At 43.8% G+C, this 70,006-nt stretch overlaps 7 protein-coding genes across 8 annotated transcripts; 4 read left to right on the plus strand and 3 right to left on the minus strand.

Annotated features, from left to right (window-relative positions):
* Positions 1-9,734: 9,734 nt before the first annotated feature.
* On the plus strand, positions 9,735-10,514 carry LOC125527746 (NADH-ubiquinone oxidoreductase 20.9 kDa subunit). Its single transcript, XM_048692265.2, has 2 exons — positions 9,735-10,030; positions 10,128-10,514. Exons 1-2 carry the CDS (start codon positions 9,877-9,879, stop codon positions 10,280-10,282), a joined length of 309 nt encoding a protein of 102 aa, XP_048548222.1. The 5' UTR covers positions 9,735-9,876; the 3' UTR covers positions 10,283-10,514.
* Positions 10,515-14,495: 3,981 nt separating this feature from the next.
* LOC125527747 (uncharacterized) lies at positions 14,496-15,883 on the minus strand. Its single transcript, XM_048692266.2, has one exon. It carries the CDS (start codon positions 15,756-15,758, stop codon positions 14,496-14,498), a length of 1,263 nt encoding a protein of 420 aa, XP_048548223.2. The 5' UTR covers positions 15,759-15,883.
* A 1,319-nt stretch (positions 15,884-17,202) lies between these two features.
* On the plus strand, positions 17,203-20,836 carry LOC147984154 (uncharacterized). The gene is made up of 3 exons (XM_087539693.1): positions 17,203-17,406; positions 17,979-18,074; positions 20,461-20,836. The coding sequence occupies exons 1-3, from the start codon at positions 17,302-17,304 to the stop codon at positions 20,659-20,661; spliced, it is 402 nt and encodes a 133-aa protein (XP_087395819.1). The 5' UTR covers positions 17,203-17,301; the 3' UTR covers positions 20,662-20,836.
* A 1,361-nt stretch (positions 20,837-22,197) lies between these two features.
* On the minus strand, positions 22,198-26,032 carry LOC147984155 (uncharacterized). The gene is made up of 5 exons (XM_087539694.1): positions 25,781-26,032; positions 24,979-25,068; positions 24,813-24,883; positions 24,476-24,584; positions 22,198-22,251 (listed from the first exon to the last, which is right to left on the minus strand). Exons 1-5 carry the CDS (start codon positions 26,030-26,032, stop codon positions 22,198-22,200), a joined length of 576 nt encoding a protein of 191 aa, XP_087395820.1.
* Positions 26,033-41,227: 15,195 nt separating this feature from the next.
* LOC147984156 (putative serine/threonine-protein kinase At1g01540) lies at positions 41,228-44,705 on the plus strand. The gene is made up of 7 exons (XM_087543408.1): positions 41,228-42,481; positions 43,158-43,262; positions 43,373-43,495; positions 43,579-43,749; positions 43,837-43,966; positions 44,060-44,272; positions 44,389-44,705. Exons 1-7 carry the CDS (start codon positions 41,868-41,870, stop codon positions 44,521-44,523), a joined length of 1,491 nt encoding a protein of 496 aa, XP_087399534.1. The 5' UTR covers positions 41,228-41,867; the 3' UTR covers positions 44,524-44,705.
* A 10,291-nt stretch (positions 44,706-54,996) lies between these two features.
* Positions 54,997-62,749, plus strand: LOC147984157 (DExH-box ATP-dependent RNA helicase DExH10-like). The gene is made up of 17 exons (XM_087543409.1): positions 54,997-55,223; positions 55,757-56,769; positions 57,028-57,342; positions 57,553-57,657; positions 57,789-57,857; positions 58,662-58,829; positions 58,908-58,979; positions 59,053-59,169; positions 59,398-59,625; positions 59,752-59,910; positions 60,280-60,369; positions 60,456-60,551; positions 60,626-60,779; positions 60,866-61,014; positions 61,102-61,197; positions 61,409-61,501; positions 62,341-62,749. Exons 2-17 carry the CDS (start codon positions 55,771-55,773, stop codon positions 62,449-62,451), a joined length of 3,021 nt encoding a protein of 1,006 aa, XP_087399535.1. The 5' UTR covers positions 54,997-55,223; positions 55,757-55,770; the 3' UTR covers positions 62,452-62,749.
* A 420-nt stretch (positions 62,750-63,169) lies between these two features.
* Positions 63,170-65,376, minus strand: BNS (bonsai). Of its 2 annotated transcripts, none has more exons than XM_087543411.1 (4): positions 65,186-65,376; positions 65,027-65,089; positions 63,733-63,812; positions 63,170-63,447 (listed from the first exon to the last, which is right to left on the minus strand). In XM_087543411.1, exons 1-3 carry the CDS (start codon positions 65,265-65,267, stop codon positions 63,751-63,753), a joined length of 207 nt encoding a protein of 68 aa, XP_087399537.1. In that variant the 5' UTR covers positions 65,268-65,376; the 3' UTR covers positions 63,170-63,447; positions 63,733-63,750. The 2 variants fall into 2 exon arrangements, with proteins under 2 accessions (XP_087399537.1, XP_087399536.1); XM_087543410.1 differs by having other exon boundaries at positions 63,733-63,833.
* Positions 65,377-70,006: the final 4,630 nt, after the last annotated feature.

The following is a 70,006-nucleotide window of genomic DNA, read 5'->3' on the forward strand; positions in this document are numbered from 1 at the left end:
TTTTATCCTCTTGTCACGACGATCTTTCAACTTCACCCTGAAATTACTTGAACCTTTCAATAATTCAGACTCGTGATTCATCAAGTAAATATACTCAACATTTACTCAAATCATTCGTGAAGTAAGAACATAACGATATCCACTACATGCCTCAGCACTCATTGGATTGCACACATCAAAATGTATACTTCCAACAATTTGCTTTCTAGTTCCATTTTACTGAAACCGAGGCTTTCAGTCATCTTGCCCATGTGGTATGATTTGCATGCCTCAAGTGATTCAAAATCAAGTGAGTCCAAACGGTCCATTTGCATGGAGTTTCTTCATGCATACACACCAATAGACATGGTTCGCATGTCTCAAACTTTTCAAAAATGAGTGAGTCCAAAGATCCATCAACATGGAGCTTCTTCATGCGTTTTATACCGATATGACTTATGTGGCAGTGCCACAAGTAGGTGGTACTATCATTACTATCTTTTGGCATGAACATGTGTATCACTACGATCGAGATTCAATAAACCATTCATTTTAGGTGCAAGACCATTGAAGGTATCATTCAAATAAACAGAGTAACCATTATTCTCCTTAAATGAATAACCGTATTGCGATAGACGTAATCCAATCATGTCCATGCTCAACGCAAACACCAAATAACAATTATTTAGGTTTAACACCAATATCGATGGTAGAGGGAGCATGCGATGCTTGATCATATCAACATTGAGAACACTTCCAACACATATCGTCAGCTCACCTTTAGCTAGTCTTCGTTTTATTCCATAGCTTTTATTTCGAGTTACTAACACTTAGCAACTGAACCGGTATCTAATACCCTGGTGCTACTAGGAGTACTAGTAAAGTACACATCAACACAATGTATATCCAATATACTTCTATCGACCTTGCCAGCCTTCTTATCTACCAAGTATCTAGGGTAATTCTGCTCCAGTGGCTGTTCCCCTTATTACAGAAGCACTCAGTCTCGGGTTTGGGTTCAACCTTGGGTTTCTTCACTAGAGCAGCAGCTGAATTGCCGTTTCATGAAGTATCCCTTCTTGCCCTTGCCCTTCTTGAAACTAGTGGTTTCACCAACCATCAACAATTGATGCTCCTTCTTGATTTCTACTTTCGTGGTGTCAAACATCGCGGATATCTCAAGGATCATCATATATGTCCCTGATATATCATAGTTCATCACGAAGCTCTAGCAGCTTGGTGGTAATGACTTCGGAGAAACATCACTATCTTATCTGGAAGATCAACTCCCACTTGATTCAAATGATTGTTGTACTCAGACAATCCGAGCACAAGCTCAACAATTGAGCTTTTCTCCCTTAGTTTGCAGGCTAAGAAAATCGTCGGAGGTCTTATACCTCTTGACGTGGGCACGAGCCTGAAATTCCAATTTCAGCCCTCAAAACATCTCATATGTTTCGTGACGTTTCAAAAAACGTCTGTGGTGCCTCAACTCTAAACCGTTTAACTGAACTATCACGTAGTTATCAAAACGTGTATGTCAGATGTTCGCAACATCCACAGACAACGTTCGAGGTTCAGCACACTGAGCGGTGCATTAAGGACATAAGCCTTCTAAGAAGCAATGAGGACAATCCTCAGTCTACGGACCTAGTCCGCATAATTGCTACTATCAACTTTCAACTAATTTTTCTCTAGGAACATATCTAAACAGTAGAACTGAAACGCGAGCTACGACATAATTTGCAAAATCCTTTTTGACTAGTTCAGGATAATTAAGTTCATCGTATGAACTCCCACTTAGATAGACATCCCTCTAGTCATCTAAGCGATTACATGATCCGAGTGAACTAGGCCGTGTCCGATTAACACGTGAGACGGACTAGTCAACGTCGGTGAACATCTTCATGTTGATCGTATCTTCTATACGACTCATGCTCGACCTTTCGGTCTCTGTGTTCCGAGGCCATGTCTTCACATGCTAGGCTCGTCAAGTTAACCCTAAGTGTTTTTGCATGTGTAAATCTTGCTTACACCCGTTGTATGTGAATGAAAGGATCTATCACACCCGATTAACACGTGATGCTTCGAAGCGACGAACTGTAGCAACGGTGCACAGTTAGGGGAGAACACTTCTTGAAATTTTAATGAGGGATCACCTTATTTACTACCGTCGTACTAAGCAAATAAGATGTATAAATATGATAAACATCATATGCAATCAAATAATAGTGACATGATATGGCCAATATCATATAGCTCCTTTGATCTCCATCTTGGGGCTCCATGATCATCTTGTCACCGGTATGACACCATGATCTCCATCATCATGATCTCCATCATCGTGTCTTCTTGAAGTTGTCTCGTCATCGACATGCAAGTCGTGATTCCCTTGACAAGAACATGATCAATCTCATACATTACATATAACATTCATCACATCCTTTTGGCCATATCACATCACATAGCATACCCTGCAAAAACAAGTTAGACGTCCTCTAATTGTTGTTTGCATGTTTTACGTGGCTGCTATGGGTTTCTAGCAAGAACGTTTCTTACCTACGCAAAGACCACAACGTGATATGCCAATTGCTATTTACCCTTCATAAGGACCCTGTTCATCGAATCCGATCCGACTAAAGTGGGAGAGACAGACACCCGCCAGCCACCTTATGCAACTAGTGCATGTTTGTCGGTGGAACCGGTCTCACGTAAGAGTACGTGTAAGGTTGGTCCGGACCGCTTCATCCCACGATGCCTCCGAATCAAGATAAGACTAGTAACGGCAAGCATATTGAACAAAATCAACGCCCACAACTACTTTGTGTTCTACTCGTGCATAGAATCTACGCAATAGACCTAGCTCATGATGCCACTGTTGGGGAACGTAGCAGAAATTCAAAATTTTCCTACGTATCACCAAGATCTATCTATGGAGAAACCAGCAACGAGGGGAAGGAGAGTGCATCTACATACCCTTGTAGATCGCTAAGCGGAAGCGTTCAAGTGAACGGGGTTGATGGAGTCGTACTCGTCGTGATTCAAATCACCGATGATCAAGTGCCGAACGCACGGCACCTCCGCGTTCAACACACGTACAGCCCGGAGACGTCTCCCATGCCTTGATCCAGCAAGGGGAGAGGGAGAGGTTGATGAAGATCCAGCAACACGACGGCGTGGTGGTGGATGCAGGGCGTCACAGTAGCAGGGCTTCGCCTATACTACGAGGGAGAGACGTAACGGGGAGAGAGGGAGGCGCCAGGGGCTGGTGTGTGAAGTTCCTCCTCTCCCCCACTATATATAGGAGGGCCAAGGGGGGTGGTGCGCCAGCCTAGGAGATCCAATCTCCTAGGTGCGGCTGCCCAAGGGAGGTTTCCCTCCCCCCCAAGGCACCTAGAGGTGCCTTCCACTAGTGGGACTCCTCCCATATGGAAACCCTAGGCGCATGGGCCTATAGGGGCTGGTGCCCTTGGCCCATATAGGCCAAGGCGCACCCCTTACAGCCCATGTGGCCCCCCGGGACAGGTGGCCCCACCCGGTGGTCCCCCGGGACCCTTCCGGTGGTCCCGGTACAATACCGATAACCCCGAAACTTGTCCCGATGGCCGAAACAGCACTTCCTATATATAATTCTTTACCTCCGGACCATTCCGGAACTCCTCGTGACGTCCGGGATCTCATCCGGGACTCCGAACAATATTCGGGTTACTGCATACACATATATCTTCATAACCCTAGCGTCACCGAACCTTAAGTGTGTAGACCCTACGGGTTCGGGAGACATGCAGACATGACCGAGACGTTCTCCGGTCAATAACCAACAGCGGGATCTGGATACCCATGATGGCTCCCACATGTTCCACGATGATCTCATCGGATGAACCACGATGTCAAGGACTTAATCAATCCCGTATACAATTCCCTTTGTCTAGCGGTATGTTACTTGCCCGAGATTCGATCGTCGGTATCCTTATACCTTGTTCAATCTCGTTACCGGCAAGTCTCTTTACTCGTTCCGTAACACATCATCCCGTGATCAACTCCTTGGTCACATTGCGCATATGATGATGTCCTACCGAGTGGGCCCAGAGATACCTCTCCGCTTACACGGAGTGACAAATCCCAGTCTCGATTCGTGCCAACCCAACAGACACTTTCGGAGATACCTGTAATGCACCTTTATAGTCACCCAGTTACGTTGTGACGTTTGATACACCCAAAGCACTCCTACGGTATCCGGGAGTTGCACAATCTCATGGTCTAAGGAAATGATACTTGACATTAGAAAAGCTTTAGCATACGAACTGTACGATCTTTGTGCTAGGCTTAGGATTGGGTCTTGTCCATCACATCATTCTCCTAATGATGTGATCCCGTTATCAACGACATCCAATGTCCATGGTTAGGAAACCGTAACCATCTATTGATCAACGAGCTAGTCAACTAGAGGCTTACTAGGGACATATTATGGTCTATGTATTCACACGTGTATTACGATTTCCGGATAATACAGTTATAGCATGAATAAAGACAATTATCATGAACAAGGAAATATAATAATAACTAATTTATTATTGCCTCTAGGGCATATTTCCAACAGTGTGTACGTAGCCGAGAACTCGTGTGAAATCCCTTCTTCGTCAAGAAAGGTGTCCACATTTGCGTTCTTGAACTCCGTTCCGTTGTCACTCCGAACCTTCTTGATCTTCACATCAAACTGATTTTGGGCCTTCCTAGCGAAGTTTCTGAAGATCTTCTGGACCTGCGACTTGTCATTAAGAAAGAACACCCACGTAAATCTTGAAAAATCATCAACTATAACTAGACCAAAGGAATTTCCACCGAGACTCTTGTAGGCGTTGGGACCAAAAAGATCCATGTGAAGTAGCTCCAGTGGCCTCCTTGTGGTCATGATGTTCTTCACGGGATGTCTTCCTCCAACCTGTTTACCTGCTTGACAAGCACTGCAAAGTCTATCCTTATCAAATATGACATCGTTGACTCCAAGGATATGATTTCCTTTAATAAGCTTGTCAAGGTTTCTCATGCCAACGTGACCTAGTCGTCTATGCCACAACCAACCTTTTGAGGATTTAGCAACAAAGCAAGTTTTAGGTTGTGCCTTTTTAGAGAAATCGACAATGTAAAGATCACCTCTACGCATACCCGTAAAGACCATTTTATGATTGTCTCGACGAAATACTTGGCAATCTACCTTAGTAAATAGGACATTCAAACCGAAATCAGCAAGTCTAGATACTGAAAGTAAGTTGTAGCCAAGAGATTCAACGAGCATGACATTTTGAATGGAACTATCATGTGAGATGGCCACCTTACCAAGGCCAACCACTTTACCCTTTGAATTATCACCAAAGGTGACATATTTTCGAGGGCCGTCATTTTCAGCAAGCTCACGAAACATCTCTTCATCTCCGGTCATATGATCAGTACATCCACTATCAAGAATCCATTCCTTTACTCCTGATTCATATCCCCGAAGATTTTCCATAAGACCAAAATGTCTCATTGCATCATCCAGATCGAAGTCACTATCATCATCATCATCATCATCATAATATTCATGTTCATCATGATCCTGTGACTCATCATTTCCTAGAGAGGGTAATTCATTAGATAAATGATCATCAAAGTGGTCACTTTTATGAATTCTTATAGCTTTGAATATGCTATCATTAATGACTCCAACATCTCCTTTAGCATGCTTAAGATTGGTAAGTTCAAATAGATATTTACCGAAACTAGGATCACTAGAATTCATCTTACTCAAGGCAATAGATTTATGGAAAATTTCATCCAAAGTTTTCAAGGAATGATCAGGAAATCGTTCCTCAAGAAATTTCCATATAGTATAGGCAAAATTTTGAGTAGGAAAACTAGCAATCAAGTTTTTGGGCAATCCTCTAATGATGAGCTCAATAGTTCTAAGATTGCGAATCATGTCAATATCTTCATCTAGGGTAGGATGCAAAGGATCAATATGAAGTGCACAAGGGCTAGCAATATACTTGTTCAAATGATATTGATTGAAGATTACAAGCATCTCATTTTTCCACTCATGAAAATACTTTCCATCAAGAATAGGCACTCTATGTCTAAGACTCCCTAGAGTAGACACATCCATCTTCCTCCAATGGTGATTAAACCAAGGCAATGAAGACCAATGCTCTGATACCACTTGTAGGATCTAGAAGTAGATGTGTCTAGAGGGGGGTGATTAGACACTTAATGCTAAAGTTGCAATTTTTAAGCTTTTTCGGTTTAAGTGGAGTTTAGGTACAATTTCAACACACACAATACATATCAAGCAAGCATGCAAAGAGTATATGAGCAGCGGAATGTAAAGCATGCAACTTGCAAGAATATAAAGGGAAGGGTTTGGAGAGATCAAACGCAATTTGAGACACGGATGTTTTTCCCGTGGTTCGGATAGGTGGTGCTATCCTACATCCACGTTGATGGAGACTTCAACCCACAAAGGGTAACGGTTGCGCGAGTCCACACAGGGCTCCACCCACAAAGGGTAACGGTTGCGCGAGTCCACACAGGGCTCCACCCACGAAGGGTCCACGAAGAAGCAACCACCCACAAAGGATCCACGAAGAAGCAACCTTGTCTATCCCACCATGGCCATCGCCCACACAGGACTTGCCTCACTAGCGGTAGATCTTCACAAAGTAGGCAATCTCCTTGCCCTTACAAACTCCTTGGTTCAACTCCACAATCTTGTCGGAGGCTCCCAAGTGACACCTAGCCAATCTAGGAGACACCACTCTCCAAGAAGTAACAAATGGTGTGTAGGTAATGAACTCCTTGCTCTTGTGCTTCAAATGATAGTCTCCCCAACACTCAACTCTCTCTCATAGGATTTGGATTTGGTGGAAAGAAGATTTGAGTGGAAAGCAACTTGGGAAGGCTAGAGATCAAGATTCATATGGTAGGAATGGAATATCTTGGTCTCAACACATGAGTAGGTGGTTCTCTCTCAGAACATACGAGTTGGAATGGTGTATGTGTTCTGATAGCTCTCTCTCCGAATGAAGAGGAGGTGGAGGGGTATATATAGCCTCCACACAAAATCCAACTGTTACACACAGTTTTCTAATCTCGGTGGGACTGAATCAACAAACTCGGTCGGACCAAAAATGTAAACCTAGTGACCGTTAGAGATTTCGATGGGACCGACTGGATCAACTCGGTGGGACCGATGTGCTAGGGTTAGGGTAAAATCCAAAACTCGGTTTGACCGATTACTCAAACTCGGTGGGACCGATTTGGGTAATAAGTGAGACTGAGATTTGGCCAAGCAAAACTCGGTGGAACCGATTGCATATTTCGGTGGGACCGAGAATATTGCAATGGGTAACAGAGAGTTTGCAAGCCCATCTCGGTGAGACCGAGATCCCATCGGTGAGACCGAACTGATTAGGGTTTGGCAGTGGCTTATGACAAGTGAAACTCGGTGGCGCCGGATAGGAAGAATCGGTAGGACCGAGTTTGGCTTAGGGTTTAGGTCATATGTGGAAGTGGGAAAGTAGCTGAGGGTTTTGAAGCATATCACTAAGCACATGAAGCAAGAGGCTCATTAAGCAACACCTCATCCCTCCTTGATAGTATTGGCTTTTCCTAAAGACTCAATGTGATCTTGGATCACTAAAATGTAAAATGATGAGTCTTGAGCTTGAAGCTTTAGCCAATCCTTTGTCCTTAGCATCTTGAAGGAGTTCCCACAACCTTTAGTCCATGCCACTCCATTGTTGAACTTATCTGAAACATGCTAGATCGAAATGTTAGTCCAACAAAAGATATGTTGTCATCAATTATCAAAACCACCTAGGGAGCACTTGTGCTTTCACTAGCATCATTGGTGGGCGTGTGGAGGCGTGTCTCCGACGGATTTGTTTTTGGTGGATATGCTCGGATCTGTTCGTCGTTCGTCTCCGTTCATGTGTTTTCAGGTTGAATCCTTTTGATCTACACTCTTCATCCGCGGCGCTTGTTGTTCTGATGCGTTGGTTCTATGGGGCCTTAGCACGATTACTTCTCGATTATCTACCATAATAAGGTTTGCCGGCTCCGGTAAGGGAGGGGTGATGACAGCGACGCGTCTTCGGCTCGCTTCAGTGCTTGTAATCGTTGCTAGATGGTCTACGGATCTGAATGTAATTTTTAATTATTTCTAGTATTCATTGTACTACCATGATTGAAGATGAGTAGATTGAAAGTTTTTTCCGAGAAAATGTAGAGAGCATTTTGGGTCAAAATTTAAGAAACTTCTAGAAGGTCAAGAGACAATTTTTACTAGGTTTGAGAACACTCTTGAAGGTATTCTGAACATTTTTTCTGTTGTTTATTTTCTTCTCCTTTTTTAAAAAAATTTATATAGTTTTTTAAAAATTGGATTTTCAAAATTTGTTCCTTTTTATTAAAAATATGTTCTTGTTTTTCAAATAATGTTAAAAAAATTAGTGCACATTATTCTAAAAAAGTACCAATTCCCAAAAATTATAAAAATCAAGTTATGTTCTATTTTCAAGAAAAATGTTAAAAATTTCAAAGTTTGTTCATGATTTCCAAAAAATGTTATTAATTTCAAAAATTGTTCGGAAATTCATAAATTATCCAGATTCTCAATTTTTTTGAATGAAAGGGGGTTGCCCCCCCTGCCCCATTTTATTGAAGCAGACCGCAACCAGTTCACAGACTACAAAGTTTTAGGCATCGATTTCCATACAGAGCATCTAACTCAAAAGATAAAGGCTACAGCCAACAGAACAGACCCTGTCTCGGACACAAACTTGCCAACATTGAAAGTCCCAGAGAACCAACAAGGAAACAGGAAAACGAAGAAGAGCGGGGTCCAAGTCAGATCTTCAGTCCATCATCCTCTCCAGCGTCCTGATTACTCAGTTGGTCTCCCCCGGCCTCATCTCCAAGCGATCCGGAGGAGTTCCCCACGCCGCTTGTCCAACAATAGGATGCATCGTTGCAGTAGGGTTGCTTGCCCATCGTCAGAGAGAACTTTCCACTGGCGTAAATAACGGCTTAGTTTCGCAAGAATGCATTTCACACTTCTCCATTTGCGTCCCTGAAAACAAAATTCATTTCTCAGCTTCCACAAGCTCCGCAAGGTAGCAGTTGTTGTCAGATTCAAAACAGCCTTTTCTTTATGTATATGCTAGAAGGACATAACTCTTTCAAAACAAGATATGCTGTCAATATTAAAAATTTCTGCAACAAGGTTTCAAATTTGCTGGGCCACCACACAGTCAAACAGCAGGTGTTGAACGGTTTCAGGCTCAGAGCAAAATAAACAGGAAGGATCTTCCACTTCCCTTCTCTTCGCAAGATTATCTCTAGTAAGTATCTTATTATGAATACAAAGCCATAGGAAGATATGAATGTTTTGTGGACATAGGATTTTTCACATTTTTGTACTAACACTAGAAGCTACCCCATCAAAATTGATCTGTTTGTAAAAAGATTTAACTGAGAAAGTCCCACTAGGTTCTAGCCCCCAAATGGGGGTGTCCACTTCATCTGAAAACAATTTTTATTCGATTTTCCCAAAACCATGTTTGAAAAGCGAGGCGAGAGAGGCTTCGTAGACTCTACAAGTAGTTTTTTTAGGTGTTTCCGACGAGTAGTAAGTAGGCCGGGCCGAACGTCACTTACAAAGAAGTGTAAACAAGCCGGCCAGGCTTGCTTTCAGAACTTGGGCTGCATCAAGCCCGGCCCATTGTCACACACAGCGCCCCCACTACTCTCCGTCTCTCCCAGTGAGAGAGCCCGAGAGCCACACCTGAATCTCGACCTCCTCCTCCCAGCGACCAAATCTGCCGCCGCGCCGCCCGCCGGAAGGAACGAATCGAGCCCGCGATGAACACCGACATCACCGCGTCAGTGAAGCCGGAGTACCCGGTGGTGGATCGGAACCCGGCCTTCACCAAGGTCGTCGGCAACTTCTCCGCGCTCGACTACATGCGCCTCTCCACCATCTCCGCCGTCTCCGTCACCGTCGGCTACCTCTCCGGTACGCCCTCCTAGCCCCTAACCTTCTCCCCGTACGGCCGTCCTCTTCCCTTCGCTACCGGAGGCTCAAATCCGCGTTCTTGGGGGTGTGCTCGCAGGGATCAAGCCGGGGATCCGCGGGCCGTCGATGGTGACGGGGGGCCTCATCGGGGTCCTGGGAGGGTTCATGTACGCCTACCAGAACTCCGCCGGACGCCTCATGGGGTTCTTCCCCAACGAATCCGAGGTCGCGCGCTACAAGTACAAGCTGTAGTGGTAGGAGGCGCCATTTCTCCTCGTCTCTCTACCGCAAATGTTACATCTTTGCTTTTATCTTTCTCTAATCTCGTGTGAGCAATGTGTGGTCTTGGTGTAATAAATGGGGTGCCTTGCTGCACAGTAGTGAGGAATTCATGCTATGATTTTACTCGTTTTGTTATGACCTGGTCATAATTTGGTCGCCATTTTGGTAAACTTATGGAATGGGGAACTTTTGTATTATGAAATGGCTTATAGTGTCTCTAGATTAAGTAGTGTGATTTTCTTTTACCTCACACTGGCTAGCTGTGGCGTAAGTCTGTCCAAAGAGGTTTCTAGAGAAATTTCTTTATCGAGAGTTACCTGGTGCTAAGCTGTTATGGCCTAGATGTGGTGTGAATATTGGTGCACATGCATCTCTAGAGAATCTGGGAAAATGAAGTTAGATTGCAGGTTTAGGCAGCACTTGAACACACATATTCATGAATGCTTACAGCCCCAGGGAATAAATAAGTTTTGCTGGCTGTTAACTTGATCCACATAATGAGTTGATAATAATTGTACTCCCTTCCTTCATATTTTTTTGTTGCATAAAAAATGATGTCATTTGATTCGTATTCCAAATACACCCTCTGTTCCTGAATATAAGACGTTTTGGCGGTTACTCCCTCCGTCCCACAATATAAGATGTTTAGAGAGTAACTGCCAAAACATCTTACATTAGTGAGCATAGGTAGTACTTATTTGTGGTTATGCTTTTCTATCACAAAAGTTACATACTTAAGTGTTATTCAAAGACTTGTCCTAATGAAACCTAATATGCAAGGTATTTTGGAACAGAGGTAGTATTTGGCAAGTGTGCATCTATACATTTTGAATTAATATGAAATAAAGTTGATTATTCATCTTACTTCCATTCATCATTGTGCTTGGTTGGATACGCAATGCTTGAAGGTATCATAGGAATGAATATATCTGATTATTTGTAGAAAATATGCTAAACTCATACTCCCTCTGTCCCAAAATAAGTGTCTCAACTTTATACTAACTTTAGTACAAAGTTGTACTAAGCTTGAGACACTTATTTTGGGACGGAGGGAGTATTAAAATGGATACTGCTGTGAAATAGGGAATCCTATTGCTAAAATGGAAAAAAAAATTGGGCAACTAGTAGGAGCTCTGCCTTTTAATTAAGTAGAAGAAGAATTCGCCAGTTAAAAGAAAAACTGGCTTCTCTCATTTAGGGATTGTGATTTTGTCTACCTGTAGTGGTAACTATGTTGGTCAGGCTGGCTTGTTGAGGTGAAAGTTCGTCAAAGATTGTCTGGATGATTCTTTTATATTTTTGTGGGGAATTACCTGGTATTACATTACGGTCCATATGTTAGTTGCAATTTGTCAGTTTAGTGCATATGTATCTCAAAAGAATCTTGGAAAGGGAGATACATGGCTGGTTTTAAGGAGCGCCTGATCACATAGGAAGTCCATTGATACTTACTAACCTCGGAAATTGATAAGTTATGGTGCTAAAAAAATCTGATCTGCCTGACAATAGTTGTATCAACGAGTGCACTTCCGTACATTTAGTTGGTATCAAATAGAGTGGTCATTCTCGATCTTATTCACCTTCATCGCCTGAAACTCAATTGGAATCCAGTAATAAATTTGAAATTCCTGGCCACTTGATATTATTCAACACAATCACTTGTTGCTTGGTCGGAATCCACTAAAAACATTAAAAGTACAGGTCACTGCATTGGGTGAGATTTTGGTCAACTTATCTATTTGAGTAGGAATGGATGATCCTAATGTAAAATTTGGAAGTTGTGTTAAAATGGATTTTAGCCTGGTTTTTGCGGTACATAGCTTTATAGTCAAGATGTGGCCATGTGGGTGGTGCACCTAAAAGGAACCTAGTGAAATGAAGACATATCTTAAGGTTTAACGAGCACTGGAGCACGCAGAAAGTTCATCGATGCTTACTAACCTAGGAAACAACTTGAGCCACCTGGTGATAATGCTATTGTCAAGTGTGGTGTGTACATTTTTTGTTAATACGAAATACAGTTGATTATTCTCTTGGATGTTCCCCCCGAGCAATGTTTTTGGAAGCTGATCAGCTGTTTTGCAGATATAAGAATGATCTGCAATTATAGTATTTAAGAATATATTTGATGAATAGTGTAATTAAGCACTTGTTGTCAACCATTTTCTAGTATAATTTTTTCAGGGATAGTTCGATATCACATACTCCCTCCGGTCCTTTTTAGTTCGCATATAAGATTTGTCTGAAGTCAAACATTGTAAACTTTGACCAAGTTTATAGAAAAAAATACCAACATTCAGAATGTGAAATCAACAACATTAGATGCGTCATAACTTTAGCTTTCATATTGTATAAATTTAGCATTGTAGATGTTAATATTTTTTCATATAAATATGGTCAAACTTTACGAAATTTGACTTCAGACAATCGTTATATGCAGAGTAAAAAGGACCGGTGGGAGTACCAAGTTGCAGTTTTATCGAAATATATATTGTGGGAGTGGTTTCATTCATGTTTGGTCTAATGTTTGCTCTGCCCTGCAAGGGAAACTAGACACACTGAGAAGTGATGTTGGAACTTGCAACAGCCTGAACTCACGGGTAGGCTGTGCAACGTCTAAAAGATATAACCATGATTTGCGATGAGTATGGGTTTCGCCGTACGGTCATATGTGATGTCCATCTGGGAACACAGTAAGATCTAAGATGCCCATTCTTGCAAAAGAAACAGTTTGTTGTAGGATTATGTTTGAGAGAAGTGCATATTACACCCCTCAACTCTAGCCCTAGTCTAATATACACCCTCAACTCCAATACCATCTACTTTACACCCCCCAACTCTCAAAACCAGGCGGAATTCAACCCTCCCCTCCCCGTTGACCGGTTTTAACCCAGTTGACCGGTTTTGACATGTTGATTGGGTGAACAGTAACAAAAAATCAAAAAATATTTTGGTTTTTCCAATGAGTGAACAGTAAATTCAAAAAAAAAGTTGGAAATAAAATTCAACAAGCAGTTTCGATTTTTTACTTGGTGAATAGTAAATTCCAAAAATACCTTTTTCCAAAAAAACCGAATTATTTTTGCGTGGACGATTTTTCAGCGCGTGATGTCTGTGACAATTTTCAGCTTGTTTGGACATTTCAGTGGTCTCTCAACAAAAAAAAATATATCAGCCCGAACTGTTAACTGTTTCATGCAAATATAATTCAGAAAAAAAATTCCCTTAATTTTTTTCCTGAAATTTACTGTTCACCCGGACAAAAAATCAACATTTTAAAAAATCAAAATTATTTTTAATTATTTATTTAGAACTTTTTAAAATTTTACTGTTCAGCCGGTGAAAAAACGTAATTTTTTTAAAAATATATTTCTTTTGAATTTACTGTTCACCCAGTCAACAGGTCAAAACCGGTCACCGGGGAGGGAAGGGTTGAATTCCGCCTGGTTTTGAGAGTTGGGGGGTGTAAATTAGATGGTATTGGAGTTGGGGGTTGTATATTAGACTAGGGCTAGAGTTGAGGGGTGTAATATGCACTTCTCTCATTATGTTTTGATTGAATATCAGACATAGCTATATTGTTGGTGACTTGGCGTTTGATGCTATTCCTTTCTGCGGTGTGCATGCATTTGCTTATTATCGTGGAGAACTGACCTTACATTAGCCATGTGAGTATTCATGTTTCATGCTCTTAGTATTCATATTTATTTCTCTTGAGATAATATCAGACCATATATTCGTTTCAAGTTCATATGAGATTCATCCACTGGAAGATCAGCTTGAGATTACTAAGTCGTTTATGCATATGCAGTAATTGCAATGACCTTTCGGTTTATTTACCTTCCTGTGAATTCAGTCGCTAGGGATTGTATGGCTGGATGTGAAATAAACAAAACTTTGAGATTGTTTCATCTCGGTTGATTAGTTCCCACCTGATCTACATTGGTTTTGCACTTCTTTATCCTTGTGTCTATGTTTTCACTGACAAAAAAATTTAGTTAGTCAAATGCAGTTATAGGAGTAGGCAAAAACTGCGGCATCATATCCCAGGGACACTTGGGTAAATAATGAGTATCACTAATTGATTGTTTCTGCATTGTTCTGTTGCTCTTACCAAGCCCTAGAATACGTAAACAAAATCCAGCTCTACCACGCCTGATGGAAAGCCACCAGGTGAGGGTTCTCAATATTCAACGGGGAAGAACCACGTCGGAAACCGCGGGCTATCCCACGGCAGGGGCACCGGCGCCGATGACTCCGGCAGCAACGGCGTGATAGTTTTACGTCTCATGTCGAACACGCCGGAGTCCCCGAGCGAGCCATCACCGGGCTTCCTCCCAAGGTACTGGCGTCGCAGGAAGTAGACACAATCTTCTCGAGCTCCGTCACCGGCGGGGACAGACTTGGAGCACCGTGCGCACACGAAGATCGCCCGGCCACCCAGGCCGTCGACCTTCTTCCACCGGCCAACGCGCGGCCTGCCGTCTCCCAGCTCCGCCTCGAACACGTCCAGCCGCTGCGTCCGCTCCATGCGCCTGTAACCACCCGGCCCGTCCGCGGCCGATCTCACGCACCGCCTCGCCATGCTCTCCAGCGCGTCCCATCTCACCCATCGCCTCACCATCAGCAGCCTGCCGTCGGACTCGACGAGGTACAGCCGGGCCACGCTGTCGGGAAATCTTTTCTGAATCCTGTAGCGTATGTAACGAGAACTGTCGTGGGAGTCGTGTGCCCGACTGGCTTCTATCAGCGGGACGCCGCCTACCACGTCGGGCCTGGCTCCTGCCGAGGTCGGCTTCTGGAGGCGGCCATTGCCGAGCTCGAAGCCGAGGAGCTCCTCGTTGTGGGAGAGGCCGTAGATCTTCCCTTGAAACAGAGCGATGTCGATGATGGAGAACTCGCTCAGCACCAGGCAGGAGTTGACCTCGCCGCCCGGGCGGCGGGTCGAGACGACGACCCTGCAGTCGCTGGTGAGGACGGCGATCACGGGGAGCGCCGCCGAGGGCGCGGAGACCACCACCTTCTCGACGCCCGTCCTGTACTTCCCGTCGTGGGGGTCGACCTTGTAGTACCGCAGGAGGGCGGCGAGCTCGGGCTGCGGGGTCATGGCGCCGGAGAAGGCGTCCATCAGGGAGCACCGGCCGTCGTCGTGCATGACGAAGAGCATGTTCTCGCCGGCGCTGTAGCGGCCGGCGGCGTCGTCCGGCAGGCGCACGCGGTGCGCCGTGTTGTTGGCCGCGTCCAGCAGGGTGCCGTCGCCGAAGAGGATCCAGGGGAGCTGCACGGGGGGCGGCGGCTGATGCCTGGCGCTCGAGCGCCACGCGCGGCAGACGGCGCGGAGGCGGACGCGGTCGGCGAGGGACGGGAGGCGGTGGAGGACGACGCCGAGGAGATCCGGCGGCAGGTCCGGCCACCCGGATCGGCTCTGGCTTTTGGGAGGCGCCATACGATATGCTTATGTAGGATTGTGAATCCTAGACGGAGGAGTCGGGATTGGGACTCGGCTGGGCGTCTCTCGGATAATGGATCCGACGAACTCAGTCCACCGAGAACTCGCCGCATCCAACGACGGCGAGTAGTTTCCGAGCACAACGACGAAGGCGAAGAAGCAAGGGGTAGGTACTATATATATGCTACAACTACAGGAAACTAGCGGATACATAACGGTGACCTCCCTCAAAAAAATATTAATAACGGTGACTGCATCTAAAACTAGCACGAGATGGCACCAGGAAGCCGTGTTTACTTCCAGCAACCAAAGTCAATTGCGGGAGCTCTTTTTTTTTTAACATCAGTACAGACACAAACGCTCATATACACGCACATACACTCATCCTTATGAACGCACATACGCACACGCTATCCCTATAAGCACCTTCACAAGACTGAGCTGGCATATCATCTTGAGATTTACGAAGTCGCCGTAGGCGCCTCGTCATCTACGGAAACGTCTCCTCCCACTGAATGTGCATCGCCGGAAATCTTGAAATAAATCCATGAATAAATGCGAGCATCAGGATTTGAACCCTGTCTACATTTTAATTGTCTTTGGCATAGTTAAAAAAGGCACACTTAAGCGAGGGCTTAAGTGCGCCTAAGCTCCAGGCGATAGCAAAACGTCTAGCGTATAATTATGCATAAGCATGCGCTTTGATCAGTAAGACGGTAGCAAAACACATAATTAAGGTCTAGCGCTTTTTAAACTATGGCATTTGGTTATTATTCGGTTGTAGTGTGTATCGACGCTTCTGATTTGTATCAAAAAAAAAATATGTTTGCTTAAGACTTTGCCACACCTTAATTTTTTTTCGTCCTTCGACTTTGGTCCCATTAGAGGAACTACACTCGCTACACGTGTGCCCTTTTGGTACGAAAAGGCCTATATTTTTACATGTGAGAGTAAATTAACATATCCGTGACGCACTTCATAACTGTCGTGAAGCAAACCGGGTGTGCCGGCCCTCTGTGGCTAACGATGGCCTGACGCACATCATACCTGCCGACGTTCGCGTACTTGGAGTAGTCACGCGGATCGTGATATTTGGTCATCCCAGCTAACTGTCTTGCTTGTCTCAAAAAAAAAAAAGCTAGCTGTCTTGCCTGCTCGGCGGGTGGGTACGGACGTTGCCTGGTCTGATAGATGGTCCGAGGAGCTCAGTGTTTCGGCGGTGGGGGCTGCATGTCTCTTGTGTGAAAACTGGGGTTCGTCTTCGAGCTGCCTGTGTCACTGGGTGGAGCGGCTCGACCGCGTCGACGTTCTGAAACTCAGGTGCGTGCATTGCCCGTTCTGGAACCCCACGGGCAAGGCAGTTGTCGGAGGCCTCGAGGCCGGCCGAAGGGGGCGTCGTTGCATTGCCGCGCCTCCTCTATCTCCCATCGGCCATAGGAGAGGGAAGGTGTACTCTGTCCACGATCGCAGACCCCAGCCCCTCAATCCACAGCCGCCGGGACCTCCATCGCCCCTGAACGCGACAACCGCGGTGTCGGCTATGCTCCGATCTGCCACCGGATTCGCGCTCCGGCGCCAGGCGCCGGCCCCTCGTTTCTCCAGCCACGGCGGCGGCAGCATCCCCGGATGCAGCTGCACCACCAGGGTGGGTACCTCTACTTTCTCCATGTGGATTTTCTAGGCAGGTGGGTGTGCAGGTTGGATTAGGTTGCAAGATTAAGATTTATCCGTCGAGTCCACATGCTATTATGTCGAATCAAATTACTATATTTTTCTGTTATAGTAAGATGGCACAGTTTCCTGTATGACAACGAGCCTCCAGATCATCAATTCTGAAACCAGGAGTTAAGGTGACCGAGTGGCATGGAAAATTTGCTGATTGGGTGGTGGTGGTTGTATTCCTGTGCATTAGTGTAGTGTCTATTGCATTTTCGTGTTGGATTATCTGCAGACTGGGCTTACAAGCTGTTAAGCTGCAGCGCTCAAGAACTTTTTTCCGTTTGCTTCGCGCGTCATGGGTCCCCCAGGGCTTGTGGACTGTGGTCACTGTAAAATATGGTCTATGGGGCTCCATTTAGCCTCTGAAACAAGCTGCATTCAAGCGTGTTCGGCTATATATGGTCTTTGCTCTACTAAATTGTAGTTTTCAGCTTGTTTGATACTGTATCAAGTAAAACAAGCAAGTTTAATGATTAATTCAACTACTCTGGTTTACAGCGGATGTACTCTGGTGGCATGAATGAATCCAAGAGCACGATGGCTGATGACATCAAGAGAACAATCGCCTCGTTTTGTGAAAAAACCGGCTGGTACGTACACCATCCTTGTTTCTTGTTAAATGCAATACAGTGTCTTGTTATCTGAGCTGGGACAACAATTCGTAGAGATCCTGGCTAGAAAGTCTTGGGTATTGAGAATCCTGCGCCCTTTTCTCGGCTTCTATTCGTGGTTTCATGGTGGGAAGTTAGTTTTATTTTCCTTTTTATGATTCTTATTTGAGAAAAGTATATTTTTCGTCCCTCAACTTTTGGTGAAGTCTAGACTTGGTCCCTCAACTATAAAACCAGACAACTTGCACCCCCAACTCTTAAAACCGGACAAGTTTCATCCCTTGTTTTCTGCTGTCCCGGTATAGGTGCTGGCTCAGCGTGTTTTTGACCTGTCTTCATCCACATGGCGCTATTTTTCTCTCATATGTTGCTCTTCTTCCTCCTTACTACCCGGGCATTCCATCGAACATTTGGCGCACGCCTGCTCCCATGCTCAAGGCCGTCGGTGGTCTTGTATGGCTCTTATACTGCTAGCCGGAACCATGCTACAATGCTTCGAAATACACATCACCAGCATAACCGTTGCCGCTCTCGGTGCTCCATCTGGACACGGTCTCGCCGCTGCTAGTCGCCCTCTTGCCGCTGGTCCGCACATAGTCGTGGGGCCTTCTCTTACTTCAGCAAACGCGTCGGCAGACTCGCGGTTCTGCGTTATGTACTCGAGTACATTGCACGGAACGTCGGCGACAATGACCATGACCATGCTGCTTTCGCCACCGTCTGTAGGCTGCACCGCCGCGCGTCGAGCGCTACTGGCGCACGGCTCAATCGCCACTCCCTTCAACATGAACATGGACGACACGTTTTTGTGGGCATGCATCAACTCGTGCAACTGGTGACATGCGTACGTGTGCTACTCGTGTGTTCTGGCCAGAATGAATCGAGCGATAAAGGTTCTGTACGTGCGTGTCTATGGCGGATGGGTGAATCAATCAGCTAGAGGTGAGCAATCATCCAGAGCAACGCGCGACCGAGCCTGGTTGGTGAGCACCAGCACCCGTCGTTGATGACCGTGCCATGATCGTTCACGCCATGCTCACCGTACTTCGCATGCTTGTGTAGCCTCCATGCTTCGCGCTGTCGCGCGAGCTGCGCCCCGCCATGGCCAATCTGCAAGCAACAGCCATCTGTTGTCCTGCTGGCCACCATGCCGTTGGCTGCTCCCCTGAACACCGGCGCGCCGAGCCTACCACCTCAACGCTACCGTGGTCTCGCCGCAGCTCTCGTGCCGCCAGAGACCGTCCATTCCACGAGGTGCCCCAGGCCGGCAAACTGGTCACAAAGCCAATGTGGTCCATCCCGGCAACGAGCAGGTCGAGCAACGGCGATCTCCCATCTCCTGGCGCCGCGCTCACGCTGTTGAGATCACCACCACTGATAGCTTGCTCCTCGCTGCGCTCCCTGCCCGCAGACGCCGCGTGAGAGAGCGGTGGAGTAGAGAGAGAGAGAGACAGGAACCGGGACAGGTCAATTTTGGGGTCTTCTTTGCCAGGTTGGCATGGACAGGTCAAAACCGGGGTGAGTCATCATCAAAACTGGTCAAAATCAAGATTAGGGACAAAACTTGCCCGGTTTCAAGAGTTGGGGGTGTAATTTATCCGGTTTCGTAGTTGATGGACTAAATCTAAACTTCGCCCAGAGTTGAGGGACGAAAAGTATACTTTTCTCTTCTTATTTTGTGAAATGTAAGGAAGACGGCAGGGAAAAACTCATTTGTGGCAAATGATCATTGTAGAACAGTTACCTAGAGAGGGATTCATGAATACAAGGGTGAAGAACAGAGCAATAGCACTGTAGACTCAATATTTCTGTTCCCTTATCTCCTATATTGCTGCCATCAGTATATCTTTTGTTCATAGTTGTATAGATGGTGCAATGCCTTGCCATCAGTATATCTTTCCTTGGCTCTATATAGCCACAGCTACCTTGCAAAGTATTTATTTACTAGCATAACAGCCGTGCTTTGCTATGGAACCACACAAGTGATTCAGTCGCGTGGGATTAGTAGCATATAATAAGCAAAACTGAATAAGCAATGCACGTGCAACACTGCACCTGCGTAACTGTGGCAGAGATGAGAGCACCATTGCAAGATATGATTTTCTTCTCTTCGAATTGGATGGTTCTCATGGATTTTAGATGGATGAGGGATTTTGGGGTTATCTTCACTAGTACAGATATTTTGTTCATTCTTTATTAGTGTATTTTATGCTTTAGTTATCTTCACTTTATGTTAATATATTTGCTTGTTCACAATATTTTCTGGATCTCTTGACGTTTGAATTATTATTTGTGTGTGCGAGGGAGGGGGGAGGGGGGTGGCATCCTTATTTGAAGTGTACCAGTAGGCTGCACCGCCGCGCGTCGAGCGTCGAGCGCTACTGGCGCACGGCTCAATCGCCATCCTGTTGTTTGGCTGCATTGCCGGTACCTTAATGTGTACGTACAAGTACAATGCGACAGGAGCGGGAATACTAGGATACAGATTTGATGAAGTGAGAAAGGAACGGGAGGCGATGAAGCAGAGGGAGGAGGCGGACAAAAACAATATTGATATTTCATTCTGCTGATCTCTTTGCATACCCGAAATGTAAGCCACACATGAGAAAGGCCGAAAGGCCACACTTGTTCAGAAAAGGGATATGATAAAGCTGTGAATTCTTCTAGGCTCTAGCTTATGTATATTTCTAAAAAAAATGTACTTATTTGAAGCTGGAAGACGTGGTGATGCTTATTTGTTGTTTTGATCCTTTTCACCCTGCCATCAGTATATCTTTTGTTCATAATTGTACAGATGGTGCATGCATGGAAGATTTTTTTTTCATGCAACCATATGTTGTAGGTACAAAGTCTTAACTTGAAATTTGTTAACATGCCATGCCATATCTTTCCTGATTGTAACTTCGATATGGCATGCTTTTATCAGTGCGTATAATTTATACCATTATAAACACTACCTAATTCTTTTGTTGGTTGCTTCGTGCTGTTCTTTCTATGCCCTCGTGTGCCTGGATTTTCAACAAGAATTTGTGTCAGATAGGGAGCTTTGTATGGATGATTCACCGAGTGCCTAGGGATGTTTATTTAGAATCACAGAGATACTGCTGGTTTCGTACCGCTATTCCAGTATTTAAGGTGCACTTCCTTAATAAAGAAGAATAAAAAGAGTGAGGTTGTGTTGAATTAACGGCTTGTATGGTCTTAATATAAAACACACACTTTTTATCATGCAAAATCCAGATCTTCAGACTTGTAATGGCATATACTTTTACAACACCAAATACTTCTGCACTTTTGTGATTCCTAGCACAGATTGGGGCGAAACATGACCTACCATTAACTCCCTCGATAGAAAGATCAACTGTTCAACTCCGGTTTGAAATCCGTGAGTGAATCTTCCGTGGCTTCTTCTACAAATGAGTGCTCCGTTTTCCTTTCCGTTCGCCGGTTAAACTAAGGGGAAGACCATTAAGGTTCATGATATAATCAGTTCATCATATGCATGAAAATACTCGCGGACAAAAAGACCAACATTCCTTCGTCAAATTCTGCAGTTATGTGTATTTCCTGATGCCTACAGTTTCTGAATTCTGGGACATGGTTCCACAGTTTATATGTTCTACTGACATGTTTATACCTAAATCGGCTAATGTACATCGAATGGCGCATAGTTTGTATTGGGCCACTAAACAAGGAAAATAATGCAAACCCCCAGCTTGGGTTGCACAAAAACCATCTGCCGCACTTCTGTTTTGGAATCAGCATCACTTTCTGAATCCTCCCTGCGTATTAGCCATATATCCTCAGCGTGCATGCTCCATGTCCTCATCAGAAAGACTTCCCTATCAGCACCTCAACACAAATACTCCCCTGGCAGATCAGTAGAGTTATTAGCACCCAATTTATTATCAGGAACAGGGTTGGTTTGACAACTGAACACATGGCTGTCAGATAGTTTAATACTAGCACTTCAAGGAGGAACAGCTTTGCCCTTGAAGTGGCTATAAAAAATCACTAGAAAGCAGTGTGATTTGCCGAGAGAGACGGAGAGGGCGAAAGTTACCTAGCTGAACAACGCTCTATCACATCCTTAAGCTTGATTTTGTTCAAACTGCAAATCCAGCTAACCAAAGCAGACTTTTCATCACTTTTCCCTGCATCTGTCAGTGAAGTCATATGCATCAGCAAACAACATGGTTGTGGTAACTGGTAAGCAATCAACGACAGGGAAGGCATGGACAAACAAAAGACTACCAGTTACTGAGGGCATCTCCATCCGCGTTCCCAGGAAGGCCTCCCCAGGCGATTTTTTCACGCCGGCGCCAAAAAAACGGCCCAGCCGCGTCCCCAGGAGCCCGATTTTCGCCGGCCTGAGGCGGACCCAGACCGAACCCGGCGCGCTGGGGGACGTCCGGGCGAACTGTTTTGGCGCGAAACAGCCGCGGGCCCGCCGCATCAGCGACACGGCGCCTCGTCTTCCCAACGGCCTCGGTTCCCGCGGGAAATCAATGCCAAGGCTGCCGCCGGTCAGCCTTGCCATTGATTCCTCACGGGCGGCGCGTCACGGGACGGCGCGCCGACACCTCCCCTCCCTCGCATGCGTACACACGGGTGCGGCGCGGCTATATAGCCGGTGGCCTGCACTCGCCTGTGCCCACACCAGCCCCGCCCCTCGCCGCCGCCCAGCTCCTCCCTCTCCCTACCTCTCCCGAGCGCCGCCGCCCAGCCCCTCCCTCTATCTCTCTACCTCTCCCGAGCCCGTCGCCATGGCGGAACGCTACCCCGGAGACGAGGCGGCAGCCAACGGCTTCGGCCGCCGTTCGCTCCGCGAACAGGAGTCCTGGCTCCTGTTCCAGGCGAACATCTCGGCGCCGCCGGACATGCGCGCCGGGCCGACGGGGTGGAGGCTCAACGCCGGGGGAGTGCCCATTCCCCCGTTGCCCGACGCCGTGGCGAAGCCGAAGTACTTCGCCGAGGAAGTCGAGGTCGTGCGCGCCTCCCTCACCGACACCCAACTCTCCCTCCCCCAGTACGCCGCCGACAACCACGCGGCTTGGGCGGCGTATTTCGAGCGCCGCCAGCAGCAGCGCTTGGCATCCATCAACGGCGCGCCGGTGGTTGGCGGCCGGCAGAATAGCGAGGGGCGCCACCTGTGGTAAGGCGTCCCCGGCCGCACACTCGAGGGCGTGCTGAAGTACCTCGAGGGCGGCAACGACTCGCCTTTGGCGTACCCGGCGAGGGCGGCCGCCCCGGCGCAGCACCAACGCGCCGGGCCATGGGCGCCAAGGACGTTCGCGTCCTCCTCCTCTTCTTCCTCCTCCCGATTTTCATCGCACTCCTCCGGCACTCCGGCCCTGCTCGGCGTCAAGGCCGAGCCCACGGCGGAGACGCCGCTCGGCCGGCGCACTCGCATCGCCGGCATCGTCATCAACGAGGGCGGCCGGCGCGCCTACTCGTCGGCTCCTCCTCCGCGCTTCGTCAAGCCAAAGACGGAGCCGGGGCTCGCGCCGGTGAAGAAGGAGCCGGCCGCGCCGGTGACGACGGAGCTCGACGACGATGACGCGGCCCTAGAATGGGCGCGCAGGGACTCCATAGCGATGGAGAAGGAGCGCCTGGAGAAGGCGAGGGAGCGCCAGCGCGCCGCCCTGCTTCGCTTCGCGGAGCGTCGACGCGGCCGCGACGAAGGCGGAGTCGTCGTCATCTGCGACAGCGACCAGTCCGCCATGGCGACGCCGGGCAGGTGTCCAGCAGGGGCGCCCGCGTCAAGGAGGAGAAGGCCGACGACGACGATGGCGGCGACGGCGGCGACTTCAGCCAGTTTTTCCTTTAGATTAGTTTATGTATATGTGATATGTAATGAAAATCCGCGAACTTCGCCGAAATGTGCCGAAATTTATCGTGTTTGGCCGAAATTTATCGTATTTGGCCGAATTTTATCATGTTTAAGCCGAACTTCGCCGAACTTCTTTTATTTTAAAACGTGCCTGGGAGCGGCCCTGGGGCCGGCGGCTGGGGACCAACTCGCCTCCAGGCCCAAGTTTTGCGCCGGCTCACCCCAGGCGGCGATTTTAGGCGCCCTGGGGGGCCAACGGCTGGAGATGCCCTGAGACCCCAACCAAAGACATGCCAGGCGGGAGATGGTGTTCTGGGAGCTGCAAGGCAAAGCAACATACTATGAAATACTCCACGTAGGCCAGAGTGTGGCATGATGTAACACACGTCTCAAGGTTCTTTGCGGGTATGGATGGTTTAAGAAAATAAAACAGTGCCAACAGAGGCCATGCAATCGAAGGGGCACATCACCATTTTACTCATTTTGAGGTATTTCAGGAAAAGCGATATGCTGAACATAATGGACCAGGAACTCAATTATATATACAGTACCTTGTAGCATTGGATGTAATTTGTTTGACTGAATGCATTTCGCGGCACGAGCTTCCCATGTCCGTTTTCAGCCAGGGAAAGTAGCCATGGTAGACTCATATCTCTGAATCTGACACAAGTATAAATAAACAGTTCAAAGATAATTTCGTCAGTACTTAGGTTGTTGGTAAAGGGTCTATCCAAATTGTGAATACACAAACCACAGACATCACAAAACGGTGTCAAAGAGGATAGTTCAAAATGTTAGGCTGACTTGAATTCAAGAATCAAGAACAGTTTAAAGTGAAAAGTGACACCAATTACGAGCTCAGTCACAAAAGCATGGGTTCCCAACTACCTGCTGTCATATCTTTCAAGTGTAAGCTTCAGTTGTTCCAGAGCATATCGCTTGATTTTCGCACCAAGAATCTTCCATGTTAAGATGGTAAAATGTTATATCACAAATTCACAATTACCCGGAAGGATGGTAGATAAAATAGATGAAACAAAATTAGATGGCATACCAGCTTTACAGAAATATTGCATGTTGAATCAACTATCGAGAAAGCCCTAAGGAAGTCAGCACCAAGGTCTCCACCAGACAAAAAAAGTGCCTAAGACAGTCACACACAACAATTGTCAGCAATCTGTTACTTAGCAGTTGTTAGGTCTTTTGTTTTTTAGCTTTTTCCGCATCATACTTTGAAGTAGCAACATGGCAACTATACGGTGTGCCCTTTTAGTTTACTAGTGCATAAACGGTAAACCGATAGACCAAGTGCTAAGCTTTGCAGGGTAACTGAATAAGTACAGCTCAGCCGTGAAGCACTATTCGATTCTTAGCCATAAGAGTGGGCAGGTTGAAAGTGTGTAGTGTAGATATAGTTACTTTCATTGAACACAAACATGGCAAAAAAATACACAATACTACTTCCCATTATAACCAAATTGAGTACTGCCATCTTATTCTAGATGCCCCGATTCTAGTACCGGTGTGGCTACCCTAGAAATGTAATATCCTCTGTGCGTGATCCATGACTCCATATATGTGCCAAAATATGAAGGTAACCACTGCAGCTACATATTAGGATACAAAATACTATTGGGCCCTTTAGCTCTTATCATCTTCAAACTAATTCCCTACATTTTTCGCAATTTGTTTTTAGGAAAGTTCACTACAGCAGCTGACAAAATATCTGTAACAGAACACAATATTTATACCATGATCTGAATATCATATTGATTCTAAAACTACAGAATGCATATCTCTGGTTCCTGCTGGTACTTGCAGATATGATAATAGCAGAAACATTGCAGTTAGGATACCTGAAGCTGTAGGTCCGAAGGGACGCCTCTTCTGATGAGCAGAGGGTTACCACCCCCGCCCTGGCCATCGCCGTCGTTGATCTCTTGTCCCAGCACTTCGCCGAGGGCGTCCAGGAGTCCTCTGCCTTCTGCGCCGTGCATCCCGCCCCCTTCCCCAGGATCGGGCCCACCAATGTCGTCGCCGCCGCCGACATTCCAGCCGCGGGCGCGGCGCCAGAACAAGTACAGGAGAAAAGCTGCGACCAAGCCCATGGCGGCGAACTTCCCGTAGGTGAACACGGACGAGTTTCTCCATGCGCGAAGCACCGCCTCGGGCGGAGCTGTCGGTTATGGAGGCGGAGTGGGCACCGGAGGTGGAGGCGGAGGAGGTGTCGGGGATGGAGGCGGAGGAGGTGGAGTGGGAACCGGAGGTGGCGGGGGTGGCGCGGGGTCTGCCACAGGAGTCGCGGGGGGCAGATTGAGGGTCAGGAACTCGTACCCTAGGGCCTCGCCGTCGTCGAAGATGACCAGCGGCGGCGCGGGCTCCGCTGGACCCGACCGCGCCGCCCTCAGGCGCTCGACGCGCCTCTTGTTGAGGAACGCGTCGTTCCATAAGCCCTCGATCGCCTTCCACCCGCTCCTATGCCGCCATAGTTCCTCCATGAGCTTCCGGCCGGGCGGCATGGTTGCTGGGCTCTAGGGTTGGAGGAGCGGGAGGGGCGGGGAAAGGCTGCCGGAAGCGAAGAGGAAAGGAAATGGAGGGAGAGGGAGAGAGGGTCGCGCGGGGGAGGGAGGCGGTTTTGGCTGGGTTTTTCGTGGGCCCTCCGCGCCAGCTGTCTCTCCCGAGCGAATGAGCGGGCGGGCCGGACGTTAGGCGCCGTCACCGTTACAGACCTGCCGTCTGCGTGCGTACCGTTGGTCGCGCCCACGTACGAAGCTTGCACCGCATCTGACGTCACGGGGTCACTGACGGCGTATGCACGACCTCTGACGGCTTCCGTCGTCACTTTGGTAAACCAACGTAGCTCGTCAAGCTTGTCTAGTGAACGTTCGTCCGAAGGGGCGCAACATAATGCGATCGAACTGGCATCTTGCGCCACGAGCTTTAGTGATGTGTTTATTTTCCAATGATAATATGGGCATGTTCACTTGTGCGTCGTTGTTAATCCGCGGGCATTGCATCAACGTGGTTTAGATTGACATTTTCTTACTACAGTAAAGTGGCAGCAGGTGTAGGGACTGGCACGGACGCCAAGGCCTTGCGCTGCACAGCGAGCCAGTAAAAAGGAAGGCGGTTCGGAAAATCCAACTTTTCGAAACCGTCTTCCTTTTTACTAGAAGTGTTTAATCCTTCATTAGAATGAAGTCACTTGTTTTTCTATAAGTGTTTAATCCTTCATTATTGAATTACGTTTGTTGAAACTCACATTTTGTCTAAGTTTCGTGTCATTTTCCTAATGTAACCATGTATAATAGCTCAGAGAGCATTACGCAGCCTACTACCACCACTGATCTGTTTGGGCGACTAATCCCGAGCTCATGTGAGCTCGGTTGAACAGTACAAAAAAAATATGATTTCTTTTTTTGTGAAACATTGAGAAATGTTTTGATAGCTTGCAAAATTTCATCATCATATGATATTCGAGGAAAATGTGGGGAAAAACAAAATCAATGCTTCAAAATGCGTTCGAAAATAACGTTTTGGAGCATCCATTGTGTTTTTTATTGCCACATTTTCCACGAATGTCATATAGTGATGATTTTTTTTTTGCGGGGGATATAGTGATGAGATTTTGCAGTCTACAAAAACTTATCTCAATGTTTGACACACACAAAAAATCAGAAATTCTACTGTTCACCCAACTCGGGGATCAGAACAACCACTTCCTCTGTTTGGGGCTGTTTGTGATCAGTGGCGTAGCCAGAATTTTAAGTCAGGGTGGTCCAAATGATGATTTTTACACAAATAGATTAAAGAAAATGATGAAGGTATTGTAACCATATCGAAATTCATAAATAAGTCTGATTTTTGTAAACGAGTCTAAAATTTACTTAAAAGAAACTAGAACATCTTATAATTTTAGGAAGTCCTTAAAGCACAAAACTTTAAAGTTTGCACTCTAGGCCAGTACTATTATCAACTAGTTCAAACAATCAAACCTTGAAAGAGAAAACATACTTTGAAGCAGTATATGTGCCGGGTGGTGCACCTGCATTTTAGCAGCCTGACACACATCCCAGGCCGCCGGCTGCGTCGGCATCAGCGCCGCTTCGTCCGCCTGCCTCCCTGGCCGCTGCGTTGCGTCGGCGTCTGCGACGGCACCGCTTCATCCGCCTGCCTACCGCCTTGTAACGCCCTCGATGCGGCTATATCTCCTACGTGTCGAAGCACGACTTAGAGGCATAACCGCATTGAAAGCAATGTCGCAAGTGAGGTAATCTTCGCAAACAACCCATGTAATATAAATAAAAGGGGAAAGAATACATAGTTGGCTTACACTCGCCACGTCACACAAATACATAAATAAGTCATTACATTCATCCAATACACTCATGGTCCGACTACGGTACCAAAATAAAGATCAACCCCCAAATGCGACAAAGTCCCCGATTGCCCCAACTGGGCACCACTACTGATCATCTGAGAAAGACACATAGTAACGACGAGAGTCTTCATCGAACTCCCACTTGAGCTCGGTCATATCATCTGGAACGGTATCATCGGTCCCTGCATCTGGTTTAGAAAGGAATCTGTGAGTCACGGGGACTCAGCAATCTCACACCCTCGCGATCAAGACTATTTAAGCTTATAGGTACGGTAAAGGTATGATGGTGGAGCTGCAGCAAGCGACTAGCATATATGGTGGCTAACCTATTCGCAAAAGAGAGCGAGAAAAGGAGGCAAAAGCACGGTCGAACATCTATGATCAAGAAGTGATCCTAGAACAACCTACGTCAAGCATTACTCCAACACCGTGTTCACTTTTCGGACTCCGCCGAGAAGAGACCATCACAGTTACACACGCGGTTGGTGCATTTTAAATTAAGTTAAGTTTCATGTTATCTACAACCGGACATTAACAAATCTCATCTGCCCATAATCGCGGGCACGGCTTTCGAAAGTTCAAAATCCCTCCAGGGGAGTCCAACTTAGCCCATCACAAGCTCTCGCGGTCAACGAAGGATATTCCTTCTCCCAAGACAATCCGATCAGGCTCGGCATCCCGGTTATAAGACATCCTCGACAATGGTAAAACAAGTTCAGCAACACCGCCCGAATGTGCCGACAAATCCCGATAGAAGCTGCACATATCTCGTTCTCAGGGCACACTCAGATAAGCAATCCGTACAACTAAAACCAGCCCTCGAGTTTCCCCGAGGTGGCGCTGCAAGGGGCTCTAGTTTGGACCAACACTCAGAGAAGCACTGGCCCGGGGGGGTTTAAATAAAGATGACCCTTGGGCTCCGAAAACCCAAGGGAAAAAGAGGCTAGGTGGCAAATGGTAAAACCAAGGTTGGGCATTGCTGGAGGAGTTTTATTCAAGGCGATCTGTCAAGGGGTTCCCATTATAATCCAACTGTGTAAGGAACGCAAAATCCGGGATCATAACACCGATATGACGGAAACTAGGGCGGCAAGAGTGGAACAAAACACCAGGCATAAGGCCGAGCCTTCCACCCTTTACCAAGTATATAGGTGCATTAAGATAAACAAGATAATATTGTGATATCCCAATAATAAATAATGTTCCAACAAGGAACGATCTCCAATCTTCACCTGCAACTAGCAACGCTATAAGAGGGGCTGAGCAAAGCGGTAACATAGCCAAACAACGGTTTGCTAGGACATGGTGGGTTAGAGGTTTGACATGGCAATTTGGGAGGCATAAAAAGCAAGTGGTAGGTATCATAGCATAGGCATAGCAAAAGAGCGAGCATCTAGCAAGCAAAGATAGAAGTGATTTCGAGGGTATGGTCATCTTGCCTGCAAAGTTTTCAGAGTTGCCTTGATCCTCGTAAGCAAACTCAACGGGATCCTTGTTCATGAACTCGTCTCTCGGCTCTACCCAAACAAGAACAACAAGCAAAATGAGCACAATCAACCACGTGCAATGCTCAAGCAACATGATGCAAACATGGTATGATATGCGGGATGCGATATGTGATGCATATGCAAGATTTGACAAGGAATGATTGAACCTGGACTCAACTTGGAAATCCAAGGGTGCCACTGGAAAGGTGAGGTGATTTCGGTTGAAATCGATATAAAGATCACCGGAATCGGATGCACGGTTTGAAAATGGCAAGCAAAACAAATATGGCACCGGTCTGCGATAATCAGCAAGGAGCCATCTAAATGCATCAAGTAAAATATGCTACAGCACTCAAACATGACAACAAAATACATGGAAGGGATCCACTCATGATGCTTGACAAAAGATGAACACTGAGCTACGGCTAATTCATCCATTAACAGGTTCAAACAAGTATGGCAAAAGTGCAAATGATAACAGGTTTCAGACTTAGTGAAATTAACACAAGTCTGAAATTTATTATCAGGAAGCAATCTTTAGAGCATGAAAACTACATGCTACAGGAACATATCATGGCAAAGTAAGGCATGGCATGAAGCTACTCAAAGCACTTAACAAAATTCCCTTAGTGACATTGAGCCAAAAGAGATCAGAAAATACAATTGCAAGCATGTGAACATAGCAAAAACATAAACAGATTCAGACTTAGTGAAAAACTGGAGCATGCAAAACAGTTAACGAGTAGGCATGTTTACGAGCTCGATGCACTCACTACAGAGCATGACATGACAAACTAAGTATACACCCATCAACAAGACATGTCATAGAAGCTATACATGGCAAGAACAACAACATAGCATGCACGGATCAATAGCAACATCCTCGGCAAAATCGCTAAACATGTCAACAATCTGCCAGGATCATTTTATAGCAAAAGTAGAGATCGATTGACTCAAGGTAGGGTGCTCCATAATTGCAAACAAAGACATGGATGGATAGAGCACCACAATGTTAACAAAATATCCTTACTGATCATCCTCAAAAGAGGCACGGATCACTAGGAAACAACATGAACATATGGCATAACAACAAAATCAGGACAAGGACTTAGAGAAATTCTAAGTCCCTGAAATTAGCATCAACGATTACGCTACTATGCAAGCTTGTGCTAGTCATCACAAAGATCACAAAAATACATGGCATACACCCCTGTAAAGATGGCATGGCATATAACAAAACACATGTAGAGCTCAGGATCATAGCATGCACACATTAATCATGGCAAAAAGACAAAAGGCTATTTGCTGAAACAGATCTGCAACTTTCCTCACATATCCCTCTTCCAACAGCATTTCAGGCATCAAGATGAGCTTAAATGAAAATGATGCAATGAGATGAAATGATGTACTCGTCGAGGCGAACATTTTGATATACTACACGCACGAATTGGAGCTACGGATGCAGAGTTATGGCATGATGAAGATTGCATAAAATTAGGGCAAACGAGGGAAAAAGTCAACCGAGGTAAGTTTCAGATCTAGGGTTCCTCCACGGGCACGCAATCCGAGGAGCTCCGGCGAGAAACTTCTGCTCCGGCGGGAGGAGACGGCGGCGCGGCCCTCGGGCGCTGCGGGGCGTCGCGGCGGCGGCGGCGAGGCAGGTGCGGCGAGGTGGCGAGGAGGGGCGCGGCGGCCGGAAATTGCGGGCGCGGTTGCCGGCGCAACACCGGCGAGGCGGCGGGGCGGTGCAGGTGACGGCGACAAGGAAGACGGGCGGCGCGGGCGGAGGGAGACGACCCGGGCGGCGGCGGTGGTGGCCCGGGCCTCGGGGGCCCAGCGCGGGCCTCGCGCGGGAGCGGCCGGCGGCGCCACGTGGCGCTACGCCACTGGTGCGGGGCGGCGGTGCGATCTCGTCCGCTCGGGACGGACGTGTCCGGCGGCGGTGCGAGGAGATTTTTAGGGTTTGGGGTTGGAGAGACCTGAAATTTCAGAGGAGGGGCTAATTTTATAGGTAGAGGGAGCTAGGAAGCTCCAAATGAGGTGCGGTTTTCGGCCACGCGATCATGATCGAACGCTCTAGATGATGGAGAGGGTTTAGGTGGGTTTTGGGCCATTTTTAAAAGGGTGTTGAGCTGCAACACACACGAGGCCTTTTCTGTCCCTCGGTTAACCGTTGGAGTATCAAACGAAGTCCAAATGGTACAAAACTTGACAGGCGGTCTACGGTAGTAAACCAAGGCCGCATGACAAGTCTCGGTCCAATCCACAAATGTTTAACCCCCACACACGAAAAGAGATAGAGAGGACCACCGGGTGACATAGGAGCGCCGGAATGCAAAACGGACAACGGGGAAAATGCTCGGATGCATGAGACGAACACGTATGCAAATGCAATGCACATAATGACATGATATGAGATGCATGACAAAGACAACAACACGCGGAGGCAAAAACCCGACAACGACGAAATAAAATAACTTAGGCCGGAAACGGCAAGAGTTGGAGTACAGATAAGGTAAATTACATCCGGGGTGTTACACGCCTACTTCCACAGGCTGCGTTTGAACTATTGGACTCCGCTCGCTGCTTCACTTGTCGCTAGATGGTAGGGTTAAGAAGATTTGGGAACGGCGGAAGAAGTCGCATTCGTTTGAGCCAAGATTTGGGAACGATCGGCGATCAGATCGGCGATCAGATCGGGATTCAGAGACACCAGGATCGTACGTACAAGGAAACAATCACCCGCCTATGTGCAGTTTGAGTTATGTCTTCCGTGGGCTTAGGTAATTGGGTTATAATTTTCTCTACGTTGAAGTAAATGGGCTTGCGCTGTCAAAATCCCACGGTGGTGGATCACCCTGGCCACCCTATGGCTACGCCACTGTTTGTGATATCAATTATTTCCCATGTGAACTTTCAGTCTTCTATGCTTTGAGTCCTATTGTCTCTGCAACTTCTACTGATATATCTCTTTCAGTTACTAATGAGTACAACAGATTGTCTAAGAATTTAGTCGGGTGCGCATTTTTTGCCAGGCTACGAATACACCAATTTCTTTCTCTCTCTCATTTTAGAACGCTCATGCACGTTACTTCTTAATTCTACCGACTTTCTTTTCAAATGGCAAGATAGTCTCAATTATACGAGTTAAATGCACAAAACCACCACATTCGTATCATGGTTAGCGGAAAACCACCACTTTATGATTCATGGCAAACTGCACCGCTCCGAAATCCTGATAGTGGCAAAAAACATTGAGCAAAAGATTGAGCTCGTTTTGACGTGGCAAATCGGCCCCGTGGAGAGTCTGGAGACGGTGCAGGAGTAACGAGGTAAGAGGTCAATACGAGACATATACTACTTATATATACAGGCATGTATAACATAATCACTGATACACATACACTGTCACATACAAGCATGCATAGTATATGATATTTTCTAAAATATACAAGCATGTAGTATAACATAATCACTAATGCAATGGCATATACCATTTTTATGTAGGAACAAAATTAAAGGTATTACAGAAATAAAATCAAGAAATTCCGGTTAACATAACATTGAAAGCATCTGAATCATCCATAACATGCCTAGCTTAAATGAAATAGCTAAAAATTTTTTTACAAAGAAGGGATCTCACCATCATGGCGGGTGCCGCGACCGAAGAACTAGGCGGCACATGCCAGGTCGTGACACCGACATGCGAAGGGGACCTGGCTGTAGGGTAGACCAACCCCGTACCACCATAACCATGACAACCGGGCATACAGTCGTGCACGATGGCGCGAGGGGCCCGGCGTCCGATGGCAGGGAGGATTGCACTAAACCAGAAACGGCTAGACAAAGGCAACGGCGAGCGACCTGATGACTCTATTTTTTTACTCATTTTAAAGCTCATTTATTGAATAATAACTCCTTATATCATGTTTCATCGAGTCATTCATACCATTTGTATGTCCATTATGCATGATTGTCTGCATTCATCTTAACATGAGCATTTTAGTTTTTGTTAATTTGAGCTATATTAAAGAGCTAGTTCGACGAGCCGGTCCATGTAACGGTTGTTTCTGGGTTTTCTTTTTAGATTTTGATCTTTATTCTGTTTTTTGCATATTTTATTTTTATATATTTTTTGCATTATACGATGAACAATTTTAAATATATGGTGAATTTTTTACATACACTGAACTTGTTTATAAACACATACTGATCAATTTTATAAAATACTCTTCTGTTTTAATAATTTTTCAAAATATGTAGCACCTAAAAAGTAATAACCAGTTTTTTGGGTGAAACAATGACTAAAACCGAAGAGAGAAAAACATAATTCCGCTCGCAGGGAATGGGCCACCCTATTTGCCCTGGCTTCATCAAGACCTCATCTATTTGCCGCCTGCGGGTGGCAAATAGGAGGTCCTCTCGGCTTTTTTTTTTTTTTGAGACAAAGAGGTCCTCTCGGCTGGCTCGTTGGTTACTTAGTTCTGTTCTTTTTACGAGCTCCTCCGTTGGCATAAAAGAAAACGTACACAGATTCGAAAACAGTTTGAATCAAAAAATATCCACAATTTTTTTAAAAAATATTTCGGATTTTTAAATATCCCGTGTCCTATTACAGTATTTGCAAATTTAGAAAATGTTTGTGAACTGTTTTCATGATTTTTTTTATTTTGGATTTAGAAAATTTTCACTAATTTAATTTTTTTGTGACTCTAAAAAATGTCATCGGTTTTAAAAAAATGTCCGCAGCTTTTAAAAGATTCATCAGTATGATAAAAATGTTTGTGAATTAGAAAACTGTTCATGAATTTTAAAAATAAGCACAAATTTTAATAAAATCATGAATTTTAAAAATGTTCACGATTTTTTAAATGTTCATGAATTTAAAAGTGATCACAATTTTGGTGAATGCTCTTAAATTTAGAAAAAGGAAATAGGAAAGAAGTAGAAGAAGAAGAGAAGAACAAACAAAAAGAAAAAAATAGAAAAACAAATATAAAACCGGAATACATCAAAGAGAAACAACAAAACCGGTGTCGAATGTCTAGAGCTTCCTAAAATAGGTAAAGTTCCTAAAATAAGAAAAGAAGCACCGGGGTACACAGACCGAACCATTGGAGGAACAACACTTGCTACATGTGTGCATTTTGTATGAGAACACCTATGTTTTACATGGAGAGTGTAAAATTGCATATCCCCTGAGTTGACACACACATATTTGGTGATTTAAGTGTCGTTGGCTGAGTTAACTTCCCTAAGAACAACTCTTATCCATCCCCAAAGTTAACTTTTTAAGGGGTGCTCCATGAAGAGGCGTATGCTCGAGTACTCTCAATTCTCAAGGTGTGCTCGACCAAGCTGTAGGCGTGCGTGCTCAAGACAAAGGTGTTGGGTGTCATGGTACGCCTTATGGGTATGAAGCTTGTGTCGATTTTGGGGCCACAATTGCCATCTCTACCTCGCCATTGACATCGATGCTTGATGATTTGCAAAGCTTGTAACCTACCACTACATGGGAGAAAACCATCAGACTTAAAGGAGATGAGAGTATTGGGTTTAGATATCTAAAGGCCTTCAATCAAGCATCGTTTACAAGGCAGGCATAGCGCCTACTTCAATTTCCAAACAGTTTGTGTGCTAGAATTATGAAGGCTAAATATTTCCCTTGTGGGCGTCTGCTAGACACAACCTTCCATCAAATATGTTGCCAACTTGGCAAGGCTTCTACATGGCTTGTACTTGTTGAAGGAAGGTATCATTTGAAGAGAGAAAAAAATCTTGTGAGAAGGTTCATATTTGCATAGATAAATTGGACCCCCCATGAGTCCTCTTTGAAATTTTAGGTAAAAGGAACAAAACTCTGTTAATGTGGGTATCTGAATTGTTATTGTGTCATCCCCTGTGATGGAATGAAAACTCTATTGGACACATCTACCCTCATGATGTGGAGGCACACCTAAATATTCATTTGTCATCCACTGGAGGGGGTCATTGTGTCTTGGAACGAGTTTTTCACTATAAGAAGTGTGTACGAAATGGCAATGCAACACAGTAATGGCATGCAATATAGATCAATCTAGTATGGCGCCACATGGAGATAGAAATATCTGGAACTTAATTTGGCAATCTCACACGCTTCAGAAATTGAAAGCTTTTTCTTGGAGAGGGATGACGAATAGTCTTGAGGTGTATGCTGGTAGAGTTCACCATCATTTGGTGTTATTCTTACATGTGGCATATATGGTTGTGAAGATAAGGATGTTTTCCACACTCTTGTCAAATGCCCCAAGGTACACACCCTTAGGTCTGATCTTCGAGAAGTTTGGCCTCTTCCTAGTGAGGATTTGTTTGCTAATACTAGACCAGAGTGGTTGCTCCTTTTGCTAGAAATTCTGAATATTGATCATAGAGCTAAGGTTTTGTTCATGCTCCAGAGATTGTGGCCTCCAAGAAACGACCTAATATTCGGTGAAGGTAAGGCACCTGTCCTAAATTTTGTCACCTTTCTCCAAGATTATGTGGCTAGTTTCTTGGATGTGGTAATGTAGGAAATCAAAATGGCAAAGGTAAATAATCTATGGGAACAGATTAGTTTGCATACGCAAGCATGAACAACCATAGTTTGGAAAAGCCATCAAGCTGGATGTAGTGTGATTAATGTTGTCGTTGGCTTCGATCCTTGCTCAGTCTTAGGAACTATTTTCTAGGTGGTGACGGAGATATCTGGCAGGGTCTTGAAATCAGCAGGAATATTGTCCCAAGTTGTTCCACCATGGAAGAGGCAAAGCTTCAGGCGTGCATCATGGGGATCCATATGGGTATTGATTTCTATCCACCCTACATTTTCAAAGCTCGCTGTCTTTACATATATTAAGAATTGCCTTAACTCCTCACATATGGGCAAATTGTCTTACATGAATTTTGAACATGATGATGTTGGATCCGTTGAAGAAGTCAATGAATTTCAAGATTGTTCATATTTAACAGAGATACTAATGTTATAGCTCATGGTTTAGCTCAGTTTAGTAAGAGTGGTTCTTGTATGGGTATGTGTGTGTGTGTTGGCATGTGGTTCCTTCTTGCATGTTGGAATTGGCCAAGAGTGATTGTAAAACCTTATCCAAAAAGGTGCATTGAATGTCATGATGGTTGACATGACAACCTTCATCATTGCATATCAGCTTTCAACCATGAAGGAGCTTGTATGATTATAATTTTGAACAACGGCGCAGTTGTGGGGAAAGGAACACATGAGAACCCTATGGGCATCACCCTCAGAGCGTAAGCTTCTATTGTAGAACATAACTTCACCCGATGCAACTTTTTGTTAGAAAAGACCATATGTCTGGCTTTAGTGAATTTAAGCCTTTAGAGGTTTACAACATAGGTTCATAATGGTGGGATCTCCCTGGGGTAGGCCCACACAAGGATTCGGCCCAGCAGGCCTAAACGAACCGACTCCATGCCAGGAGATCACTTGGCTGGGCTGGTATCGTGAAGCCCATCCGGCTGATTTGCACCACAGTGTCCATCCGACTGGACAAGTACTGGGCAATCAAAGCAGGCATCTCTAACGACGCATTCAAGGCATCTTCATTGCTACACAGTAATTCATGTAGTAATCATCATCATCATGCCATCATTATTACAACGTGGCTACAACCACTGCTCTTCATCCTCATCGGTTACATATAAGGAGAAGACCAAAATAAGATTTAAACAAGTTTTGCTAGGTAGATTGACAAGTCCAGATAGACACATAAGCACATCGGTGCTAGAAATCATTGTAACCACATTGTTCATACAATATCAAAGCATAACCTGGGTAAAACCTCTCTCAAGTGAAATCTCATAACTAGATCATCCACGTGCACCTTGTCTAACCAAAATTCCCCAAATCATGTGTATTGCCATGAAATCCCCACAACGGTTCAATGCAAAAAAACACAAATCTGGCTCAAAGGCCATGAAAGAACACATACCTCGATACAAACTCTGAGCAGTGTCCTCGGCTCGATAGTTGCAGTACACACACCCCAACACCAAATGAGCCTTTACTACGACGCACTTTAGTTTCCAAACCGCTCCTTGCTGAGCGCCACAACATGGAGCCTAAGTCACCGAGAAAGAGCCTCAAGGGTCAATGAGTATCGGGTCTTGCTCGGCGGCCTCCAAAGCTGTAGAAAAAATAGCCTTTTTGTATAGGCAACATATCTCAAGGTACTAATGATTCATCAAGTATCTTTCATATTAGCTCCCAAACGATGCGTCAAAATAAGATGATTGGTGCCCACTCAAAATCCCATTAAGACAAGTGTTAGCCAAACTAAGGACTTGAATTTTTATTTTAGTGATCCAAGATCATATTGAGTCCATAGATACGAGATGCTATCAAAAAGGATAGAACTTGTTAAGTTGAGTTTCTTTCTCTATGTGTTGAAAGATCGAACTCAAAAGCCCTAAAAATAGCCTTTGGTATCTCCACTGTATCTACCATTTTTGTACTTTTCCGCTTAGGACCATACGAACTACTTTTTAGATATAGTCATTGCAAACGATAGATGAGCTCCCGAACACCTCCATCTGGAACCTCTGGAGCGCTTGTGCACTCCTTTGCACACATTACGGATTTTCGAGCGAACTTGGTTGAAATTGCTAAATCCAGTAGTGTGTGCTAAGTGAGTCATTTGTCAGTCAAAGCCTCTAAACGACTTTAAGTTGGACCTTTCGAGCTTTTGAAAGTTTCCGCCTTTAGCGTTGTTTGGAGATTACGAACTAAGGAGCTTCCTAGCTATGATAAAAAGGTGTGTGACGGTCATATTTCCGTTTCCGCCAATTTATACTCTCCCCTATCCCATGAATTGATGCAGAGGCCGGGGTCTTCCCCTTCTTTAAAACAAAAACAAAACTATCCTACCAGTTCACTGGAAGCAACACTCTTTCAAATCATATTTTCTAAGAGAGGATACTAAGATACTTCATGTGGGAAACTTTTGGTCTATGAGTGTATATACGCCTTATATGGGAAAATTGGTAATTAAATAAAAAGTCAAATTCGGAACATATTTTTGAAATAAAGTTGACCTTCCATTGTACTTGTAAGAAAAATTCCACAAAAAGAAAGAAAATCTGCGGACTTCCTCTAAAAAACAATAATTCCAGCTAAAAAACAATAGATGCGACGATGCTATCAAAAAGGATAGAAGTTGTTAGGCTGAGTTTCTCTCTCTATGTGTTGAAAGATTGAACTCAAAAGCCCTAAAAATAGCCTTTGGTTTTTTCACTGTACGTACCATTTGTTGTACTTTTCCGCTTAGGACCATACGAACTACTTTTTAGATATAGTCATTGCAAACCATAGATGAGCTCTCGAACACCTCCATCCGGAACCTTTGGAACGCTTGTGCACTCCTTTGCACACGGTACGGATTTTCGAGCAGACTTGGTTGAAATTGCCGAACGACATCGAGTAGTGTGTGCTAAGTGAGTCATTGGTCAGTCAAAGCCTCTAAACGACTTTAAGTCGGACCTTTCGAGCTTTTGAAAGTTTCCGCCTTTAGCGTTGTTTGGAGATTACGAACTAAGAAGCTTCCTAGCTATGATAAAAAGGTGTGTGACGGTCATATTTCCGTTTCCGCCAATTTATACTCTCACCTATCCCACGAATTGATGCAGAGGCCGGGGTCTTCCCCTTCCTCAAAAGAAAAAGGAAACTATCCTACCAGTTCACTGGAAGCAACACTCTTTCAAATCATATTTTCTAAGAGAGGATACTAAGATACTTCGTGTGGGAAACTTTTGGTCTGTGAGTGTATATACCCCTTATATGGGAAAATTAGTAATTAAATAAAAAGTCAAATTCTGAACATATTTTTGAAATAAAGTTGACCTTCCATTGTACTTGTAAAAAAAATTCCACAAAAAGAAAGAAAATCTGCCGACTTCCTCTAAAAAACAATAATTCCTGCTAAAAAACAATAGATATGACGATGCTATCAAAATGGATAGAAGTTGTTAGGCTGAGTTTCTCTCTCTATGTGTCGAAAGATTGAACTCAAAAGCCCTAAAAATAGCCTTTGGTTTTTTCACTGTACCTACCATTTTTTGTACTTTTCCGCTTAGGACCATACGAACTACTCCCTCCATTCCAAAATATAGTGCGCCTGCGCTTCCCGAGGTTCAACTTTGACCATAAATTTAACCAACGAGACCAACTGCGGCAAAAAATTATATAATTGAAAACTTCTTTCGAATACGAATTCACTGATATAATTTTTGCTCCCGCCGCAATCGGTCTTGGTAGTTAAATTTACGGTCAAAGTTGAAGTACGTGGATAGAGGAAGCACTACATTGTGGAATGGAGGGAGTACTTTTTAGATATAGTCATTGCAAACCATAGATGAGCTCCCGAACACCTCCATCCGGAACCTCTGGAGCCCTTGTGCACTCCTTTGCACACTGTACGGATTTTCGAGCGGACTTGGTTGAAATTGTCGAACGACATCCAATAGTGTGTGCTAAGTGAGTCATTGGTCAGTCAAAGCCTCTAAACGACTTTAAGTCGGACCTTTCGAGCTTTTGAAAGTTTCCGCCTTTAGCGTTGTTTGGAGATTACGAACTAAGGAGCTTCCTAGCTATGATAAAAAGGTGTGTGACGGTCATATTTCCGTTTCCGCCAATTTATACTCTCACCTATCTCACGAATTGATGCAGAGGCCGGAGTCTTCCCCTTCCTCAAAAGAAAAAGAAAACTATCCTACCAGTTCACTGGAAGCAACACTCTTTCAAATCATATTTTCTAAGAAAGGATACTCAGATCCTTCATGAGGTGAACTTTTGATCTATGTACAGGAAAAAGTAGTAATTAAATAAAAAGTCAAATTCTGAAAGAAAAAAATGAAATAAAGTTGAACTCCCATTGTACTTGTAAGAAAAATTCCACAAAAAGAAAAAAAATCTGCCAACTTCTTCTAAAAAACAGAAATTCCGGCTAAAATAGTGTGAATAGTGATCTATAATAGCAAATAAACTTTTTTTTGCCCTGAAGACAACGCTGGATTTTTGTTCACTGAAATTTATGTACTAGTGCAAAAGAAAGTCAGGTTTATTTCAAAAAAAAACTTATAAACTCTTTTTACTTTTTTGTAATTATCAATTATTTTTTCTCATATAGGGTGTATATACACACCAGGAACTAAAGGGTATTTCCCAGATCCTTCACCGCTATTGTTGGTCCATTCTGCAGCAGTGTAACGTCCATGAGGAAATGTAGCCTGGGATCCCAAGCACCCCGCGGAAATAAATGATTGGATGTCAAAATCAGGAGTAGAAAAGTTGCAACACGCTCTCCGATCCCCACGACAGCTCCTTCGGCAGATGGGAGAAAGGATATCAGCAGATACTCACTCCTCACCGCAATCCGCACCTAATTTTTGTATACATTTGCCTCCCTTCTCCTTCCTCCACACTTTGAATTCACGCTGCGCCCGGCTTCCTCACCTCCGCCCCCGCCCATGCATGCGAAGCAGCAGTGCTCCCATTACTTCCCAATTACTCCTCTCGCTCTTTCTCCCACCCTCCTCCCTTCAATTGTCATTCTCGGTCCATCACTCGAGCCTAGCACTAGCACCAGCATCATTTTCACCAACCTTCTACCCGTGCTCGGTAATCTTCTCCCCGCGCGCGTTTCTTGGCTCGCCCCGGAATTTCCATCGCACCAACCACCGGCCACCTGCACCATATCTTTCTTTTTCTCTCTCGCCTCACCGTAATCCTGAATTTTCATCGCGCCGACACCGACCGAGCCATCCATCCACCGCCCTCCACTTTCCCAGCGAGCAAATCCAATCTTCGCAACCACATTGCTGCGGCCCTGCTTCCCTTTTGCACCCGATCACCCACCCCGATCAACTTCCTCTTCCTCCCCGCTCCCTTTCCGGCACCGCCGTGCCCAGCATCTGGCCGTTTGCGCGGCACAGTCCGATGGTCTTTGCGGCCTGATTGCTCCGGGCCCGGCCAGAGATCCACCAGTTCGGGAGGAGCAAGAAGCTGCAGGCTGGTGGCAGCTCCCATAAATGGCGGACTCGGAGCTGTCCCGGAGCACGGTGGTGTTCGGGCTCCGCTTGTGGGTGCTCCTCGCCATCGCCGTCGGCGCCGCCTCCGCGCTGCTCCTTGTCCTCCTCTCCGTCCTCTGCTTCCTCGGCTCACGGCGGCGCCGGCCAACCACCCCCGCCCACCACCTCCCCACGTCCGCGCCTCCGAGTAAGGATGCCAGGAAGGTCAACGCGCCCGAGGGCATCCAAGAAGCCCCCTCCCACGCCGCCGCGAAGATGCCGCTGGCGCGGGTGCTGCAGTCCCCCATAACGCCGCCGCCGTCGGTCAAGGAGCAGCGCGTGGCGTACCCGGAGCAGCCCCCGCACCACAGCCACCGGAGCAGCGGGATGCCATCGTCGCAGGGCAGCACCTGCGAGAGCGGGGACGGCGCGGCCCCGGCGCACCACGCGCCCAAGGCGGCGCCGGAGGTGTCCCGCCTCGGGTGGGGCCACTGGTACACGCTCGAGGAGCTGGAGACGGCGACGGAGATGTTCGCCGACGAGAACGTGATCGGCGAGGGCGGGTACGGGATCGTGTACCACGGCGTGCTCGAAGACGGCACGCAGGTCGGCGTCAAGAACTTGCTTAACAACAGGTATTTTACAGTAACTTACTATTACTGAAAGTGTTGTCAACGTTGAAATATCATATCTGTCACAATTTGTGAATTGCAATGGCTATGGATCACCCGAGAACACCCTCACCGATTTGAATTTGAATTTGAATTCGAATTTATGGGTGCTCCCAATTGAAAAGCCTCTATATATATGCGCTGTTAGTATTGGTGCCGGACGCTGCATGAGAGCTGCAGCTTAGGTTCAGTAATTTTTCAGGTATGTTCGTAGCCAGTAGCTTCAGTGTGTTTTAATTGAGGGACGCTGCCCTCGCCGCTCCGTGCCATCAATCGCCTGGCTCAGGGTGCTCTCCGCGGCCACAACTGCTCGATGAAATGCGTATGACAGATATTATGACAAGGACAGAGGGTAGAGAGAGACTGCCAGGTGTGTGATGACCTGTCAAAACCATGCTTAGTCAGCACAGATGCTTTGGCTAGGTTGAGGGACGAAAAATGTCCGGTTTAAAAAGTTGAAGTGGAAGTTTCCCAGATTGGGGATTAAGGGACAAAACATTAACTTGTAGATTAGTTGACGGACTAAAAATAGTTTTTTCTTCAATATATATGTTCAACTTTTTAGGACCGGCTTGGTTGGTCAATGTTTAGTGTCTTGCTCAAACTGATGAAATTCTGTTTTTCTTGATGACTTTATTAGGGGGCAGGCGGAGAAAGAATTCAAGGTTGAGGTCGAAGCAATTGGCCGTGTTCGGCACAAGAACCTTGTGCGCCTTCTAGGATACTGTGCCGAGGGGAATCAGAGGTATTGTCTTGTATGTGCATGCACATTATTTGATTACCTTGCTGAGTTATAGAATCAACAATTATGGATTGTGGTGATGTAAATGTTGCACATATGGTTGGTATTCTTAGGATGCTTGTGTACGAGTATGTTGATAATGGCAACTTGGAACAATGGCTCCACGGGGATGTTGGACCTGTAAGTCCCCTTACATGGGAACACAGGATGAAGATCATATTAGGGACAGCAAAAGGGTGTGTGTTGCTCAGCTTGGATAACTCTTATTATTACTGACATCTTGCCTAGTCACGTAAACATCTCACACTTTGTAGTGTAGGTTAATGTATTTGCATGAGGGGCTTGAGCCGAAGGTGGTTCACCGGGACGTCAAGGCAAGCAACATCCTTCTTGATAAGCACTGGAATGCTAAGCTCTCCGATTTCGGACTTGCGAAACTCTTAGGCCCAGAGCGAAGTTACGTAACTACACGAGTTATGGGAACTTTCGGGTTAGTTTCTCTGCATTTCCTGTACCTATGGTAATATTATAATATGGCATGAATTTGTGGTTACTAATTTGTTGTTGATCATTGCAGGTACGTTGCTCCGGAGTATGCGGGGACTGGGATGTTAAACGAAACAAGCGATGTATATAGTTTTGGGATTCTTATCATGGAAATAATATCTGGTAGAGTACCAGTGGATTATAACAGGCCACCCCGAGAGGTTAGTCATTGGTGTGCCTTTGTATAGCCTTATGAGCTTGTTAATGCATTTTTATTAACTGCATTTATAATTTCTATAATTAAACATTTTCAGGTAAACTTAGTTGATTGGTTGAAGACAATGGTGAGCACCAGAAACTCTGAGGGGGTTGTGGATCCAAAGATGCCCCAGAAGCCTGCCTCTAGAGCAGTGAAGAAAGCTTTGCTCGTGGCGTTGCGATGTGTGGATCCTGATGCTTCCAAGAGGCCAAAGATTGGACAGATCATTCACATGCTTGAAGTTGAGGATTTCCCCTACAACAGAGATGTAAGTCAATAAAGGCATACATTCCTAAGTTGGATTTTCATTTCATCTGGACATTTACGATCGTAAAGAAATTGAAACATATGAATAAGAAGACATCATCTTATTGCTAATTTCAGGAACGTCGAGGCGGTAGAGCTCCAACGAAGGCAAGGTTGCCCGGGAAACCGACTAACGGAATAGACGATGGTGAAATTGACAACAGTGGGGACAACCACGACCAACCTTTTAGATGGAAAAATACAGTGGCCTAGGTACTTGTTCGGTTACCAAATTATGTGGAACCCCATGTTGTAAATAGGGACAATACCTGGTGAAGCCGCAAAATGTCATTATTTTAGTGTGATTCACGGAGAACATCACATCGAATGTATATGTCATCAAAGGAAAGTAGCAGTAATCCTTGATTATTTATCCAATTGGAGAAGTTTTTACATGATAATGCCATGATCTTTTAAGTTAACAACGAAATGTTAAAGCCCTCAGACGGCCTTTGGTTAAAAACTAGCCGGCGCTTGTGACTTGCCCTGACTCCGACACCGTGTTGTCATTATTTACAGTACAGTTCTGAGATTTTGGATACTTCAACAAAAGGTCGGAAATTAAGATGTAAAAAATGTGATTATTCTTGTGCCCATGTACAGATAACCCTAAGATGTTTCTCATTTGAAGTGCACGATCATTTCTAGAGTTATTTCTGAAATTAGTCTTTTTTTTGCGGTGAACTTCTCTGAAATTAGTTCATCTGTAGCATTTCATATTTTTGAGTTCCAAACTCAGTACACCACCGTTCTAAATTTATTGGAGTTGTAGATTTTTGAGTTCCAAAGTCAGTACACCACCGTTTTAACTTTGACCATCAATACATTAAAATAACCTGAAATCTACAAATCTAATATATAAAATACGAAAATATATTTTATAAAGAACCTAATGAAACTAATCTGATTTTGTAGATGTTAAATTTTCTGTAAACTTGATCAGATTTAAAGAAGTTTAACTTAAGACAAAACCAAACCTTCAGTTAATTTGGAACTGGGGGAGTACATAGTACTGGAGATCAAAGAAGAGCGACCAAAATGTGAAGCTGGTTGTTCAGTGATGGGATCCACACCTAATCCGGTATTTTTCCTTTTGTTGCCTTCTTGTTGGCACATGTGAGCAACTTTGACCAATATGGTTAAGACGTCGACATAGAAAATGAAAAGAAATAGATGGTGCCTGCCTGGCATCCATGTCAGGGCTATAATTCTCAGAATACAAAAGCTCTTTCCAGCTGAAACAAAATGTTAGCTGATATGTCGTGACCGAGACTGGAGCTTTTCGTAATGCAGCACGCATGAAGTACGCACATTCAGTTACGAATCATCGTTTGACAAACCTGCAAGCTGCCAACAACAGCAACCAAATTGGCATGTTCAGATGTTGAAGCTTAAGAAAGAATATCAAACCAATAATGCAGAGAGCCTAGCCAGCACGATGAGTACAGCTTGGCCAAGATGCAAACGAGAGAGAGGTTGAGAGAGATGCAGTGCAGAAATAATGAAAAAAGATCTTCTTCCACTATGCTGCACAAGCTGTACATCTGTTACAGGATTTCTTTTTTAGGGAAAGGATCGGATCTACTGTAAAAGTTCGTCGGAAGTACAACTCAAACATAATAAAAATTACATCAAGATTTCGAGACCACCGAACGATCACTACTGCCGTGAGAACGAGCCGCCGATGCGTCGCTCCCCTACCAGAGCCAGCTTTGACCTTATCGATGACAGCCAGGAATTCTTTATGCACGTGCCCCTAAGGACCATCACCCTGGAGCCGCAGTCATCGCCGTTGAACTCTTGCATAGATCTGAATCATCTGACACCAAATCTTGCCACATGACGAGAAACCCTAACCTCACTGCCTTCAGAAGATGGCAGGAATCTATGTTGGAGCTCCGTCGCTACGTTCAAACAGAAGAACTCGAGGAGGATCGAAGTCCGGAAGACAAACTCGAAGAAGAAGCGTAGTCGTCCGCCCGAGCGTCGCACCTGCGAGAACTAACAAAACCTAATCTAAATTACTAATCGGAACGGAGGCAACGAGATTCTCCTCCGGCTGCCGGAGCGGCAAGCAGAGGGGAGGCGGATCCACGGGCTCGCCGGTGAAGCCTGGAGGGGAAAGTTTGCCCTGGCCGCCTAGGGTTAGGGGAGAAAACAAGAGGAAGTCATGTTTGTGCGCAAAGAAATATTTTTCTGTTACAAGATTATGTGGAGAGTGCAAGGAACTTGAAGATTGTATTCAATCTGTTTGAGCTACTCTCCGGGCTAGAATTTTTTAAAAGAAAAACACTTTTGCCCCATTTTATAGATAAAGCACCAACTATGTCCCTACACCACTTTTTTAAAATATGTTTGTCGCTCCTTTTTAAACCATGTCCGTACACCATGTTAACCAAGTACATGTAAAAAATAAGAAATTTGTTACAGCAACATCGACATGCCCAAAAGCGAAAAGGGAAAGTGATACACGAATCCTCATAAACGAGGAATCAACTACTAGGAGGCTCAATGAGCTCAGGTCGAGCACCTGAACACCATCCAACATGTTGCCTAGCTAGTCTTTGTCCCACCGCCTGCATAGCGGGCACCATTAATATTCTTCCCAGTGTTTGGCTACTAGATGAAGCTATAGTCTCCCCACGAAAGGATGAACTAATAACACTTTTGAGCTTGTCCATATTCTGAAAATTTCGACGTATCACCAAAATGTGAGACTTGTTAATAAAAAATGCGGGAAACAGCTCCACTAAACTTATAGTGACTATATCATGCATCAAAACTACTCTAGAAAATTTCAAATAACCACGCAAACTCATTTTTTTTGTTTGACTACAGTAGAAAACATAGCATGATATAAGGCACTAATCAAAATTCTAATTGAATGAGTAGAGGAGAACCATACCATTGAGTAATCCCCCAAAGTTTGAACACATATACTTGTCGAGAGAGGAAGATCAACAATGGGCATCAAGAAAAGTATGGATTTTTTTTTGAAAAATATGTGATGCTTGAGGAAGGTGAAAGAATCCTCCCATGCCCAAGCCCCCTGTGTGTGTGGCTAGTGGGCCCCATACGACCCTACTACCAGGCGGCCACCCCTCAACTGTAACCGTTTGGCCCCATCGTGTGGGCCTTTTGGAGGTCCGAGATGGGCCTCCACGTGCCACTGGTGCTCTTTTATTTATTTATTATGCACTGATATGTCTTTCGATGATTTTTGATATTTTTATTTTGATCACTTTTTATTATTTAATAAAGCTGCTTAGTGACATAAATACTCTAATTGAAAGCTTCAACTAAAATAAAAAGTACTTGTAGGTTAGAGGGAAAAATATTGAAAACAATTGGATGAGTGGAGGAGAACCATACCATTGAGTAATCCCCCAAAGTTTGAACACAAATACTTGTCGAGAGAGGAAGATCAACAATGGGCATCAAGAAAAGCTTGGATTTTTTTTTGAAAAATATGTCATGCTTGAGGAAGGTGAAAGAATCCTCCCATGCCCAAGCCCACTGTGTGGGTGGCTAGTGAGCCCCACACGACCCTACTACCAGGCGGCCACCCCTCAACTGTAAACGTTTGGCCCCATCGTGTGGGCCTTTTGGAGGTCCGAGATGGGCCTCCACGTGCCACCGGTGCTCTTTTATTTATTTATTTATTTATTATGCACTGATATGTCTTTCGATGATTTTTGATATTTTTATTTTGATCACTTTTTATTATTTAATAAAGGTGCTTAGTGACATAAATACTCTAATTGAAAGTTTTAACTAAAATAAAAAGTACTTGTAGGTTAGAGGGAAAAATATTGAAAACTTTTGACTTTGTAATCACCAAGGATTCTATTAGGAAGGGTGATCAAGCATTTTTAACAATTCTTCGGTGGATTAAAAAAAACAGATTTATGCTTGTGTTACCTCCATTTCAGTGAGAACGAGCCGCCGATGCGTCGCTCCCCTACCGGAGTCAGTTTTGACCTTATCGATGACAGCCATGAAGTCTTTATGCACGTGCCCCTAAGGACCATCACCCTGGAGCCGCAGTCATCGCCATTGAACCCTTGCATAGATCTGAATCATCTGACACCAAATCTTGCCACATGACGAGAAACCCTAACCTCACCGCCCTAAGAAGATGGCAGGAATCTATGCTGGAGCTCCGTCGCTATGTTCAAACAGACGAACTCGAGGAGGATCGAAGTCCGGAAGACAAACTCGAAGAAGAAGCGTAGTCGTCCACCCGAGCATCGCACCCGCGAGAACTAACAAAACCTAATCTAAATTACTAATCGGAACAGAGGCAACGAGATTCTCCTCCGGCTGCCGGAGCGGCAAGCAGAGGGGAGGCGGATCCACGGGCTCGCCAGTGAAGCCTGGAGGGGAAAGTTTGCCCTGGCCGCCTAGGGTTAGGGGAGAAAACGAGAGGAAGTCATGTTTGTGCGCAAAGAAATATTTTTCTGTTACAAGATTATGTGGAGAGTGCAAGGAACTTGAAGATTGTATTTAATCTATTTGAGCTACTCTCTGGGCTAGAATTTTTTAAAAGAAAAACACTTTCGCCCCACTTTATAGATAAAGCACCAACTATGTCCCTACACCATTTTTTAAATATGTTTGTCGCTCCTTTTTAAACCATGTCCGTACACCATGTTAACCAAGTACATGTAAAAAATAAGAAATTTGTTGCAGCAACATCGACATGCCCAAAAGTGAAAAGGGAAAGCGATACACGAATCCTCATAAACGAGGAATCAACTACTAGGAGGCTCAATGAGCTCAGGTCGAGCACCTGAACACCATCCAACATGTTGCCTAGCTAGTCTTTGTCCCACCGCCTACATAGCGGGCACCATTAATATTCTTCCCAGTGTTTGGCTACTAGATGAAGATCTAGTCTCCCCATGAAAGGATGAACTAATAACACTTTTGAGCTTGTCCATATTTTGAAAATTTCGACGTATCACCAAAATGTGAGACTTGTTCATAAAAAATACGGGAAACAACTCCACTAAGCTTATAGTGACTATATCATGCATCAGGACTACTCTGGAAAATTTCAAATCACCATGCAAACTCATTTTTTTGTTTGACAACAGTAGAAAACATAGCATGATATAAGGCACTAATCAAAATTCTAATTGGATGAGTGGAGGAGAACCATACCATTGAGTAATCCCCCAAAGTTTGAACACAAATACTTGTCGAGAGAGGGAGATCAATAATGGGCATCAAGAAAAGCTTGGATTTTTTTTGAAAAATATGTGATGCTTGAGGAAGGTGAAAGAATCCTCCCATGCCCAAGCCCCCCGTGTGGGTGGCTAGTGGGCCCCATGCGACCCTACTACCAGGCGGCCACCCCTCAACTATAACCGTTTGGCCCCATCGTGTGGGCCTTTTGGAGGTCCGAGATGGGCCTCCACATGCCACCGGTGCTCTTTTATTTTTTTTATTATGCACTGATATGTCTTTCGATGATTTTTGATATTTTTTGATCACTTTTTATTATTTAATAAAGCTGCCTAGTGACATAAATACTCTAATTGAAAGCTTTAACTAAAATAAAAGGTACTTGTAGGTTAGAGGGAAAAATATTGAAAACTTTTGACTTTGTAATCACCAAGGATTCTATTAGGAAGGGTGATCAAGCATTTTTAACAATGCTTCGGTGGATTACAAAATCAGATTTATGCTTGTGTTACCTCCATTTCAGCATGGTTCCTACCATAATTATTCGATACACCTTTTGGGGGGAATGCATTTGAAATTGAGAATTTCCAATATGAATGATCATCACCCACTTTGATTGAGGACAATATTTATTTTCGTTGATTTTGGCATTCCTTGGGAAATAAACAATGTGCTCACTTCCTTCAATATTAAAAGTAATTTTCCCTTGACTGCAATCAATAAAATCCCATGTAGTGTTTAAAATGGTCTTGCAGGAATAAAGTGAGAAGGGTACACAAATATCAATTGGTCTTGCAATAGATTTATTAATTAGCCATCTCCAAAGATATTTTAGTTGATATCAGTTTATTCAGGTCAAATTTCTTATAAATAAAGAAGGGCATGACACTCACACCTGCACCTAAGTCACATAAATCATATTTAACACAATTACTTTTAATGGTGCATGGTATAGTTGGACTCCATAATCTCCTAGTTTTTCAAGAAATTTACATTTAAAAGAATATTTGCAAGTATAGTAGTTTTTTATTAAGTTGGCAGTTTTCTTTTATTGGTAAAAAAGTCCTCCATATACTTAGAATAATGTGAAACTTTAATAACATCAATCATAGGAATTTCCAAATAAAGGGTTTTAAGAAATGTTCCAATCATCATGATTTTCAGAGATATCATCAAGAAGTTCCTTAGCCTCAATCAATGTCATGTTCTAAGAATCTAATTGCATCCTAGATTCAGGGGTTAGAGCATATGAAATGCAGCGGGCAAAACATTATCCTTAAATACCATGACTACAACTTCTTTGCAATTCACAAAATCTCCTCCAGAGCTAAGTGCAAACTCTCATTCTTAAGTTGGGAAAATTTGTGAATTTCTTTAGCAATAAAATTCAGCTTTTGCATATGCATAAAAATAAACAAATAATCATGAGCAATTTCTTCCAAGCTGATTATGCTTCTAGGTGGAATTTTTTTTGAACCATATCTTAGCATCACCTCAAAGTGAAAAAGTAAACAACTTAGGCACGTAATAGTGAAGCTACATGCCTTTCTTAGCAAAAAAGGTTAGCAAATGCCACAAGCTTCACTATATGATCATAATGATTTTCATCTTCCCTACCATTGAACCAATCTGATTCAACACCAAAGGAAACCATAAATTCCATATACCATAGAAATCTAGGATAGAGAGGCTGTTGTAGTGCCAATAGATTCACTACTGAAGCCCCGTTATCGGCTAACAAGCCATTCTGGCAAACAAAAGAGATACTTCTATCAAAGGAATATCAATAATATCAGGTTCAATAGAGAATTCATAAGCATTATCTTTAAAATATATGGTAGAAGCACACAATTCATTATCGAGCATAAACATCTCCCATAAAGCTCTCCTTCTAAATAGTCTAATTCTAGCATCAAGATAATTATTAGTTTCACAATTCACAAAAGCTATGGCGAAGTTTTAATCATACACAGTGGGTGTGCGTGGAGTGTTTGGTTCCCTAAGCTGTGAAGTGGATGCATTAGCAGCAGCATCAAGTTCTTTTGCTCTATAAATTTGTCTATCCAAATATTCTCCAAAGAAGGCATATAAGCAAAATCAAGTATAAGATCATCAGTAACATGTGACATGTTGGACTGCGTATCAGGTGCACGTAGATGTGCGGGTGGTGCGACTAGTTGATATAAAACTAATGAAGAATAAGAATATGTTTTGGTTTCTGGAGGTACATTTTCTACCTTCGAGTCTTGAATTGTTCCCATGATGGAAAATAAATTCAGAAAACAAATATTTTCCAAGTTGACTTATACGTAGATCTATGCTCTCTGACAACGGTGCCAGAAAAGTGCTTGATATCCCCAAGTGCAAATGGTCACATTTTTCTTCATTGAGAAGCATTTCAAACCTAATTTATATTCGACATGGTGGGAGCAAGATAATAATTATAAGTTTTGGCAGTTGAGTTGTCAATTCAACAATCACCTCGAAACAATATCTAATCAAGAATTTATTAGTATAAAATGCCCGAAGTAATTGTGATTGTTGCATGTTTTGCAGAAAGTAAATGAAAGCAACAAATACCCATCAGTTGCCAAGTATCAAATATCTTAAAGAGAAAACCAATTATACGAAAAAATAGGCATATGGCTGGATAATGGGAGGTTGTGTGTATACGATGTAAAAAAAATGTTTCGTATGATTAAAAAATGCACGTGAGAATTTATGGAAATATTCTCACGTTTTAGAAAAATGTCATGACATTTTAAAAATTTGTATACAATGTAAAAAAAATGCGTAGGTAAAAAAACCTATTTCCACTATAAAAATGTATGTGACATTTTAAATAAATAATCACGTGTTAGAAAAAGAATGTCCATAATTTTTTCCAAAATGTTTATACAATGCAAAAAATGTTTGCATAGTTTAGCGAAAATGTTTATTGCCATTGAAAAACTGTACAATGTGTATTTGGCGAAATTGTTACCATGAATTTAGAAAGTGTTCAAAACATGTATTTTTAAAAAAGTGTACATCATGTATTTGAAAATTTTCCAACGTGTATCATAAATAATGTTTCGTTCGTGCTCTAAAAATGTACATTATGTACTGAGAGAGAAGTAGAGATGTGTTAAAAAACCCCAATAGAAACGTAGAAAGAAACAGAAAGAAAAGCAAACAACCAAAGTAAATAAAGAAAACCAAAAAAGGAACAAAAGAAAACCAAAGTATATACTATGAAAGAAAGAAAAACCAAAAACCAATGAGAAAATAAAGCAAAATAAAGAAACAACCATGAGAAAACCAATGAAAACCAAAAATAAATAAAGAAAGAAAACAAAAACATAGAAAACTGGACCTACAAACTTACAACGCACATCGGACAATCCGTACTACTAGGCCGGCCCACTAGACGTCGCCATAGGCGATTTCTATTAAGAATCGGTACAGACGACATATAGCCCTGACGGTAATAAACCACTTGGGCGAACTAACAACAACAACAACAACGAAGACACCAACAAAGTCCCAAAAAAGTTGAGTTCGACCACCACCACACCCTGTAGGCGCAGCGGGGTGCCTCCCGCGGCACATAGCCGCGCACAGCAGGGTGAAGTAAAAAGTTTTTTACACTTATTTAGATGAAATAGTTTTTGCATTGTATACATAATTTTTCAAGAAGAGTGTCCGAATTTCAAAGCCCAGCAGCATGGATATAGGAGCAGTTTGGTTCATGACCTGGCCCTAGTGCCTGCATGTTCAGTGTTGCCTGGTGTGGCGTGGGATCTTGAATTTTTTCTGCCTGACCAGGCATGTGTGACAATTCAGCGTTTGGTTGCTGACTGGCCAGGTAAAAAGATCAACGTCCCATCAATACATTCGATGGAGCTACTCCCTCAGGAGTATTATTTAATTCATTCAATACCCAGCAAGGCAGGTTTTAGCAGTGTGGCCGCATGCCAGGCGTTGGAATTCGATTGCCTGGACCAGCGTTGGGAGTCTAGGCTAACTACGAACCAGGCCAGGCATGTATCCGTTTTCTCAGGTTAGCAACCAAACAACCGGGGTTCCTATATGGCGCATAGGGCGCCGCTGAGCGACCTGGCGCACACCCCCTGGCGCGCTGAGCTTTCGTATGGGCCGGCCCATATGCCGTTTATCTTTCTTTTTCGTTTTTTCTTGATTTCTTTTCTTTTTTTCTTTTATGTTTCCCTTTTTCTTTTTCTTTTTTTCCAAATCCGTGAACATTTTTTGTAGCAAAATAAAAATATGTTCGTCAATGTGTAAAAACGCTCAATGATTCATAAAATGTTCATACAATTCCTTTTTTCTTCATCAGGTTGAAAAAATGTTCATCAAAATTCAAAACTTGTTCATCAAATTCAAAAAATGTTTATCAAATTCGAATTTTGTTCATTGATTTAAAATATTGTTCACCGAATTAAAAAATGTTCATCAAAATCGAAATTTGTTCATTGATTTCAAAAATTGTTCACCAAATTCATAATTTGTTCATCGATTTTCAAAATTTGTTCATCATCGATTTCAAAATTGTTCACGACATTCAAAAATTGTTCGTCGATTTCAAAATTTGTTCATCAAATTCAATTCTTTTTACTTTTTTCTTTTCTTTCCAAATTCGTGAACATTTTTTTGTATAATATTCAAAAAATGTTCATCAATGTGTAAAAATGCTCAACGATTCAAAAAATATTCTTAAAATTCATGTTTTGTTAATCGAATTGAAAAAATGTTCATCAAATTTCAAAATTTGAAACCATGAACATTTTTGAAATCATGAAGATTTTTAAAAATCACAAATAATTTTTTAAATCGTGAACATTTTTCGAAATTGTGAACATTTTTCAAAACAAGTGAATATTATTTTGAAATCATAAACAATTTTTCGAAATGTGGAACATTCTCTTAAATCATGAATTTTTTTTTTGAATTTGAGAACATTTTTTGAAATCATGAACATTTTTTTGAATCATGAACATTTCTTTAATACAAGAATCAGTTTTTGAAATCATGAACATTTTTTACAAATTTGTGCACATTTTTTAGAATTTGTGAACATTATTTGAAATCATGAACATTTTTAAATTTATGAATATTTTCTTACAAATTTTTGAACATTTTTTAAATCATGATTGTTTTATTTAAAATTATTAATTTTTTCTGAAATTTAAATATTTTTGATATCCCGAATTACTGTGAAAAAGAAAAAATAGAAAATAAAAAAAAACAGGCAGCGTCGCGGCACAAGCTGGGCCGGCCCAGGGGAGCGGGCGGTGCGCGCTCGCTGCGTTCCCGGCGCCTTATGCGCCCTATATAGGAGGAGATCCAAGGACAACTTCAGGCCAGGCAAATTCTGACCCATATTCCGGGGCCGTGTTTTTGCATTGGTTTTGGGCCATCAAAGCAGGCCCTTAGACCTCCTCTCCTGACCTCATGTTCCAAGCCCACGTCTCTTCACCAAGAGAGAAAAAAAAGGCTCCAAGCCGCTCCAATGCGGCTCTAAAAACCCCCCTCTTCCCCTGTACCCTAGAGCTGCCGCCGCGCCGTAGCTCAGCGTCACCGCCGACGCCTCAACCCCCAACCCTCAACCGGCCAACCCCTCCGCCTCTCGCTCGCGGGCGCCGCCGCCATCGCCGTTGCCGCTCAAGCTCGTCGCCTCCCTGCTGCCCCAACGCCGCCCGCAATTTTTGCCGTTGGTCTCTGAGGTATGAGCTCGTGTCATCCATGGTTAGCTAAACCCCTGACCTCGAGAAATGCTGGGTGTGCGGGCGCTTACCCGGTGCGCCATCTAGATCCGCCCCTGCCCCTGCTTAGCGTATCTTGCTGAAATTGATTCATTCCGCTTTTATGTTCCCGGTCCGTTTGTTCTGGCAATTTTCTGAGTATTTTTTTATAAATATTTGATGTGGTGAAGTGGTAATTTCTGTATATGGCTGGGGGGAATTAAATTGAGAACTGTCTGAGACACTCCACGCAGTTCGCATAGGAAAACGTCCACTGTTCACTGTTGGGACATAATCTGTTTTTGGTACTGTTGTGGTTTAGAGTTTGTTCTTACTGGTACCGTGGTATTGGAATCTTTCAAGCTGGCCAAATCCACATCATTCTTGATATGTTAAGCGGTAATTATAGTCTAGCGCTGCTCCTCGTAATGTTTTCTTTCCTCTTAAGGGGCGCAAGTAATGTTTCTGATGCTATGCTGCTGCAATTGACTCGTGTTCCTGATGTGATATGGTAGGTTGTATCGAAGAAATGGAAGAGGTGGAGAATTCCAGCAAGCGTAAGGCACCCGAGCTGAGCTCGGAGGACAATTCCTCTGCTGCTGTTCTGGATGAGCAGCAGTCGCTGCCTGGCTCGACTGCCAAGCGTCCCAACCTCGCCCGGTCGTGCATCCATGAGGTCGCAGTCCCCAACGGCTACGATTTGTCCAAGGATGAGGCCGTACACGGGACCCTTTCAAACCCTGCGTTTAATGGGGAGATGGCCAAGACATACCCGTTTCAGCTCGACCCCTTCCAGAGCATCTCCATCGCGTGCCTGGAGCGGAACGAATCTGTCTTGGTCTCGGCTCACACCTCTGCTGGGAAGACGGCCATCGCTGAGTACGCCATTGCAATGTCGTTCAGAGACAAGCAGAGGGTGATATACACCTCTCCGTTGAAGGCTCTTAGTAATCAGAAGTACAGGGAGCTTACTCACGAGTTCTCTGATGTTGGATTGATGACTGGTGATGTCACGCTTCAGCCAAATGCTACTTGCCTGGTCATGACAACAGAAATCCTGAGGGCGATGCTTTATAGGGGCTCCGAGGTGATCAAGGAAGTTGGTTGGGTTATATTTGATGAGATCCACTACATGAAGGATCGTGAGAGAGGCGTTGTGTGGGAAGAGAGTATAGTTTTCCTGCCCCCTGCCATCAAGATGGTCTTCCTTTCTGCTACCATGTCAAATGCAACCGAGTTCGCTGAGTGGATATGCAATCTGCATAAGCAGCCTTGTCACGTGGTGTACACAGACTTCAGGCCAACACCGCTACAGCACTATGTGTTCCCAATAGGTGGGTCTGGTCTCTACCTTGTAGTGGATGAAAGTGGTCAGTTCAGGGAGGATAATTTTCTAAAGCTGCAAGACACATTTGCAAAGCAACCTAGTCAACCAGATGGGAGGAAGGGCGGTGGGCCTAAAGCCAGTGGCCGAATCGCAAAAGGTGGAAATGCTTCTGGAACATCTGACATATACAGAATTGTCAAGGTAGGCAGTCACTGACATACTGTATGCAAGATAATTTCTGGACTTATTGTGCTTTCTAAATTTGTCAACAATAGATGGTTACACTTTCTTCAGCTTGCATGGATATTTTGTAATTCACCACTCACTGGGTTAGGAAACTAGGCAGCAGTTCACGTCTCACTTTTCAATATTCACTGTTTAGTTGTTGATGTTTTATACCTAATTTAATTATTTCTACTCATATCCTCGCTTAATTTCAATTGAATTATAATTCTGCAGATGATTATGGATCGCAAGTTTCAACCAGTCATAATTTTCAGCTTTAGTAGAAGAGAATGTGAGCACCATGCCATGTCGATGTCAAAACTTGATTTCAACACTCAGGAAGAAAAGGATAACATCGAGCAGGTTTTCCGTAGTGCTATTTTCTGTTTAAGTGAGGAAGATAGAGGGTTACCTGCTATAGAGTTGATGTTGCCTCTTCTTAAACGAGGTATTGCAGTACACCATTCTGGACTGCTTCCATTAATTAAAGAGCTGGTGGAATTGCTCTTCCAAGAAGGTCTTGTGAAAGCTCTTTTTGCTACTGAGACGGTGTGCCCTTTAACCCTGATTACCCGCTTGGCCTTATACTTATTTTGTCCCTTTACATGTAGTATAACTTGGAATTACATTCCTCAAATGGACTTCTATTTTTTGTTTTTGAACTACAGAAAGTCAGAGAACTATTGTCTTATACTTTCTGGAATGCATCTTACACTCTTTAGGAGCACCATTTGATGATAATGATTGTTATTTCCTCAGTTTGCCATGGGCCTGAACATGCCTGCAAAAACAGTTGTCTTCACATCTGTCAAGAAATGGGACGGTGATAGTAACCGCTATATTGCTTCTGGAGAATATATACAGGTAAATATTTTGTATATGAAGAGAAGTTGGGCATATGGATAGATTTATTAGGTCGATTGAATTTTGTACAAGCCCTTCTTACTATAATTTTGTACAAGCCCTTCTTACTATAATTTTGTATGCATTTGTAGATGAGTGGAAGAGCTGGTCGACGTGGCATGGATGCACGTGGTATTTGTGTTATAATGATTGATGAGAAGGTAAGGCTGTGCAGTCTTCTGTTGCAACTATCTTTGTTTTATTTAATAAATTTTATAAAGCACTATGATCATGCAAGAAGCTTTGCTTTCTCTTTGTTGACTGAACAAGCCTAATGGACTCTTCATTTAATACAATGATTTGATCAAATGCATCCCTATCAAGATTCTGCAGTTGTCTCTTTGGGTTGATTAAGCACAATGAAATGTGACAACTGATAACTGCTTTATTTTTGTCTGATGCAAATGGTTTCTATTTCACTTATAGTCATGGTTCTCATTGCAATAGATGGTTATCAGTTTTGATATTTAAAGTTTTAAACTATAACAGTTTCATCGTTATTCGTATGCAGTGACATGCAGGACTACCTGATGTCATTATGAGTTAAGATGTGTTTTAAGACTTTACATTTGAAGGATATATGGCCTGCTCCAACCTCTCACCTCTGAGTAGTTGTGTTGAGTGTCATTTTGTGCTGTTGATGTTGTCCACCCAAGAGATGGCATTCCATGTTCATATTTGAATTTAGTTCTCATATCGATATTCACTTAGCTTGCAGTTGCAGTAGTTATGCAAATTTAATTTGTTCTGACTTCTTAGTAGTTGTGTTAACATTCACTTTGCGCTATTGGAGCTGTCCTTCAAGACACTTATTTCATCCCATATTCATGCTTGAATTGCCTTCCATATCAAGACAATATATCAAGATTTGTTTTGTAAGCCGTGGTTCTTATGCAACTTAAATATGCTCATGTGCTTCCTTTAGTCTGACTTTTGCTTGGTGTTAATATGAGTTAAATTTACAGATGGAAATGAGTGTTATCAAGGACATGGTGTTAGGTAAACCAGCACCTCTCATCAGTACTTTTCGACTGAGCTACTACACTATTCTGAATTTACTGAGTCGTGCGGAGGGCCAATTTACCGCTGAACATGTGATCCGGAATTCATTCCACCAGTTTCAGTATGAAAAGGTTTGTCTCACGACCTCTTATAGATGCCTCTCCTGACATTTCCTTGGCAATGTCAAATTAGCTTCCCTTGCTCTTCAGGCTTTACCTGAAGTCGTTCAGAAGATTACAAAGTTGGAAAATGAAGCTACATTGCTGGACTCTTCTGGAGAGGTATGCTATTTTAATTGTAGCAATGCATAACTGTTCTTCTGTTTGACTAACGTCTTAACACTTCTCTGTACAGAATGATCTTGCCGAGTATCACAAGTTAGGGCTTGATATATCTGAACTTGAAAAGAAAATCATGTCTGAGATGATTAGACCAGAGAGAGCTTTGTTATATTTGGTCCCTGGAAGGCTGGTACGTAACTCTATTTCTCATAGGTTCTGTTCTTTCTTGAGGATGAGACATACATGTTCATTAATGCTTGATATATTTGAACTTGACAGCACTACAGCAGGAATGCTGTATCTAGTTATGTTCACCATTTTATTTTATTTGTTGAACCGCTGCTTTGTTTTGACTATGATGTTGGTTTTATAAAATTTGCACAAATTCCCTTACACTCAGCAATTTGCTTCATGGCAGGTTAAAGTCAGAGATGGCTCAACAGACTGGGGGTGGGGTGTGGTCGTAAATGTTGTGAAGAAACCTCCAGCATCTAGTACTCTCCCCCCTGCATTAAGTGCACCTCGCAATAACTATATAGTGGATACCTTGCTTCATTGTTCTTCAAGTTCAAGTGAGAATGGAGCCAATGGACCACGTTCAAAGCCATGCCCACCTCGCCAAGGGGAGAAGGGAGAAATGCATGTGGTGAGTTGAAGACATGATCAAGGGTTTTAATTGGTGGCATATCTTTTCAGTTCACTGGACTCGCGTTATGATGGTCATTTAAGTATATCCCAAAACTATTTTTGACTAACGCTGAGGTTTATGCAGGTGCCTGTACCATTACCTTTATTATCTGGTCTAAGCAGTGTTAGAATCAGCATTCCAACTGATCTACGACCACCTGAAGCGAGACAAAACATACTCTTTGCAGTTCAAGAACTAGGAAAACGTTACCCCCAAGGGCTTCCAAAGCTACATCCAATTACGGTGAAAATTCTTTTTACATGATGCCGCTTTTTAATCTTGTTAATGTTGCATTGCAAGTGACATTTCTGTCTAGAGAGCAGAAATTCCCCCCCAAAAAAAGATACGCTGCAAAATATCTCATCAGGATTTAGATGGACATTTTTTTGGCACTTAGCATGCCACTCACCCATGCATGATACACAGGCAGAGAACACAGATGCAATACCTCAAATAACAATATCCTTTGATGTCCTCTTGTGCTCTACCTTCTGTTGTCATTTTCTTTCTGTCGTATTTAGCTGGTCCAGTTCCTGGGAGCATATTTTCTTATCATCTGGCATTGTAAAGTGATCTCTTTGATATTCTGATATAATCTGATACAATTAATAGGACATGGGTATTGAAGAACCTGAATTAGTTGACTTGGTTCATAAACTTGATGGTCTCGAGGAGAAATTATGTTCTCATCCTCTTAATAAGGTATGCCTTGTCATCACTTTCAATTAAGAAATGTCCAGTCCTTTTTTACTGTGACCCTCTTATATTTTTCTATTTTTGTGTCTTAGTCTGATCAAAGTGAGCAGCAACTGTCATGGTACCAAAGAAAGGCTGAACTGAATCATGAAATTCAACAACTAAAGTCAAAGATGCGGGATTCACAGGTTGGTTAATTCTTTGTATACTTGATCGCTCGTACAGAGCTAAATGTGTTCTTACGTTTTTCTCCTCCATTCAGCTGCAAAAATTTAGGGATGAACTAAAGAACCGGTCTCGCGTTCTGAAGATGCTTGGTCACATTGACACGGATGGTGTTCTCCAGCTAAAGGGACGTGCTGCCTGTTTAATAGACACTGGGGATGAGCTGCTTATCACTGAACTTATGTTCAACGGTACCTGCTTAATACGATACCATGTTCAGTTTTTTTTTTTTTGTACTTTATATTCAGGATTGCATTAATATGCTGTACGTGACTAGGTACATTTAATGAACTTGATCACCATCAAGTTGCTTCTGTTGTTAGCTGCTTTGTACCGTGTGAGAAGTCAAGTGAGCAAATACGCCTGAGAAATGAGCTTTCTAAGCCAATGATGCAACTCTCGGAGGCTGCTAGAAAAATAGCTGAGGTGCATACTTGTTGTATCACCACCATTTACTATCTCACTAGTCCTTATACTTGTAGTGGGATCTCTGATTTCTCATTTTTGTTTTAGGTACAACGAGAATGCAAATTGGACGTAAATGTAGAGGAATACGTTGAATCAACTTGTAAACCCTATCTGATGGATGTCATATACTGCTGGTCAAAGGTTGGTTAGACTATGCATGTGCAGTTTGTGATGCCATACATTTTTCGTATTTTCGGAAATTTCCAGCCATTGATAAAATCTTATTTCCAATTGTGACATTTGATCATTTTCATGCCTAATCACCCCATCAGATGCAATGTTACTCTACATGTTTAATTCTGTTGCAATTTCTTTAGCTCTATATCGATTCCTGATTATCATGTTCACACAGGGCGCGACCTTTGGAGAGGTGATAGAAATGACTGACATTTTTGAAGGAAGCATCATAAGGCTAGTTAGGAGGCTGGATGAATTTCTAAATCAGGTACGTGTTGCATATGCTACGCCGTACCAGCACCTGCTCTCTCCATTCGCAGATACATGTCATTTGGGACATTCATATGGCCTCCAACGTACATCTTTGACTGTTACTTTATACATGCTTGTAAAAAATATGGAAATTTTCATTTTGTGAAGTTATTTTTCATGAAAAATCTAAAAGTATTATTTTCCCTACGAATGTGAATATTTATAATTATTTTAACAGTCAAAGCTATACAAGTTTGACTGCATGCTTTGTAAGATGGCACATACTCTATTTAGGGAAGGAGGCAGTAAATCACTTATAATCAGAATGTCTGGCATTGAATGCCCTGTTTAGATCAATGTGCAAGTGAATCAAAATTGTCTGCCTTTGAATATCCCCTTCGGATCAATGTGCATCCGTGTCGAGGAAGTGTATTTCATTGTGACACGGCCGAATATGACGTACAAGTTGAAGTCTAGCCGAAATCATTGCATGGCTCAATTACTCACACACAAAAAAGCTAAACCAACTTCAATTGTCGTACTGCCTGATTTCATAGCTTGCTTGGCGTGGTAAGTAGCTGGTATTTATTCGGATGTAGAGGTTGACTTGTGTTGCCTCTGTACAAAGAAATGTAGCTACATACCTATGTTGCTTCTGTAGAGGTTGGCTATGTTGCCTCCGTAGAGGTTGACTATAGTAATTGTGACTGACATCCACTTTCTTCTATGCCCTTTTCTGCATGCCTAATACTTCATTTTCCTGTTCCCAAGTCTGTGCACAGTCAACAGAAGTAGATGTGCATTGTTTTACTTATCGAACCAACTGACCGTGTGAATCTGATCTGTTTATACCAGCTAAAAGCTGCTGCTGAAGCCGTTGGGGAGGTAAACCTTGAGAAGAAGTTTGCGTTGGCGAGCGAGAGCTTGCGTCGGGGTATCATGTTTGCCAACTCATTGTACCTGTGATCGGTGGAGCTCCAGCAGTTGTACCATATGGGGTATATGTTAGCAGAGCAAATGTAGCTGTCTTGTATTTTGTCTTTGACATGGCATGGGGATGTAGCCCTCATATGTCGCAGCGTAGGATGGAGATGTAACCTTCTACTTTAGTAAACCCTTAGGCCGCAACTGTTTTATCAGAAGATTAGAAGCAATCTGCTATACATCAACATTTTTTGTAAGTGGTCCGATGTCTGAAATAGCACAAAATAGTATTATACCTGTCTCGTTTTTCCCATTACTATGTGTGATGATGTGGTTATCAGGTTTTGGATGCGTTGTCATCAAGCAATACTCTTTACATTTCCACGGCCTGTCTTATGGAGTCTAGTTGGTTACTGAAAGATCATGTCCATGAAGATGCTTTGGGGAGAAATGACTGCAATGCTGAACGAACGTGATATATCAGTACATGGCGTTATGTTTCTAACAGGAGCTATTGTATATTGAGATGGTGATCATTGAAGTTTGAGATCGCCATATTTTTCCGTGAGAACTGGGCATCAAAGTTTTCGGTAAGTTATGGCAGAATTGTTGAATCATGGGTCCTTATACTGTGACCTTACCATTACAAAACCAGTAATTTTGGCCGCCAAACTCTCCTGAGCCCTTTAATTTAAGAATGCCTTCATGTTTCAACCATTCCAAGCTGAACTGGCCTTCAGAGGTGAAGGCACTAAAGCAGTTTCAGAAACAATAGCAAGCAAATGTTCTATGCCAGGAAATCCATACATAGCCAAACAGCTCAAATTGTCACCTCCAGAATTAAGAACAGGCTACATAATCTAGTTTCTGACAATGTCCAATACCAATATCTGGAGCATTTACATATTGCCATGACACAGCACAGTTCGACCAGAGACACTACACTAGTTCATCCACTGGATTTAAGAAACATCTACGAAGGCCAGAGTACGCCGTGCAGCTCCTAGAATTCCAGCAGCATCTTGATCCCTTGAAGCACTGCAGTTCATAATAAGTTAGAACATGGACAGATTAGCGCACGGGCTCTGCTACACAAACCACATGACAGCATATGTTCATCATAAAGTTCAGTATCTAGCCAAGAAGATGCCAGGCATCGAAACTAATAGACTTCATATCTAAAATGCTTATGAAAAACATGATAGTGAATGATGATCACTACGAGCACAAGATTTATCCTAACAGCATTTTTGGGGGTATGTATGCTACGTTGATGTATCGTTGTACCATGTCAGCTTGCACTTAAACCAGCAATGTTCTTACCTTGTAGATCATAAGCAGTTAGATATTCTCCAAGGCAAAATCCCTCCATACGTCCCCTTGTGCTGGCAGGCTTTCCTGATCTGTTTGGTATAAAATAATTCCTATCAAGAATTGCAAAATACCAGCTGTTGAGTATTGACCGTACAGATAGGAAAGGTTTTACATTCAAAATTCTAAAGGATGCCATAACAGTGTAAAGCATTCGACTTCAACCATTTGTATTGCTCAGAAATGTACTACAGTGTTACTTATGCCTAGCAATTAAGCAGAGATTCATATTACAAAATTGAGTTCAAGGTGTTTTTGCGATCCAAGTTTCGTCAAAGAGTAAAGATGCAAGTATGCGGTAAAAAAATTATCACGGGGGGACAGTTTGATATTGCATTAGAAATAGTATTATTTGATCAACTGAAATAAGTTGTACGGAAAATTTGCTAACAGAAATCATGAACTCCAGTCGGACTTGGGCCAAGCGTTTGATTATGGTTAATAGTTTACTGCTAAATAAATCAACAAACTTAAACATCCATGTTAAACTCCAATTTGAGTGCAATAAGACAGCCAAGAAAATCCTGGTATGAGAGTAGACGGTTACAAGTGATAAATAATTTGATCTTAAATCCATACTCAATTGCATAGAGCACAAGAAATTGCAGAATTTTTATGATGTGGCTCTAGTGAAAAAAGGCAGCTCACTTATGTTATATATTTCTCCGTTACAAAATAAGTGACGTGGTTTTAGTTCAAATTTCAAGTAAAACCACGTCACTTGTTTTTGAATGGAGGGAGTAGATATAAGACGTTTTTTGTCACTGTCATGGACTTCAAAAACGTCTTATGAAAAGTTACAGAGGGAGTATCATGCTGCTATTGAGATTTGGGAATCTAAGGGCGCACACCAGCAAGAGCAGAACAGTGGCGTATCACTGGTGTGATGGAAGTTTCATCAGTAAGATGCCCTACAACAGAGACATTTCCATAACTAGCAGCCGCAGCATGATGCAGCCCTATGGCCTAACGCCTTCATTTTGTTTGGGAAGTTATTATGGGCTAATTGCAGTTCTAGCAGAGTTTAGTCGCACAAATAAACCCAGCAATCGCAATCTGGGAGCTCTGCGGCTGTGCCTATTACCTAGCCTAGAACACCATCAATCGACTGTCCAAGCGCAAGAGGGGCTCGCATCCCGGTGAAGGCCGGATGCAGATCGGGATTGATTTAATTAAAACTCATCACCACAAGCCACGGACTGCGCAGGACAAGGCGATAGAAAGGAAAGGCGGGACGCGGGCGTACTTGCGGGTGCGGGGTCCTCGGTGTCCTCGGTCTTCACGGCCATCGCCGGCGGCACGGGGATGTCTGCAGGAGGAAACCATCGTGAGCGGATCGACTCGGGCTACTCGGCTAGGTCGCCGGGCGCGGAAAGGGAGGGGGGTGAGGGGAGGGCGTGCGTACCGTCGGCGGGGAGGGTGTCGCGCATCCACTGCTCGTCGACGATGTCGATGAGGATGCCCAGGCTCAGGCTCTGGTCGCCCATCTTCTCCTCCGCCGCGTCGTCTCCTCTGCTCTCCCGCCGGCCGCCGCTACCTGGCTACCGGAGTCGTGTCGTTCGGTCGGAATGGGGCCTGCAGTTTCGACGAAACGAAGGGGCTTTATTTAGCCGGCCCGTGTGGTTTTGGGCCGGAATTGGGCTCAGGCTGTGACCTGGCCCCGTATTTTGCGATCCCCCACTTGTGAATTTTTTTTTTTTTATGAATACGCCCCTTTGATTCATAGGATTTTTTTTTCATATGGTGGTAATTGGATTTGCATGACTAGATTTTTTTAATCCGTATGATTCATTTGTAGTCTATTTTGGAGAAACTTTCCATGCACTCAAACTATGGTAAGATTTCTTTATTTTTCATGTGCCAACAAAACACTCATTGGTCATTATTCATGTAGTTTTCTAATCCTATAGAATTCCACTTCAATTATAGAGTACTTTCTTTTATCTATGTATTTTGGGAATCATTTGATTCAAAAGGTCATAAATGTTCGTTCTCTAATTAGAGGGAGTGAATGCATGATACCCATCCAATCTGGAGGAGGAGTTGTGGGAGGGTAGCCGGGCCAGGGCGGGGAGAAAGAGAGGTCAAAAAGAAGCGGGAAAAGGAAGAATTGGAGGAGGGTACCCGACTATGACAAGCTCAAGAATACATATAGGGGGGACGATTAAGGGCATGTTTGGTTTGTGTCCTGGCCATCGTGCCTGAAAAAAGTCAATGCCTGGAACGAGCCTGAGAGCATATGTGTTTTATGCCTGCGCAGGATTGGCTGGGACAAGCATGTTTGGTTGATGCCTTGGCCTAAAAAAGCATTAGAGAATGTCAAGAATGCGTACAGTTGTGGAGCCCACTGAACTAGCAAAATATTTTAGTACTAATGTACAACCAGGCACGTGCCAGGCATGAGTAATCGTTCGCCTGGCCCATGCTAATGGTGGTGCCTGGATTTGCCAGGCTAATGATGGTGACAGGCTTTTCCAGGCCAAGCATTCTGTCACATGCTTAGGACCCTATCCAAACATGTCTCAGGCAGGTTTCAGGCACCAAATCGCCAGGAAGGCAACCAAAGTGGCCCTAATCTAAGTGGCAAGAAAGACACTTGGTGGCTAATCTGAGACTGGTCGGGGTAAAATTTTTGACTTTGGACTTAAAAGGGGATGTTTGATCAAGGTGATGACACCCGCCTCAAGAAATGTTCATGGTAGCTACGACGATGAGACCAGGAAGCCTACAATGGGGTGAAAATGAAACACAATATAAGGAGAGCTTGAGAGTAGCAAAATGGGAAAGGATAATGGCGGAGGCAACTATTCGGTGGGATTGAAGTAGATGACGAGCTGGGGGACAAGACTAACATACCACAGACGCTAGAGTGGTTGTTCGGAAGCGAGTGAAGGTATCACCTAGCTTCATCTTCAAGAAAGAAAAGAAAAAACTGAAGGAAAAAAACAACACTCTGAAAGGACTTGAAATGTTTGATTAAACTAGTCAATGTGTATGTGCAATGCACGTTAATTTGGAAGTATATCAAGTGCATGCAGATATTAAGTAGGATATTATTTGCGTGTTATTATGTGATTGGCACTATATTTAGCATGTAATTAACTGCACACTAAATGTGTTGAGCGCTCGACATTGAAGCAGTCTAGGACGTTGGATTGACATGATTTGATGGTCGGGATTATTTGGATCTGCCCCTTTGGGTCTTTTTTGTTGGAAATATGCCCTAGAGGCAATAATAAAATGGTTATTATTATATTTCCTTGTTCATGATAAGTGTCTATTGTTCATGCCATAATTGTATTAACCGGAAACCGTAATATATGTGTGAATACATAGACCACAACATGTCCCTAGTAAGCCTCTAGTTGACTAGCTCGCTGATCAATAGATGGTCATGGTTTCCTGACCATGGACATTGGATGTCATTGATAACGGGATCACATCATTAGGAGAATGATGTGATGGACAAGACCCAATCCTAAGCATAGCACAAGATCGTGTAGTTCGTATGCTAATGCTTTTCTAATGTCAAGTATCATTTCCTTAGACCATGAGATTGTGCAACTCCCGGATACCGTAGGAATGCTTTGGGTGTACCAAACGTCACAACGTAACTGGGTGGCTATAAAGGTGCACTGCGGGTATCTCCGGAAGTGTCTGTTGGGTTGGCTCGAATCGAGACTGGGATTTGTCACCCCGTGTAAACGGAGAGGTATCTCTGGGCCCACTCGGTAGGACATCATCATAATGTGCACAATGTGACCAAGGAGTTGATCACGGGATGATGTTGTTGGGTTTCGTAGTAATTTCAAAAAAATTCCTACGCACACGCAAGATCATGTGATGCATAGCAACGAGAGGAGAGAGTGCTGTCTACGTACCCACGCAGACCGACTGCGGAAGCGTTGACACAACGTAGAGGAAGTAGTCGTACGTCTTCGCGATCCAACTGATCAAGCACCGAAACTACGGCACCTCCGAGTTCGAGCACACGTTCAGCTCGATGACGATCCCCGGACTCCGATCCAGCAAAGTGTCGAGGAAGAGTTCCGTCAGCACGACGGCGTGGTGACGATCTTGATGCACTACAGCAGCAGGGCTTCGCCTAAACTCCGCTACAGTATTATCGAGGAATATGGTGGCTGGGGGCACCGCACACGGCTAAGGAATAGATCACGTGGATCAACTTGTGTGTTTCTGGGGTGCTTCTGCCTCAGTATATAAAGGAGCCAAGGGGGAGGGGGGCGCCGGCCAGGAGGAGGGCGCAGGAGGAGTCCTTCTCCTTCCGGGAGTAGGACTCCCCCCCAATCCTAGTTGGACTAGGATTCCCCGAGGGGGAAAGAGAAAGAAGGGGGGCCGGCCACCTCTCATAGTCCTAATAGGACTAGGGGGAGGGGGAAGGCGCGTGGCCACCTTGGGCTGCCCCTTTCTCCTTTCCACTAAAGCCCATCTAGGCCCATATGGTTCCCGGGGGGTTCCGGTAACCTCCCGGTACTCCGGTAAAATCCCGATTTCACCCGGAACACTTCCGATATCCAAACATAGGCTTCCAATATATCAATCTTTACGTCTCGACCATTTCGAGACTCCTCATCATGTCCGTGATCACATCCGGGATTCCGAACAACCTTCGGTACATCAAAATGCATAAACTCATAATATAACTGTCATCGTAACCTTAAGCGTGCGGACCCTACGGGTTCGAGAACAATGTAGACATGACCGAGACACGTCTCCGGTCAATAACCAATAGCGGGACCTGGATGCCCATATTGGCTCCTACATATTCTACGAAGATCTTTATTGGTCAGACCGCATAACAACATACGTTGTTCCCTTTGTCATCGGTATGTTACTTGCTCGAGATTCGATCGTCGGTATCCAATACCTAGTTCAATCTCGTTACCGGCAAGTCTCTTTACTCGTTCTGTAATACATCATCTCACAACTAACTCATTAGTTGCAATGCTTGCAAGGCTTATGTGATGTGTATTACCGAGAGGGCCCAGAGATACCTCTCCGACAATCGGAGTGACAAATCCTAATCTCGAAATACGCCAACCCAACATCTACCTTTGGAGACACCTGTAATGCTCCTTTATAATCACCCAGTTACGTTGTGACGTTTGGTAGCACCCAAAGTGTTCCTCCGGCAAACGGGAGTTGCATAATCTCATAGTTATAGGAACATGTATAAGTCATGAAGAAAGCAATAGCAACATACTAAACGATCGGGTGCTAAGCTAATGGAATGGGTCATGTCAATCAGATCATTCAACTAATGATGTGACCTCGTTAATCAAATAACAACTCATTGTTCATGGTTAGAAAACATAACCATCTTTGATTAACGAGCCAGTCAAGTAGAGGCATACTAGTGATACTTTGTTTGTCTATGTATTCACACATGTATTATGTTTCCGGTTAATACAATTCTAGCATGAATAATAAACATTTATCATGATTATAAGGAAATAAATAATAACTTTATTATTGCCTCTAGGGCATATTTCCTTCAATCTCCCACTTGCACTAGAGTCAATAATCTAGTTCACATCGCCATGTGATTTAACAGCAATAGTTCACATCACCATGTGATTAACACCCATAGTTCACATCGATATGTGATAAAACACCCAAAGGGTTTACTAGAGTCAATAATCTAGTTCACATCGCTATGTGATTAACACCCAAAGAGTACTAAGGTGTGATCATGTTTTGCTTGTGAGATAATTTAAGTCAACGGGTCTGTCACATTCAGATCCGTAAGTATTTTGCGAATTTCTATGTCAACAATGCTCTGCACGGAGCTACTCTAGCTTATTGCTCCCACTTTCAATATGTATCTAGATCGAGACTTAGAGTCATCCAGATCTGTGTCAAAACTTGCATCGACGTAACTTTTTACGACGAACCTTTTTGTCACCTCCATAATTGAGAAATATTTCCTTATTCCACTAAGGATAATTTTGACCGCTGTCCAGTGATCTACTCTTAGATCACTATTGTACTCCCTTGCTTAACACAGTGTAGGGTATACAATAGATCTGGTACACAGCATGGCATACTTTATAGAACCTATGGCTGAGGCATAGGGAATGACTTTCATTCTCTTTCTATCTTCTGCCGTGGTCGGGCTTTGAGTCTTACTCAACTTCACACCTTATAACACAGGCAAGGAACTTTTTCTTTGACTGTTCCATTTTGAACTACTTCAAAATCTTGT

The sequence above is a fragment of the Triticum urartu genome, chromosome 2A (assembly GCF_056163025.1).
Source record: "Triticum urartu cultivar PI428250 chromosome 2A, HENAU_Tu73, whole genome shotgun sequence".
Classification (NCBI taxonomy): domain Eukaryota; kingdom Viridiplantae; phylum Streptophyta; class Magnoliopsida; order Poales; family Poaceae; genus Triticum; species Triticum urartu.

What these genes read in the sequence shown, in the direction of transcription:
- LOC125527746 (XM_048692265.2), top strand. Translation starts at nt 9,877, where the DNA reads ATGAACACCGACATCACCGCGTCAGTGAAGCCGGAGTACCCGGTGGTG. An exon ending in CACCGTCGGCTACCTCTCCG is followed by an intron (nt 10,031 to 10,127) that starts GTACGCCCTCCT and finishes GTGTGCTCGCAG; the next exon opens with GGATCAAGCCGGGGATCCGC.
- LOC125527747 (XM_048692266.2), bottom strand. Translation starts at nt 15,758, where the DNA reads ATGGCGCCTCCCAAAAGCCAGAGCCGATCCGGGTGGCCGGACCTGCCG.
- LOC147984154 (XM_087539693.1), top strand. Translation starts at nt 17,302, where the DNA reads ATGCTCCGATCTGCCACCGGATTCGCGCTCCGGCGCCAGGCGCCGGCC. An exon ending in GATGCAGCTGCACCACCAGG is followed by an intron (nt 17,407 to 17,978) that starts GTGGGTACCTCT and finishes TCTGGTTTACAG; the next exon opens with CGGATGTACTCTGGTGGCAT. An exon ending in GTGAAAAAACCGGCTGGTAC is followed by an intron (nt 18,075 to 20,460) that starts GTACACCATCCT and finishes CCGCGCGTCGAG; the next exon opens with CGTCGAGCGCTACTGGCGCA.
- LOC147984155 (XM_087539694.1), bottom strand. Translation starts at nt 26,032, where the DNA reads ATGGGCTTGGTCGCAGCTTTTCTCCTGTACTTGTTCTGGCGCCGCGCC. An exon ending in CTTCGGACCTACAGCTTCAG is followed by an intron (nt 25,069 to 25,780) that starts GTATCCTAACTG and finishes TGACTGTCTTAG; the next exon opens with GCACTTTTTTTGTCTGGTGG. An exon ending in CTTGAAAGATATGACAGCAG is followed by an intron (nt 24,585 to 24,812) that starts GTAGTTGGGAAC and finishes TACTTGTGTCAG; the next exon opens with ATTCAGAGATATGAGTCTAC.
- LOC147984156 (XM_087543408.1), top strand. Translation starts at nt 41,868, where the DNA reads ATGGCGGACTCGGAGCTGTCCCGGAGCACGGTGGTGTTCGGGCTCCGC. An exon ending in AAGAACTTGCTTAACAACAG is followed by an intron (nt 42,482 to 43,157) that starts GTATTTTACAGT and finishes TGACTTTATTAG; the next exon opens with GGGGCAGGCGGAGAAAGAAT. An exon ending in TGTGCCGAGGGGAATCAGAG is followed by an intron (nt 43,263 to 43,372) that starts GTATTGTCTTGT and finishes TGGTATTCTTAG; the next exon opens with GATGCTTGTGTACGAGTATG.
- LOC147984157 (XM_087543409.1), top strand. Translation starts at nt 55,771, where the DNA reads ATGGAAGAGGTGGAGAATTCCAGCAAGCGTAAGGCACCCGAGCTGAGC. An exon ending in CTCTTTTTGCTACTGAGACG is followed by an intron (nt 57,343 to 57,552) that starts GTGTGCCCTTTA and finishes TTATTTCCTCAG; the next exon opens with TTTGCCATGGGCCTGAACAT. An exon ending in CTTCTGGAGAATATATACAG is followed by an intron (nt 57,658 to 57,788) that starts GTAAATATTTTG and finishes ATGCATTTGTAG; the next exon opens with ATGAGTGGAAGAGCTGGTCG.
- BNS (XM_087543410.1), bottom strand. Translation starts at nt 65,267, where the DNA reads ATGGGCGACCAGAGCCTGAGCCTGGGCATCCTCATCGACATCGTCGAC. An exon ending in CGACACCCTCCCCGCCGACG is followed by an intron (nt 65,090 to 65,185) that starts GTACGCACGCCC and finishes TTCCTCCTGCAG; the next exon opens with ACATCCCCGTGCCGCCGGCG. An exon ending in CGAGGACCCCGCACCCGCAA is followed by an intron (nt 63,834 to 65,026) that starts GTACGCCCGCGT and finishes AATTCTTGATAG; the next exon opens with GAATTATTTTATACCAAACA.